Below are 66,869 nucleotides of genomic sequence, written 5' to 3'. Positions count from 1 at the left end.
GCCAGGTTAGGTGTTTTCAAAGGGCGTGTGGTATTTACCCACCTAGAGAGCAATTCAGGAGCCAAAGCATAGTTGGTTGCCTTGTGCCTTTCAGGTGTCTGAGGGCACCTTGTCCAGCATCCAGCTGCTGTTCCAAAAGGTGGCAGCTCTTCCAGAGGCCATGTGTCCTAAACCAGCCCTGCACAGGTGGCACAGGCACTCTTTGGGTACCGAACTGGGCAGCTTCTCCCTCCCACCCACTGCTGATGGCAGTTAGGTACTTAAATGCTTCCTTGGGGTATTTAGCTCTGGAGAAGTGCAAACAGGGATAATGCAGGCCCTGTGAATCTAATATGATGCAAGTTAATAAATTGCATGTTAATAGGCAGCTGCACATGCAATATATTAATAGATAGCTGTCCTTTATGCAGGCAGGCTATAGTGGTTTTGTTGGTCATTGGAAGGAAAAACAAAGTCATGGTATGCTAGTCAGAATATTAGCGGTGTCTGCTAGAAAAGCCTTCAGTTAGCAGCTGAGTGCCAAGTTAAGCTGTAAAAAAACCAACACCTGAGTAAGAGGGTTTGTGAGCTGACTTTAGCCTGCATGATTTGTACAGTCAGTAGCAACAAGCTATTCTGAAGTTAGGCTAGAAAAAGCTCAAAAATTAATTTTGAATAGCTGTGATAAGCTGTGAAACGCACACTAAGGGTCTTGTCCACTGCGTCTTTACCCAGTGCCATTCTGGTTCATCCCAGTTTCCCACTCTTCCTGGTCTTGCTGAAAGAGGCAAAGAAAGTTTTTGAGTTTTTACATCCATTGTAGGTCAAAGACAGCCTCACTCTGTGTTTTGACAGAATGTAAGAGATACTTTTTCTAATTTAGAAGTAAAAGATTATTAGCTTTCACTCAGGGCTGGTTTTATTTATGTGCACAGGGTATTTTCTGTTAGCCATTTTTACAGTCCCTCCTTAGCAGAACAGCTCTAACAAAATCATCAGTATCCATCCAGATCCATTTACTCTGGCATCTACAGGCTCTGTAGACTCCATCCACCCAATCCCAAAACTTGGGGGTGGGGGAGTGGGGATGGGAAACCTCATCCAAATCTAAGTGATCCATTCATCTGACCTGCAGCAGAACAGGTACGAGCCAACACAGACCTGCCCAAGCGCATAATGTCGTTGAACCCCAGTAGTAAACTTGGGGGGGGGTCTCATTGAGTGCCATTTCCCTGTGGCAGCAAAGACTTGTTGATGAAGTGCTCGAGGAAGCAGTACCCAGCAGAAACACCAGCCTTTGGCTAATTGGGTTTGTCAAATGACTCAGTGTGCTCCTGAACGATTGTCTAATGGGACTGAACACTGCACTCGACTATGCTCTGATGCTTGGATGGGAAGGAGGGAAGAAAAGGAAGTGTATTAATAATGCACTGAGGCATCCGTGTCAGCTCTCAGGCTGTTCACTCCCAATTTGCATATGCTCCAAGTTGTAAAGAAAACACTTTGCACAGCAGCGTTGCATTTAGCAGAAATTACATTATAATTTCAGATGTGGAAACTTCTATTCCAGGTTTGAGGCAGTGATATATCCCATCGGGCTGTGCAGTCATTATCTTAAAACAATTGAAATGCATGCTTGCACTTAATCAAAATCAAGGGGAGATGTTACTCCAGCCTCCACTTGCCAATTCAGCCTGAAGTGGAACAAAAATATTAAACTAAATTAGAAACTATGTTATTTCCCAATAATTCCTTTACGAGCTGGCATTTGGCTGAAGTGCTTTTTCAGAGTTTTTTGGTTTGTTTGGTTTTTTTCATATTTGAGCCATCACCTCTATTTATCTCTGTAAAGCAAACTGCCTCCAAAGAAAGCCCCTTCTCGGAGGAGGCGAGTGTTCAGGTGCATTTAGGACCTGTACTCATAGATTTCCAGCTCCTTCATGCTGCCCTTCGGAAGAAGTCTTGGGGTGCCAGTAGAGGGGTGGTGCAGCAGCCATTTCATTGCCCTGATTTCTGCCAGGGACTGGCTACAGAGGCTGCAGGGATGGAAGCTGCAGGGATGGAGCGTGCCTTTGCTTCTTCCAGCATGACATATCTGAGCTTGGAGATGGGTGAGAACGGGGGCTTGAAGCTGGGGACTTGCATCCCTTTCTTTTAGTGTATTTCCATTCCAGAGTTTGATATTTTGGGTACCCAACAGGACTGGTAAGCACCAGTGCAGAAATACCCACTGAGACCTTTCTGCAAATCAAAATGTTAAGCTTCTGCCACATTTTTGTTTGTGAGGTGATGAAATACTGCTGTTACATAGCCGGAAGATGGCAGCCTTTATCTCAGCCTTGAGCCCGCTGTGCCATGCTGCTGTGCAAACAGGCAGCCGGCCATGCTCCAGCACAGCTGTCTGCAGCTGGTGTCTGCCCACAGTAGTAGCCCCGCAAGTGGCTCTGGCTTTTGTACTTGGGTCAGACATCTGCGATTTAACTGATGTTTTGATGAAAATGGTCCAAGGAGTTTTCAAGTGAATGGTCTGATCGTGAAAGTTCAAATGCCAGCACAAGCAGTAATAACGTCCTTTGCTTCATTTTCAACTCCATCTTGGGTGGAAGCTGTCTTCTCGTTGCCTGAGAGGCAGTGGAGCTAGCAGTTACATTGCATGGAGAAAGAGTAATAGTGGGAAGATAGAGATCGCAAAGGACATGTGCCTTATATTGTCTTATGCTTGTTAAGGTCATAGGCAGCACAAGCTCACAGCCCTGTCTGATCCATTCAGGGTTATAGGTCGGGGCACATCACGTCTCTCCTGGAACCCCTGGAAGAGGAGATGGGCAGCTGGGAGGCACTGCTGACCTCTGGCACCCAGCAAGCTGCCAGCACCGCTCTGCTAAAGCTTCCCTTTCCTCTTGTAAGGAATGTGCTTTTGCTTGGGCAACTTTTTTCTCTGCTCCTTCGATGTGTCCTGCGTTGTTCTGTCTCTGCTGTGTAAGATGAGGCCAAAAAAAACCCCAAACAGAGCAAGAAACAGGGAACAGAAACTGGGAAGCCAAGCACTACAAATAAAGAGCAGAACAGGAGTTGCAGCTGGAGCCCGAAGCATGTATTACCAAGGGCAGGAGCTGAGTGGGAAAAGAAAAAGTTACAGTTCACAGACAAAGAGCACGTTTAATTTCTCCTTCTGGATTTTCACCAGGATGAAATTTGCTTTCTCTATGTGTGTGTGGAAAGCAACTGTTGCAGGGAACATCTGCAAAACAAAACTGTTTCCAACTGCTCCATGGAAGAGAAACGACCTAAAAGAAAAAGAACAGACTAAAATCATGTTTCCACAGAAGAAGACTCTCTGGATTTGTCCATTTTTCTATTTCTTGATGCTGAACTGGGAGCTGAGCTCTGTGCAGAGAACGTAAGACCAGTCCCCAGCTTGTTCCCTACATGGTTTCTGGCTGGGGAAAGCCCTTGCTGCCAGGCAGCAGAACCTGGTCAATGGAATGAAGGAACTGCCTGGTGGTAAACCTGCAGTTTACAGCCCATCAGACTGTTGGCACATCCCCCTGGGTGGTGTTTTATTCAAATACGTAATGCTAATTTGTGCCAGTGTTTTGGGGGTATCTTTGATCCTGGGAAAATAGATCAAGTGTGAAACAGGGGGCTGGATCAAATGTGAACTGCAAAGTATTGCTGGTGAATGACTGTTGAAGAGCCCAAGCACAGGCTGCAGCCACTTGCTCGCCCCGAGTGGATTTTGAGGCTGGGTACACCTTTAGCACCCCACATGAACGCGGTCAGAGCTCTCCCCCTTGCCCTGAGCAAGGAGCACGGCTGGAGACATGCTGCCTGACCTGGGGGATGTTCACGTGCTCTGGTGTCAAAGCGTGCAGCCCCTGCAACCCAGCTCTTCACCCTCGTGACCGTGGCCCTTTCTCAGCACTCTCATATGGTGGGTTTCCAGCCAGAGAGGTTTGGGTTGTCAGTTCCCATGCTGGGCGTTTTGGAGGTTGCGTGCTGGGCATTTTGGAGGTTGCATGGCAGTAGGTGATGAGGGAAGGAAAGCCTTGTTGGGGTGATGCAGCAAAGAAGCCAGTCAGCAGCATTCCTCTTGCACCTTCTGCCCATCCAGCTCCTGGTGGCCCAACAGCCTGGCCTGTTTCAGGGTGACTGTCCCCATGGGGCTGGTTGTTGACATCCAGGGTGGGGGCTGCCATGCCACGCTGCACACGCAGCAGCTGCAGGTGAAGGGAATGGGGCAGAAAGGTGGTGGGAAGCATGAGATGCTTACAGGTGCTTTCCCATCCCCAATGCCGATTTCTGTGGCTCTCAAAGGTGTTAAAAGGCTGATTATGTGACATGCTGAGGGGCTGGGCACAGCTGCTGTGGTATCTGTAAGCACAACCAGCAACTTAATTTAAAAAGAAGCAGGTTCTCTCACAGGCATCATCTCCGCTTGCTTATTTCAGACCACCTGATCTATCTGCTCCGCGGTGCATCTTATTTTGCTGCTAGTATGGAGGATTAGTCTTAATTTTTTTTCTCTCCTTCCCCTCCACTACTCCTTCTGCCAGTGTTTGCTCTGGTCTTCGCTTTATTTCCACACATCAAACAGCATCCTTTTCACCTGAGGCTTTCCCATTTCACAGGCATGTCAATGCAATTCAGTTCCCACCTGGTGCTGATGGACTTGGTGTGGACCTTGGCCTTTCCCTTCTCATCCCTTACTTTGAGAGGACAGAGCATCTCCCACCTCCCCCAGGGGAGTGCAGGGCTCTTCCTTCAAAAACTGGGGCACCGAGCACCCCTGGTTAGGGAAGTCACAGCAGGCTTTCCCACCCCACAGCCTGGCTGAGGACTCCACTTGGTCCCCAGCAGAAAGAGGTGTTTCCACAGGGTTTGAGCCTCACGGTTTTAATAACAGCAGCAGCTCACTCGGAGAGTTGTCAGCGGTGATAAACTCGGTCCCATTCTGTTTCAAAATTGGTTTAAGAAAGATGCCTGGCTGTTTAATATTTAAGCTAAATGTTTAATGTTTAAACAGGGAAATTGTTCTGATTGTCAGAAAGGGCATTAAAGCAGGATGGAAACTGGTCTATAATCTCCGACAAACGCTGCCCTTTCTCGGCAGCAGTGTGGTGCCAGGGAGCTGCAGAAGTTTCAGAAATGCTGATTTCAACCAACCTCTTTCATTTCATTTGTGCTTACCAATCCCACAGCAGCGAGATGTGCTTTTTCTCTCAAAACAGGGAACATTGTACCTGGCCCTGTTTGGGACTGGTTCAGCTGAAACGAACTTGCAGTTCAAAACCCAAACAAATTACAGTAGAAGTGCGTGGGTAAGGTGAAGAGTGAAGCTGGATGGTGTTGGCTCACAGGTGTATTCCAGATGATTTGGGGTCTCTTTTGTGTGCACACACAAAAGCTGTGAAATTCAGATGTCAAGTTTAAAGTCAGCACAAAAATGAATGGTTCCAATAGCCACAAATACGTGGATAAATATTTTTGAGTAGATATGGACAGTGTTTTTCAGGCAGTGAAAATATCCCCGGGGGGAAGCACGTAACAGAACCATTTCACACCACAAAAGGCTTCTGAGGAGCAAGCCCGTGCTCCCTCCCCAAGCCCTCAGGCAGGCACTGGGGCTGTGCCAGGCTGCATGCAAGGGGTAGTCCTGGTGCACAGGAATCCCAGCCTGGTAGTGGCTGGAGCTGGGGGGAACATATTCGACAGGGAGCCCTCAAGTCAAACAGCAATTCATGTCAGTCCCTTTTCTCCCTCTTAAAATGTTCCTAAGCTGGATGCTAAACCAACTTGTCAAACGATGTGTCAAAAATCCTTTAAACAAGCATATAATACTACAGTTCAATGTATTTAAAACCCAGCATTGCTGTTTCCTACTGAGACTATTCTCTCCTTTCTAGTGAGGGTAATTTGAAGTGCATGTGTAAGTTGAAGGTAGATGGGAAAGTTGAAGCTTAAAGTGTAGATGGTCACCTTATAAATAATCTGTTCAGGCTTTTTTTCTGCCAGAGAAACTGGTAGTGGCTGGCTGATCCCCACACAGAATGGGGATCAATGAACAATGAACAAAGTAGCTCAGGAGACATGTACCATCAGTACAACCTTTCCTGTGCAGTGCTTAACACTGGCACCATGAGCACCTGCTCACATCTGATGACAAGGGGCCACCTGAAGCACCCCTTCCCTCTGGAAACAGCTTCTGGTTTGCAGCCCACCAGCACCTAGGCTGAGACTGGCCTGCACTTGTTGTGTGCATACGAATGTGGTTGAAGTAGAGGCCAGGAGCGACGTCATCCTGGGTATGTAGGTGTTTCTGTTGGTGTATACATATGGATCGTATCAAGCAAAGCAAGGGTTCGGTGGCTGCTGCATGTGCTGCGCCTAGTGACTTCACACGCTAGAGAAACATCACCTTCCACAAACTCACAAAAGTAACACAAGAAAGAATCTCAAGAAAAGTTTATAGAAGAGCTCCTCTTACCAAGGTTTCAGGACTATGGAAAGGCACATTTCACCCATGTTGATTGACAGTTGAGTTCATGGACACATACAATGCTCACATTTCATGGCAAAAAGACTGCATAATGATGGTACGTTGTGAAACATATATTCCAGACTTCGTTCAACACTAAAGTGATTATTTTAAGTGCATCATGTACATAATAAGAGTGGAACAGGCAGATGCACCCAATTACTGTAATCTACAAGGCAGTAATTCAAGCCCCAAATATATTTCTCCTTATTGGAGGAATTGGCGGTGCAGATCACAAGCAAAATGAGGGGCAGCAAATTGACAGGGAGCCAGGAAACTGCTGCCATTTGGAAAATAACAGCTAGCACCTGCTGCAAGTCAGAAGGGATTTAACTTTGCTAATTCATTTCACTCTGGTTTAACAGCAAACGGCTTGGCTGGATCAGATGCTCTTGGGCCAGGAAGTAACCGAGAGCTGCGCCGTGGCCGTGCTGTGCTGGCGAAGGCACCCTGCAGAACAGGGAATCACAGATGTTTGCTCGGTAGCGGGCAGAATAAAGTCCACTCGTGCTTCCTCTCTCACCATTTAGTGAGCTGCTTCGTGCTAATTACCTCTTTTCATCCAGCTCGTGGTTAAGTTTCACATTGCAATGATTAATAATTAATCAAACGCATCTGAAAATTAATTTGGCAATTCTACATCTGATAGGCACGGTAATCTCTTCCGTGCAGCAGGGATGTTATGGGAATAACCTCAGATATTCTGAGCTGCTAACTGAAGTGAATACATAAGGGCATTTATTATCTTGTGTGGTAAAAAATAAAGCAGTGAGTAGAAACAAATACATTCTCCAAGGCCTCTCTGCCTTTTGGGAAAGGTGTGATCTGCATTTTGCCTTGTCTGTATTAGGAATGCACCATCGATATGATCATGTCCAATCAAAACAGATGGAAAAAGGAAAGGGAAATTAGAAAAATGTGCCCACAGTTGATTTATTTCTGTTTAGCTGGTAGCAGCTGCAGTAGATTTGATGCATTAATTATGGTACTAAAAAGAAAAATCACAAGAACAATGACTTTTGCCCTTTCCTGCTGTCCGTGGCACTTCTCTCCAAAACCAACAATCATCTGGTAAAAGGGAAGAACAGGGAGTATGCAGCTTCCACCAGACGTGGTCCCCGCTAGTTTCGAATTAGCTGTCCCTTTTTACAGGCAAACAGCCCTGCAGCAGCCACAGAGGTGAAGAAGATGGCAGAGCTAAGCAGGCACAGCAATCCTGGTGCGGAGGGCAGGTTCCTCTCCCAGAAGCTGGTGGTGAATGGTCGGGCTGGGACATCCTGGGGGAGAAAGGAGATGGTACTGCTATAGAGTTTCCCTCACTGCATGAGAGGGGAGGCAGCAAATGTGCCCCACTAGGCTGGGGAGATCACAGGTTTCTCCTGAGGACCAGACTGGAGCATGGGGGTGGAGGGTCATGGCTGTGAAATGTATTTTCTGTCATCCTGAACAGCTACAGGACAGTGAAGGTGGAGTTGCTTGTGACTGGAAGGAGGTTATATTTGGCTTAAGACCATGATTTGGGAATGGGCAGAACTAGGATTATTTCCTGCATTTTGCAGTCCCCCAGGCTCCGAGTTCTTTGTCCCTGGCTCTCGGCCATCCACTCCTCAGACAGGGGCAACAATATTCCTTGGACAAGTCAAAACAATTAATACCATCAGCATGTGACGTAACCCAAACCTCACCTGGGGGCAGCTCCATAGGAATTACTGAAGCAGGAGCTTCAGCCTGACTGTGTGACAAGAAAGTCTGGCTTACCTTTGACTCCGGCTCTGGCATCCAAATTTCATTCTCTGAGATCCTCCCCATCCTGTACAGTATCTAGGAAAACAAATTATTTGTACCACGTGAGAAAAAATTAAAACCCACACTACTTTCCATTTTGGAAGAGCAGAGCGAGTCAGAGCAAGGTGACATTTAAAAAAGGCACAACTATGACTAGCTGAAAGTAAACCAGAAAATGTACAATGATCTCTCTGCTAATATTAGCAAAGAGAGATGGAGGCAGTTTTGGTAGTTTGTGTAAATATATGACAGCTGGCCATCAAACAGTCCTGTGCCTAACCAGTGTTTTAAGCAAGGACAGTTTCACAGAATCATTTGTAAAAAGTAGGACTTCACTCAGGAATCCACAAAAACTACAGCTTCTCTAGATGTTTATTTTAATTTTTTTTCTGAGTACAAGTGAAAATGCTTTTTCACATGACAGCTGGAGAAATAGCAAGGTGAGGTTACCACCACACACTCAGGACACAAAGTCTGTTAGGAGTGATGCTGCTTGGATCACAAACTAGAAAAAGGAGAAATACAACTCTAGGTCTTTCAAAGCATACAATGACAAAGTTATCTCTTGGCTATTCAGTATTTGGCAGTACAAAGCTCATTAAAGATTTTTCTTTTGAATAAACTGAGTGCAAGAATCATGGAGGTTCTCAGGGGCAAACGACTGTCTCCAGAAGAGACAGCTCACTGTCTTTGTAACTACTGCTCACAGGCATGGAGAAAGAAAAATTAGGCGATACGAAACACAGCAGGTAATGAGAATTATAAGGTGAGTATGACATTCTGTCAAATGGAAGCAAAGGGCTGATTTTCTCTTAAATAACAACTCTGTGGCCCTGCCATACAGTAGTTGTAACTGTAATGTACACCCTTTAATGGCTTTTTTCCCTCCCTCCAGACTGTTGTAAAGGGATTTCACTGTGACTGGGAATCCAGTCCAAATGTGTCATTCTGAGGAGATTCAGACATTATCAGAGCCAACCATTATGAATTCATAAAGCTGAGCTAACAGCACTCCCTCGTAAAAGAAGAAGCAGAAGGGATACATCAAAAATAAGAACAACGCTCAGATTTCCAGATTGCTGCATAGGAAATAGCTGTGAGCATTTGTAATGACTTAAATGGCTTTTAAAACCTACAGCAATTAATTTGTTAGAAGCTGTGGTAGTATATCTAAAGGCAGCATCAGGTTGGAGGTTTTTTCCTCTAGACCTGAGGTATATGGCATGAGCTGCATTTTAAGTCTCCAGTGCAGAGACACACCGCGTAACGTTCTGACTCAGGTGAGATTTTTGGTTTCACTTTATTCAATAGCAAACTGAGTAAAGTTAATTAAAAAAAAGAAGGCTATGGCTCACATCCTTTTCTGGGATTCTTCCCCATCAATTCTAGGAACCTCTGCACAATTACAGGGTGTGATGCACAAAATCAGACTCTCCAAGCTGTACTTAATCCTTTTTAGCCTTTTAATAGAGGCGTTGAAAGCAAACCAACAGTCTGTACCTCTCTGGCTGCTCTCTCTCCTGCCTGTACGGCCCCCTCCATGTATCCACTCCATTGGGTAGCTGTCTCTGTGCCAGCAAAGTAGATTCTGTCAATGGGCTGCCGAATGATCCTTCAAAATAAATGGAGAATGTCAGATGACAAGTAACAGGAAGGTGATGATCCTTCTGAAAGCAACTTACGGATTTTGACGGGGCACTCAACTTCAGTTCTGCAGAATTCCTACAAACCTGGGCTGGAGAGTATGGTGCCATGAACTGTACCCACAGGACCACCTACTTGCTTCTGTACACAAAACTCAAGATCTGAGACAGAGAAAATCTAAGGCATAAATCAGTGCCCAGCTTCTGTGCAAAATAACATGAGCCTTATTTTAGTGCTGGGATAAGGGATAATCCTAACAGCCTCCAGAAATGCAGGGCAGCTGATAGATTTATGTCTTCCGCATGGCAGCTTTGTTGTTATCCTGCCATTACAATAGGATGTGAATGACATTTTTGCAGTGATAGGTCACTAATACCAGCTTCTACTCGGGGGCTGGACTTGCCTGACTGCCAGTCCTGCCAAAAGGGGAGAGCAGCTGAAAGCCTCAGCATTCAGGGAGCTGCATTCACCCTGTAGGGTCACATAAGCCAGCCCTTCAGCTGTGCAAAGCTGCACAAGCATACCGGTCAACCCAGCCACAGGCAAGGAGCTCCCTTTCCCACAGAGAGAGATGCTTGCTCTAAGGGCTCCCATCTAACCCCCCGTTAGGTTCTCCCTGTCTGCCTGACACCAGCCTCCCCAGGCCAGAGGCCTCACTGATCAGTACCCAAGTGTTCAGATAAATTACAACAGACAAGCCAGTGCACGAGGTGACTTCTTCCCACACGCGTCTTGGCACGGAGGCAGGGTGTAACTCCATGATGGACATGCTCAGGAGCTCACACTGTGATGTGCTACATGGTTTGTCTGGTCTTTGGCTATGGATACAAGATTTGTCTGGTTGTTCCCATTATGTGCTGAACCGTGCCTTCCACACACTTTTCAGTGCTATACCTAGTATTAATCAGTATCATCTAACATGTTCCTTTAGGAATACAGCAGTTATGTGTGGGGAGAGCATGGGAGGCTTTGCTGGGTGGGAGAAGCAAATGAGTTTTCATATAAGGGTTTTGTGCCTTCCCCTCCAGATGCGACTCAACCAGCTTCACCAGAACCTGATGCTCCACCTACACAGTCAGACAAGGACTCTTCATCTGTCCAAGATGTGTGCCCTCAAGGTCTTAGCTTTAAAGGGATCTATTGCAAATACTGCATAGTGGCAAATATTGTAAGTAACCTAGTGGGGAAAGGTTTCGTGGCTCTAATGGGTCCTTTGTGACTGTGTTTTGTTTCCTTGAAAGTCACAAGAGAAAATCTGCTCTTATTAAAGTCAATAGCAAGATCCTTGTTAGGTGGGGAGTAGGGGAGTGGAAGGAGGGTTGGAGTTCCCCCAATATGCTACATATACCGTTAAGTTTGTTGCATAAGGTATATCATCGTACACAAGCTAAGAAATGTGTATTAGAGAGCAAAGCATTCTCTGTCTTACCTTCCGTAAGAATACATTATGCCTGGTGGGAAGTAGGCTGTGTAGCAACCTCCTGAATATTGCTCCATGCTCCAGTTCTTTTCTTCATAATGCACTGGCTGTAAGTATCAGCAAATATTAGAGAGTGAAACAGTGGCAGAGAAATTGGAAATAAAGAATCCATTTCCTTTGAAGAGGGAAAAAACAAGCTAAGGATACCTGTCAAAGGAGTGCCGTTTCATCTAGCTAATGCTATTCATCTGCACAAAACAAATCTTTGCATTTTACAGAAGCACTAGCCTCCCATGGGGAAATGACAGGACAAATTAAACCATGTACTCCCTTCTCTCTTCTTGTAAACAGTGAGACTGGCAGCTCTTTTCTTCCTGTACTAGATGCTGCTGCACTCCCCTTGGGACTACAGACTGTATGGCACAACATGCAGGTTTAGGTACACATTTTAGGTACCAGGAATTTCAGCTTCATCCTCCAGAACAAAGAAGCAACATTACTGTACAACAGAGGTGAAAACAGGCATTCATTTCTTACATGTAAAGCCTCTTCCATCCCCATTGCTTTGGCATATGCCTCACAGATCTTCTTCTTCCTATAGGAAAATAAGATCAGTCAGGAAAAAAAAGGTGGAAAACCACCTCTCACTTACTGCTTTCATTAAAAAAGTCACATTTATTGCAATACATTGGAAATAAAGTTGTGCTTGGCTTTGTTTTTAAGTCTCATTTTAAGTTGTTAACATATATATTTCAAATGTTGATGCATAAATGTGACATCCAAGATGGACCAGGGAATGGAGATGAAGGTTGATTTTGGCAACGAGCTCTAAAAAAACTAAATCTTTGTTATTTTAGGAAGCAAAGCCAATTCATTCTCTTGTTCACTGGTGTAAGACTAGAAGAGAAGCAATATAAATCAATGAAATCCCTACAGATTTGCTATAGCTGAGACCAAAATATGAGAGAAAACTGCTCACATTCCTAAGCAGAACTCCTCTTTCACTTGCATGCGTACCAAAAATCTCATTTAGAAAGTCCTGTTTGTTCATTTCACAGACTAATGGTGAAATCATATTGTTGAAAATGTAGAGATTTAAAAATTTTATCACCCAGTCTGAATGTGAAGGACATCCAAAACTAGGCATGTCAGCGCTCCCTATATCCCTGGGGTGAAGCATCATTTAGTGGTGATGCAGTCTGGGAACGTCTTTGGAAAATCTTCTCAGTCCACACAGAGACACAGAGCTGGTAAGTCTGTCATAACACAGAAGAGCGGGCAGGACCCGGAAACTCAGAAATATCCACAGCTGGGTGGATATTAGCATTAGTGTCTTGGCCTGTTTATACTAAAAGCTCAATTTTTGCCCCAATTTCCAGTATTGGTAGTTGCACTGTGCATGTGTATGCATGCACCCGCACACACACATTCACACACATTCCTGTGGGGAAGCATCCCAGAGAACTGACTGGCTTCTGAAATATTCACAGTTTCTGAACTCTTACCTCTCTTCCTTATTGAGATGGGCCAGTTTAATGGCCTTTCTGGTAAGGATGAAACTGAAAAGGAAAATATAGCATATAAATATCATGCAGTGTCAGCACCCCAGCTGATTTGCATGCTCTTACTTGAAATTACTCTAAAAAAAGACAGGCAGATCACTTCACCGGTACGTAATGGGCTTGACGTTTTTTCATCATACCTTATCACTTAATAATTACAGGTCACATGGGTGAAAAGGCCTGTGCAGGGTACCCTGGGGAGTCAGCTGAAAGGCAGTGCATGCATTCCCAGAGGGCAGGCAGAGAGGACTGCCTGGCAGCTACCAGATGAGGAAGCTGCGGATTGCAAGCGCATTTTCAAAGCTGCCAGCGCTGGCCTCACTTTGCTCTGTGGGAATGAACTCTCTCTCCATCCCCACTGACTCAGGAGAGCAAAGTCACACCCAAAGTGGGCAGAGAGATGACAGCATCCAGCAAAGTACCCTGCACTGCCTACCCTCTTACACCTAGGTCTTATTCAAAAGGACTGAGACCTTGAGTTTTCCTGAGCTTTTGAAGTCTTGCAGACAGCTGGCTGTACCACTGCCCACGTCATTTGGTGTCAATAAGTGACAGGAGCCTGCTGCTCTGACAAGCACTGCACAGCGTCATGGACCAGTCCTGTAAGAACCGGGGTGAATACTTATTCAGCTTGAAGGAAACAGATTTGGCAATTAGTTAATCTGACCTTAGTGGAGATACCCGGGGTGAAGTATGTTCCTGCACTCTTTCAGAAAGTTGCATCAATTCACAAGGAGAAAGGAGAAGCCTGTTTGCCATATGCGGTTTGGAGGAGGCTTACTGCTCTCAGGTCACAGAAGTTTTTAAGCCTTGAACATGCCATAAACATGTACAGTTCAGTAGAAGTGGCAAGCTTTCCTTGCCAGATACTTAAGAAGTAGTTACCTGATATTTATATTGGCCATTTTTTGGCAGTGTCACCAGTGGAAGCTTTAGTAAATACTGTTTGTTCATATTGGCTTAACCTATTCTAAAAGCCAGTCAATGCTGTTACATATTTTCCTATCTGTTTGTCCAAACTACAACTTTTTTACTTGGCAGTTTCTTCAGAAGCCTGATTTCTTCACTGCATGGCTGCTTACCCTACTCCGCCACCAGCTGATGTTCATTGCTCTGCCTCGGGTCCGTGGGGAGAGGAGGCAAATGAGGATTTCTTGGACAACTGCATTTTCATTTTGGCCCAGGCACTAAATACAAGGTCCAACATAAGCTGAACACAGGCTCACAAAGCTACTCAAGAAAAGGATTTATTTCTAAATCCATTACACAGCAAAAAACCATTAACTGAATGCTTAAAATGAACTACAGCTGAATTCAGGAACTCCTTCCCAAGCATCTCCTTTGCATTGGGATATCTGTAGCAGATACTTAATCTGAAAGCTTATACGGACTAGAGAGGCACGAAAGGCTTGTCAGAAGTGCTCTCCTCCATCTGTGAAGACTGTGGGAGTGGTCCCCACTGATGTAACCTGGCCATGTCCCCTCTTCCTCCTCCTCCCACTCCTTCAGACAAAAAGAAATAAACATTTGTAAGTATAGGCTAGAAGCTCTTCACCCCATAATGGCAGGGAAAGATCCATCAGGTTTCGTGTCATCTATGGTTATTCCAATTGGAGACTCTTCATCCTCAATGAGGAAGGAACCACAATAACCTAAGGCAGCGGGGTGGGGGGTGAGAGGAAACAAAATTATTGTCAGAGAAACTTGTTGATGACCATTCTTTCTGCCAGTAATGAGCAAATAAAATTATCCACAAAAGGAACTATACAGAAACTCCTTCGTTACCAATAACGCCTACATGTCTGAAGTGTTTTTGTAACAGCCTCTTTCCTCTCTTCCCTCTGACTCTGGGAGATCTTATACACAGACTTACACAAGTCATATTTAAATTCCATTATTATTTAGCAAGGAAATTCTGTGGATTATTGCAAGTCTCTTTGGCTTTCTATTTAGGGGGGATAAACATTAAAAATAAATGGATGTAGCAAGAACTATGATGGTTCATTCCATGAGTTACTTCGGCCAAAACAACAACAGCAGCAACAAAACCCAGTGTAATTACATCTGGTCAGTGCGGGCTCAGATTTACACCCTGTATTCATTTTGCTGATGACAAGACTGTCAGGAATAGTGTCCCATAACAGCAAAGTGGCAGAAACACAGGCTGTCTAATCTAGTATCACAACAGTACATGTTTCAGATGAACACGCAAAAAAATCTCATATAGATAACAACGCATAAACCTGCCTACATTTTCTTCTAATCCCAAGGGCTGGTTTATGCCCTGAAACATACAAAATAATATTCTTTTGATTAAGAAATACTCTCACCCAGTGCAACTCTCAGTATTGTTTCATAGGAAGTGGAAACTAATCTGTTCATACAAACTGTTCTGGAAATAGTATCAGTTAAAGCTGAGAAACACATGATGTTGTAACACATAGAAAAAATATCCGGAGTTAAACAAAAACCTAAGCTACTTTTCCCAGTACTCTGAGATATCAAGTCTGTAGATCAGAGGATTAAAAACAGGGCAAGGTCTTGCTTACACCTTAAGCTCTCCTTGTCATCTGCTATAAATTCTCTCTGTCTGCCCTAACTCTGTCCCTGGCAGGGAGAAGTGAGGACCTGCTGCTGCAAGGTCACTGCTTCTATGCGTTAGTTTCCGCAGTGCTTCCCAGAGAAACCTTGCTTGTTCTCTGTCATCCCTTCTCAGCTAGCAACAATGAGATTTGGGATCCTATTTGGGTCCAGACTCATGTTTGGGACAAGGTGTGCACCCAAGCTTGGAGGAAGAGCTCTTTTCTAAGGAGCTTTACCTTTCACTTTTCTGTGCGTTTCAGTTTGTGGTTTGCACATTTAACCCTGCCTTAGATTTATTCCCTGACTGACAGATAGCAGAGCTTCAAAACTCATGTCGCATGGGGCTCCCAAGTCCTTCACTTTCCCCACATACCCTTCCTCTGCCAGAAGGCTTCCCTGTAGTACACCATGCATTTTATGACACACCCCATAGGCAAACGCTGAATTAACTGGTTTCTCTTTGGAGGTAGTGCTGGTTTGTAATGAATCTTCGTTGTCAGGATCGGAGGGATAGCACTGATCACATACTTGCCCTGAAACACAAACCATAGTCAGTACAGACAAGGCGCTGCCTCTCAATGAGCTTGCCCTACAGGACATGTTTGAAAGACACCCTTATTAGTTGTTAACAGCTTTCCCACACAGGTATTTCCAGGTGACCAAAATAAATCTGCCACTTCAGAAAAAGGATCTGGGAAAAACATGTTGTTTTGTGGTTAGATGATGCTTGACAGCTTTCCAGATACTACAGGACCAGAGCTGATACTTGGATGGAGGCAGGTGGGGAAAAGGGGCAAGATAGATGATCTAGCATAGGTAAAACTGCCTTTTATCATCCCCAGGAAAACACGACCCACATTTTTCGAAATTATAAGCTGTTAAAAAAAGTCATGCACGTTCACAGGATACTACTTCAGGACAAGCAACACTGATGGTGATTTCAGCTTTCCTGAACATGCTCCATCCATCCTGCAGGTCCTGTTTCTGACTGGAGCGATGAAGGATGCTTGGTTTCAGGGCTCAGGGTAACAGTGTATTACAACAGATGCTGCTGCTCTCAGGTGCTCTCACACTGATGGGGCCACTGAGTGCAGGAAGACAGCCTCCTCTGACTTGGCTGTCACTCATGCAGCATGGAGGGAGAAGCCAGGGTTTAAAAATCCCTGGGGGAGGGAGAGAAGGGTCCCTTCTCCAGGACATCCTTAGACCACCTTCTCTGTCAAACACCCCCTTCCTTTTCTGCTATCTTTCTCTAAATACCCTCCAAACACTGCCACCTGTGAGACAGGGGTTTTGCAGACCATGATGGTCCTGCACAAACCCCCGTGGCAGGCTGGGCTGTGTGTGCAGAAGGGAGCTGCCACTCCATGGGTGCCACCGTGGGTAGTCATGTACTGATGGAGCATTTCACAGCACCACTGTGCAGAGGCAAAATCTTACTAAAGGCATTTGAAATGTCTTTTCTTTTTTTCTTTTTGTTCTGCAAACCACAAACTTAGGTATGAACAGGAACATTACTTTCCTTTCTTTGAAATGGTCTCAATGCAGAACTAATATGTAAAAATATATAATCACAGGAAAAGTTAGGGCAGAAAAAGCAGAGTAATGACAGAAACTAACTAGCAGAATACCAAGAAGAGACCCAGTCATAAATAAATCTGTAAAGCAGGTTTCACAGAGCGTCAGTGTAGTCTGAGAAATAGACACACACAAATGGGTACTTCCTGATTACATCTGGCTAAGAGCTACAGCAGATATATTCCCCCACCAAATGCATACTCTACTTCTATTCTGATCAAATTACCTCATATATCTCATGGTTTAGAGTCTCCACAATGACATTATCACCTGTCTGATCAATAAGGACCACAGGTCTCTCCAGTTTAACTCTGCCTTCAAGGCGTTCCATTATTTTCTCCGATATCTGACCAGAACCCCCTTTAAACTTCCTCTCCTACAAAACAAACAGAAAAGAAACACAAAAAAATCACCAGCATTAATCACACACAATGACACTGAATATGACTTCTGCTCATAATCAAGAAACTCCAGGCCAAACCAGCAAGTCCTAAGGGTGCATAAAGAGTCCCAGACTTTCAGAAGAGCAAAGCCATAAACCTGACCCTCAGTGAGGATTGCTGCCTAAACCACTTTTGGAATGGTTTCCTCAATTAGCTGGCTTGAAGACTCTTGAAGCCTAGTGAACAAACATCTATAATGCAGGTATGCTAGCTAGCATAAACATATTGGTTCATTAAAAAGAGGTTTTGAGTATTTTATCCATCACTGTGCTACCGACACCCTCATGTGTGACAAAGGCACCAGCTTGCACCTGTACAGGGAAAGCCTGCACCAGCTCAGAAGCAAGACTGATCTTTTTAACTGGGTCTGGCCTCGAGTGCAGCAGGCAATGAGCTTTATCTGTCCCTGGGAAGACACGAAGATATTGCTGTCTGGAAAAAAGCACAACCTGTGACACATATTTCCTTGCAATGCCTGTGCAGAGGCTCAGGGGAAGCACTAACCCTCTTTTATCTACCGGCCACCAGCGCTACATCAAGCGGCTCACTTTCACGTAGAAGATGCTGGTACTGGCAGAGAGGAAAGGATTCACAGAGTCTCTTTGTGCTGAAAGACTGAAATACTGCCTGAGGAAGTCTTACAAGACTCATCATGGCTGCTAAGTCAGCAACCTTTAGCATTTTTGCCCAAATGATTTTGACTGGGGGGAGTGGGAAGGATGGTAGAAAGCAAGACAGCTTGCCCCATCCAGGCAGAAAGAAAACAAAGTGCTCTTCCCAGGCTAGCTTTCCCCTCTCCACATGTCTTGTTTAGCTACATGTAACTTAGGATTAGTTTTATTTTTAATTCCTGCTGCAACATCTAGCAGTTGCTGACATGGGACAGCAAACGTGGCTGAGGTGCTCCTGAGGAGGAATGCTCCGAGGTCTTGCTCCTGCCTCAGGGCAGCATTAGTTCTATTTACATCCTTTCTGACACACAGTTGTCTACTCTTACCCCAATGGACAGACGTTAATGGAGGCTGCATCTCTCCAAGCAGCTTCTCCTACAGCCTCCCTATCCCCCACAGTTGGAAGGGTGCGGTACTGTCTCCACTTTTGCTGTTAGTAGGTTAGGTCTAAAATGCTATGCATGCTTCCTGAGGCCATGTTAACTGAGGTAGGAGGCTAGTAAAGGGTGCCAACATACCACATCCAAATTACTTTGACTGCCCCCTCTCCCCTTTTCTGAAACTTCATCCAGAACAATAACATAAACCATGATGTTCTGCAGGCAGCCATGACCTGAAACAGTCTAAAGTAGCTCAGAAAACATGCTGCCATGTGAGCTGTCCCAAGAAGGACAGGCCTTTTGCTATCTATTTCCAACTCTTGCCATTAGAGGTTCTAATGCCAAAAAAAGTTATTTCACTCTGAAGTACACTTGCTTTGAACTCATTAAAAAATTCAGAAGTGCTAAGTAACCCACAGAAAACAGACTGGCCAAGAAACAACAAAACAGCAACAAAAGGACTGTGCTGATGTGAACGCAGGAAAAAACAACTGATTCAATTGCCCCAATTTATCTCAAAGCCTAGCTAATAAAATTCCTCATTGTACAGAGCTAGCTGAGAGGGCTGTTCCACCCCATGAGAACACAACTGTTTCTGGTGCCACATGCACTTGGTATTTCTTCCTCTCTTCACTAACTGCAGGCCTTTGACGAGCACAACACACTTGCTCTTTATGGTTCCAAGAGAGGAGGAAGAATATGAGACATTTTGTACCTGGCCCCCATTGGTGATGGAGAAAATCCTGGCTGTGCCCCCACACTGCCTCACATACCACAGGAACCAGAGAGCAGAGACTTCATGAGGCTCGGATGTGACGTTGATATTCACAAATAAGGTGGCAAATTCTCTAGCAGCTCTGCATGAGAAACAGGAGCAGAAACAGGTAGTAAGTAAACATGACTTCCTGACTGCTTTCAGGATTTTCTTTGTTATTCTCGATAAGGGCTGCTTTCCTAAAGTCAGAAAAGCCAAGATGATTTATATCGATCTCATTTTTTATTTTGTAGTGAGACTGATTCAATGAGTTTATATCAGCACTTCCCTCCCTCCCAAATAATTTACCCACTCAGTTTCAAATCCCACTGATTTCACCTTAGTTATTTTTTTAAATAGCTTCCCAGCTGCTATTCCTTGTATCATAACAAAGTATTTTTCTCAACAGGAGAATGCATTTGGTAACCAATTAGTGAAACTCTTCTGCATTTCTCCTCCATGGGGAGCTCACTGGACACATAACTTCCAAGGTCTGATAGACCCCAAGGGACTCTGTCAGCCACATGGCCAAGACATTCACCATCTCTCACCCCCTGCACAGACCTTTCGTGAAACCAAGAATCAGACATGGTAAATAACCCAGAGAAACCAAATTGGCAATCATTGCTGTAAACATGAGGAGAGGGTCAGCTTTCTACCACAGTAAGCCCTCTGAACGTAAACTGAGTTACAGCAGCAGGAAACGAGGACCTGGCTATTCCCATTTCTTTCACTTGTGGCTACAGATTGCTAGGAGAATTGAGATCATTTTGCAAAGAAGATGAAAGGTCTTTGACTTGAATGAAGTTTTATAAAACAACATTAATTTATAATTACCTGCTAAAGGAAGGAACCTTGTAACTTATAAACTTTTATAACCTCATTTCCCTGGGTATGAAGTCCAGTCACTTCTATTTCATTAGCCAGGATATGAAAACATCCTGCACACAAGAACCCTCTGCCACAGTCCTGAAAGCACCACGATACTACACTACTGCAGCGGGTTCAGGCCTGAGGAATGTGAAGTCTCCAGGGTCAGTAGATGCTGATCTGTGACACATGACAAACAAATCTTTTATAATCTTGACCAAAGTCATATAGAAAACGCTGCAGAACAGCTTTTCTGTTCAGTGCAGTATGTTTTTTAACTATGCGTAGAAAGATCTGGGTTGGCCTGAAGATCTAAAACAGCTTTTTACTGAGTTTTTGAACATGTTTCAGCTGAGCACATCCATTAAAACTGGAGTGCCACAAAACCACTGACAATAGAAGCAGTCTTGCAGAGAAGCATGTTACAGGAGAGACCACTATAAACCCAGTTCTGTTTATACTCCACCATCTCCCTGACTAAGAGGAACAGTAAAAACTAGAAGAGGAAGAGCCAGTGCACTTGCAACAGAAAAGGTAGTTCAAAGTATCCGAGTTTGCAGGCAAACGGCTCATAAAACTAATGATAAAGAAAGCTGCAGTTCCACAGAGGGATAAAGTCCAAACAGCTGTACCACACGGTACCAATGGCATGTATCACATGGAGCTGTAGCAAGATTTAAGCCAGCAAAATAAATTTCAAATAGAAAATTTTGGTCAGGAAGCTGCAGGCACAGGGCTAAACCACAGTCAGAATGAAAGAGCAAATGGCACTGCCGCACAAATAAGAGACGCTGACTGCAAGGGAGCAGAGCATTGCAGAGTACCACAGGGGCCATCACAGCAAGTGGGGACACAAATGCTCGTATAAGCACACTTCTCTCTGCCTTACAAAGAGAACTAATTGAAAAAAGAAAGGAAGAGTATTTCCAGGTGTTGTCACCTCATATTGAATATTGTTTCTTTTTTTATTTGTACAGTGTGGTCCCTTGTAGACATAAAACACACTGGCAATTTTCTAGGTGATACCACACCTCGGGTTCTCTTCCTACCAGTTAAGAGTTGATGCTCTGCTGGACCTGCTACTCACAAACAATGAAGACCTGTTGGGTGATGAAAAGGTGAAGGGCAGCCTTGGCTGCAGTGGCCGTGAGACTGTGGAGTTTAAGATCTTGAGAGGAGTAAGACAAAGCACAGCACTGCAGCCCTGGATTTTGGAAGAGCAGATTTTATCTTCCTCAAGGACCTGGCTTGGCAGCATTTCATGGGAAACTACCCTGTAGGGCAAAGAGGCCTAGGAGAGCTGGCTGGCATTCAAAGACAGCTTCCTAGGAGCAGAGGGAGGGTGCACTGCAATGGGCAGAGCTGAGCAAGGGCAGCAACAGGCGTGCTGGGACAGACACAGAGCACCCGACTGGGCTCAGGCACAAACCAGCCAGGGAGGTGAAAGGCAAGAAGAAAGGCTGCCTCAGCTGCCGTGTTTCCCTCCAAGGGTTTCGGAGGCCCAGCAGGCACTACTGCTTAAACAAGCAGCAGCATTTGAACTTCTCCCGTTTCCAGAGCCAACAGCTGCTCATTACTCCTCCTTGGGTCTCACGCTGCCCCATCCATTGAGCAACCACTGGAAAGCTGCTGCTCTCTGGCACGGTGTGATGCTCTCTGGTCTGCCAGCGGCACCTGCCTGCTCTGTTGTACATGCGATTCAGCTCACACAGTAAAAGCAGACACATGGTAACTGCGCAGGAGCGGACACAGACAAGAGTCAGAGGACTTCACTCAGCTCCTAACCTGCCGTGGATCTGGGAAAGTCCCTTCACCTCCTTCTGGCTCCATTTCTGTGCCTGCAAGTGACCTTTACTCATGCCTACAAAGCCCAATTTTATCTGCATGTTGCTTTTCCTAAACACAAAGGCAGATGCTCTTCAACTGAGTGAAGTGAGAGCACAGTGGGAAGAACCCATGCTGTCATTCCTGCGTGCATGGTCCTGCCGAGGCAAACCCCAGGTTTCCCCAGCAACTTTAAACCCATCTGCCAACCAGCCCAAGCTCTGCTGTACCACCTTATCCTCCACAGGCCCTCGCCCACCGCCTGACAACAGCCCGTCACAAAGACCAGCGTCATCTCAAATACCTCCTGTTCTCGCACTGCCTGTACCCCAGCTGTACCCCAGAATTTTCCAGGGAGCCACTATCATTCTGCAGCTGGATTTCAAAGTGAAGAAAGAGTTATGTACTTGGTCCAGCATATCTTATCTATCAGCTCTTTCATGGTCATTTTGTCCCATTCCTCAGCATGCGGAGCGTCCCATGGTGCTTCAAGAGGAATCTGGAGACAGAGGCAAAATATTCAATAAATTATTCAGGACTCTATCATTGCCCACTCACAGCTAGCTAGTAGCACAGAACTGATTGCTGTCGGCCAGGAGTTGCTTTTGTCCCCTGAATATGGCTGTAAATTTGGAATAAATTCACTGAATTGAATATTATCTGTTCACACCTTTGGGCATGAATTCTACTGTGACCACCAAATCTGTCTTTGTCTGACCAATGAACTATATCCTTATGTTGGGACTCATCTGGCCTTTGGTTGTCCAGAAGTGAGGTTTCTATTCTAATTCAGTTGCCTCTGTGTCCTCTAACAGCTGAGGGAAAAGTTCTTTCCCTAGTCAGAGATTCAGTCAGTTCCGAGATGGGCATCCGAAGGCCCCTGTATCTCTCCATTAACTACAGAGGGAGCAAAAATGTCTAGATACTATTACATTATTTTTACACAGTTAAATTCTTAATAATAATCCATTGCATGTAAGTACCATGACATGTGAGGATGCTACTGTATATCTGAATCTTTAAAAAGCATGTATTGTTCGACAAAAAAAATGTCTAGTATCATGCATGGATTTGATTCTATAAAACCACATAAACCCAATAAACTTTGCAGGAATACAGTTAGTTATGCTTGAAGGTTATTATACGGTAGGTACCCTGGTTTGTAGCCAGATTGTAAGGCAACTGATAAAAATTTGAAAGACACCAAGTTCAGTCTCATTTTTTTCAGGTATCTTAGACACCTCCAGATCTTTTTGTATCCTCTCATAGAATGGTTTGGGTTGGAAAGGACCTTTAGAGGTCACCTGGACCAACTCCCTCTCAGTAAGGAAGTTCTGTTATTCCCAATAGTTTGTGGGCAACATAGATACCTTTCCTGATAGAAGTTTCTTATTTTTTAATATTAAAGAAGCAATAAAAAAGCCTGCCAGAAGCAAAACAAAACCAGATTTACACATGGTGACATCAGCATTGCAGAAACAGATGCAATTTACACAGCCTACCTCTTTTCCTAGCTTGTCCATAGTCCTCCAGAAGTTATTGTAATCCAGATAAACGAAGGGATTCCATGTTGAAGGGGAAATACCTGTGAAAGAGCGTGACTTTCCCTAAAATACATATAAGAACATAAGCAACTGAAACACAACACAGCATATCTTCATTACTCAAGAACACAAAATTCTCAGTCATCACATGGTTGACCTTTTGCCCCAAAAGACTTAGCCTCCCCCCCTCCCTCCTGCTTTTTTCTAAAATGAATATGCCTGTAAGCAATGGAATGCATGAAGCTAAATATGAGGGGGAAAAGCAGCTGAACTGACATTAAAAAGGACAATAATACATTTTTTTATTCAGAGGGGATGGGGAGGGGTACATTTGTTCTAAGCAGGTTGTCACATTCTGGGCTAAGGAGACTCAAGCAATGGCCAAGGAGGTAATATTCCTTTTTCCTAAGCATTCTTCATTATTACATATGAATGAATCTAATCTTTGCCTGCTTGCTGAAATGTGCATCCTAAAAGCTGCACAGGTTTAAAAGCAAACACACCTCTTTATTACGTCAAGTACCTTGGGAGAAACCTAGCCTAAAAAAAAAAAAAATTGCCAAGAAGAAAGTTTTTGGCTGCAGGAAGAAAAATGTACACTTGCAAAAATGGTACCAGCACTTACAATATGTATGACACACAGGTGCAAGAGGAACATGGACTGTTTCAGATAATCCTGTGATATAATAATAAGCAAAACAATCTAATAGCACCTGGTTCTTTGTGATAACTTTAATCTGAAAGAGGAACGAATGAGCAGGCAGCATTTTCTCTTATTAAATAGCTTTGAACCTCTTTAATGTTTGCTCTTCCAGGTGTGTCAGAAGTTTGCATGAGGTCACGTGGTAGGATGCAGCGAACACACTGGACCATGACAGTTAGGAGCTGAGGTGCCAAGCAGTGCGCAACATGCTTTTCAGTGCCATGTATACCATGCCAGCCCATCACACCTAGCAGGTGGGAGTCACAGACCAAGTGAGAGGCTGCAGTGCTGCAAATGCATGAGATGGTGACCCAGGGACAGGGAGACGCAAAGCAGGAACCACATGTGCCTTCCCCACACTTGGCGAGAGATAATTTATCAGTCTTCCCCACTGATAACTCTCTCTCTCTCTCTCTAAACACATATGGATTTCTGATATTCATCAGAACGTTTTTGTGGAAAGGTTGTAACAAAGATGAAAGGTGCAGGATGAAACTCAAGACCATAGTGAGCTTTCAGACTTTGAAAAAGCAGTAAAAAATTCAAACTCCCACATTTTGGTCAATTTTTGTCACCCCAGGACAGGTACAATGGAGGAAACAATGGCACATGGTATGGGACATAAGTCTTGCTACAGCCAACACCACTTGTTCCCTCTCTCCCCAGAGGATGGCTGCAGCGGTGCCCCAGCTTCAGCATCCCTCTGGGCCCATGGCCCACTGTGCTGTACCTCCCCACCATCTTCAGTCAGGGCAGGTGCAAACATACTCTCCTGTTCAGCTTAGACACTGTAACCTCTGCTCTGGGCCAAGCAAAGCACAAGGTTGCAAACTCAGCACTTAGTTCATCTTGAGATCTTTTTTAAAATTCCAACAAACACTGCGTTTTCAAGTCAGCAGAATGACTCTGGATGTGGTTGGTTACCTCTGGATTTCTGGGTACGTAATCTTAATCTTGTGTACCACATACTTTTTTCTCTCTCTTTTATCTCCATTTCATTCTGTTTTAGAGAGTTATGTTGGAGGAAGGTGGGCTGGAGATGCTGCTCCAGCCTTCTCCAGGTGCACATGTGTATGCAAAACATGCTTCTGCCATGGCAGAAGCAGAGAAAATGCTCCTATGAACTACCAGCAAGGGAATCCTCTGCACAACACTGCCTCTTCCTTTTCCTTGAGCACAGCTTCTCGCTGCCACTGTGTGTTCAGCCACAGAAAAGAGGACCAAAAAACACATGCAAAGGGATATACTGCATGCTACAGCTTTTACTGTCATAAACCAATGCTGTATCAAACAAGGCAATCCTGATACAAAGCAGTAATATATTGCTTATCATTTTCTTCCTACTGCACAGAGTTTTGTTTTTCAAAAAGGTCAAACACTGATCCTTCAAAGTTCATTCATTGCTAGACTTTTTATTCTGGTTGGGAATGCAGGTGCTATCAATGGGTCTTTTGCACAAGTTATGTGCTTTACAACACCATAATCTCGCCCTTAAGCAGAGGTGAGGTGCGATGCTGTCAGGTCACCCAACAACAGGTGAAGTTATTACTGCAGTTCCATCACGTCAATACTGCAAGGGGACAAAAGGAAAAGATAAGCCTGCCTTTCAGGAGTAGCAGCAAAAACTTCCCAGTTTTTCACTGTTCAGTGACACCCATTTTCAACAGGTTTTTTGATAAGCGACGGCACTTGTACTCAGTGGTGAAACTTGGAAGCACCTCTCCTATCCTTGGCTCACTTAACTCAAAAAAAGAAGCATTTCTTCAGAAAGAAAGTCAAAACAGTAACTTCTAAGGCTCCTCCCCTCTTGTTTTCAGCCAAACCTACTCCTTATATTGCTAGAAACAACAGGTGAAGGAAAGTCTCTCTCAGAAATTCTATGACAAGGTCTGTGCCAAAACAGCTTTTCCAGCACCCAGCGTTAACTCTACTGTGTTCAACAGCTGCCGGCTGAGAAACTCCCCAACTATCCTGATTGCTGCAGATATGGCCATTGGTGAGAGAACTTGCCCACTGCCTGGCTACCTAATATTTTCCTCCAACTTTTCCACCTCTATACTAGCTCTAGAACAACATGACACAAACTGCTGAGGACTGATCAAAAAATCTCACATTCTTGGCCACTGGTATGACATGTATCACATTGGATACTCACTTATCTGCTATTTGAAAAAAAACCTTTTCATTACTGATCTGAAAATGTTACCACCTCCACATCTTGGTCAGTGGCATGGCCAAGGAAGATCAATGAGAAAACATATTTTATCCCTTGAGAACTATGAAATGCCAATTGATGATTACCAGTCTCAAGCTGCATTACTTGTTGCTCTCCTCTGCATGCAAAAAAAACAGCCTCAGTAAGACTGGAGACCAAGGGCAGGAAAATCTGGAAAAATACAACAGTACTAACAGACCTGGAAGAAGTGGAGACTGAATTCAGAGAGCCTGAAATAGTTCACAGACCCACTAATCCCTTGTGCTGGGGGGCTGGGCCTGTAAGAGGTGGGAGCTGATCAGAGGAAAGCCCAATTCTAACAAATTCAAGGAGATAAATTCCCACTGCCCACCAGAGAGTGTGAGCCAAACAGCTTTAGCCACACCAGGTTTTCAACTCTCTCTTGCACAAGTGTCTCCACAGCAGGGAATAAATCTAGGCCACCTGGGGCTGGTAAGTTATTAATTTGTTTTTAATTTTGTCTCCCTACTAGGCAGAGGAGCTCTGGCTGCATTTTTCACAGATGAGCTCACTGCAAACCCACAAGGTCTTGCAATATTCCATTTTTAAAGAAGCTTATAGTATTCTGGGTGTATTATTTTGAGAACTACTCTTTTCTTAACTGAAAGGCAAATAACCTACTGGCTGTGTTGTCATGCTAACATAAGGCTGCTTGACTGACCCACAGAGTTTATCTAATTATTTTTTTCATTTCATGGTGTGTCAAACACTTTTCAGCAGACCTCAGATTTGAGTCCTGCTGCCCGCCTAGATTAGCTACTCCCCACCAATCCAAAGGAAACAATAACCCCAAGCACCATACCTCAGTGGTTAGAAAAAAGGCAGCAGAGATGTGCTGTGCCAGGTTTGTCTTTTCCCTGCCCAGGGCTACCCTGTGGCTTGTAGCTGTAACTACAGGATTTAAGCCCCAGCCACCCCAGCTGTGACACCACCCCAAGTTCCAGTTTGTGTAAGAGAAGCAGACAGCTTTGCCAGTCTTGAGAAAGGTGAGTCTAGCTCCTGCCTGCTGTGCTGTGGACAAGCTACATGTCGGGAGAGGCATCCCTTGTGCCCCAGAGCAGCGACTGCTATTGCCCTTGGGCCATGTACAGGGCACACAGGTAGAGCAGCAGTTCCCTATGGTGTGAGCCCTCAGGTGGGGCATCCTTCATTACTCAGGATCTCCAGCAGGTCTAGCCTTGCAAGCATTGCAGCGCCTTGTACTGCCTGTGATTCCTGTGTCTGAACTGCAGATTTACAGCAATCTGCACAGACTTACTTGCTGAACCCTCATCTCTCAATCTTAAGGCTAGATAAGGGAAAGAAAAGACTAGATGGCCAATGTGAAGCATTGCATAGAAACACTCATCTTTTGTCAAGTGTTACCTTGCTCTGAAAATCATAAGCAAACAAATAAGCAATATCAGTCCTTATTTAATGATGTTATGTATATATACTGGAGCTGGGTGCTGCTACCAGATATTAGAGGACTGCAGTTACACAAGAAGATTAATACCACACCAAAGCTCTAATGCCTTTACCTTCTGGGGTCTTCTACTAAAAAGAAGGTGAAAACAGAGCACAGTGTGACCTTCAAGGACTTCTGTAAAAGTTAAAGCTATCCACCTCTTTTGGGAAGGTACTCTCCAGAACATCTGCCTTTTCTCAATCCTAAAGCATTCTTGATGAATTATGGGACAGTAGCCACAGAACAATTTGGCTGGAAAGAAAGTCCGGGTTACAGGATCTTCAGTTTGAAGGTACAGATTTACAATGAAAGGATACAAATTCCTGATTGATATCAAAGCAGTCCATGTTACCATGCTAACTGATGGGAAAGAATGAACAAGCAAAAATAAACAACAGTTACATATTTGGATTTTTCAAATAAACCGTAACCATAAAGGAAACCTGCCCACATGCAGCAACATGGTTTTTAAAGCTTGCAGTACATGGAATTTTTCCACAGACATATGGGAAAAATTCCCGTCAGAGCAGAGAAGCTCATGAAATCCCTCTGGGGATTTCCACTTTCCCTTGGTTGCTTCTGCTGCTAGGATAAACCATTTCCTCACTTTCTCCTAACTCAATCCAAGCAGTATTCTGGAAATCTTCAGAAAGAGCAAAACTGAACTGATTAGTATGGTAAACAAAAACCCAAAAATCTGTTAATCTGAGGATGCTGGAGATTATATAAAGTCAAAGGACTGTCACAATAAAATCTAAAGTTGTGTCTAGTCATTCCTCAAAATCCCTTCCCTCTCGCCTCTGACAAAACCACACAGTGTTGCAGACTTTGGAGAAATGCCCTTGGGAAAAGACCTTCCTGTCTGGCCCCAGCTACACGCTCCCCAACAGCCATCAGCCGACAGAAACAGCAGATAAGACACAAGGACAAAAGTTTTAGACATACTTTTCAAACTTGAAAGGCAGCAGCTAGCCCACGGCTGACAGCATATTAGCCCAAGAAGCTGAACACAACCATCTTTCAGATTAATATTTAATTTCTGGGGCAATGATCCTTTAATACCAAATCACCTCTTTGCTAAAACATTTTCTATCACTTAGGAAACACCATAAACGTGCAGGTTCCTGAAGAATCTTTATTGAATATGAGGGGCACATCTATAGCCAGGAGAGCACAAATCCCAACTTGGCCAGCTCACCATCACACTGTAATAACAGTGCGCAGCAGTTAGGTAAAATGTACAAGCCCTAAGGGCCCCGAGCACCCACCAACCCAGACAAGAGCCAGGACTGAACAGAGGGTTTTCAATAGGTTTGTTCTAGAAGTGGGATGCAAGAAAGCATTCCAACAACAGATCCCTAAAACAAAGGGCATGGTGACTACACAATGCCTCAAGGAAAGTGTAAGGAGAAGCAGCTGTGGAAAACCTTAGGGAAAGAAAACAAAAAGCCTGCAATTCATGGGAAAAAGATGTGGGAGACATAAGACCTACTGGAGGAAAGGCATTATTATTATTTATCCAGTGCTTAAGTCTGTCCATGCTGGGAGATCTTAAAGCCCCTTTACTGCCACCCTGGTCCAACAACTACGGCTCCCTTGAGGACCCTGGTTAGCTCAGCAGGACCACAATGCCAAACCTAGGATTGATGGATCCATAGCCTGTGATCCAGCAGAACAGCTTGTAATGCTGCCTCCTGCTTAGAAACATGCTTTCACTTCAAAGAAATCTTACAAAATTACATGCTTATTAGCAAGGACATGCATAATGTAATGTGGGACAAAAAAAAGCTGCAGTTTCAGTGTCAAAATGGATTAAGGGCTCAAATTCATGTAACCCATTAGAGCCTTTTATTTAACATACCGAAGATCAGTGCCTTTTAGGATGCTAAGAGATCCATGTCTGAGCTTAAATTAAATAGAGAGCTCCAAACACTCAGCTGGTACAAATCAGCCCAGCCCTCTTGCTGTAGAACTACACCAGTTTTATACCAGGTAGTGTAAAATAACTTTTCTACTATTATGGAGTGGCTATGCAATTATTTCAGATGTGACTATTTTATGACTATGGCATGAATCTGCCCAGTAAAGAGAGGTTACAGAACCCAATGATAAAACTTTGCAATGTGAACACATTGCTCCAATTCTTGGAAGAAAACCTGGGAAGATAACAGAAATGAAACCAGATCCATCACATAGCCTTGCCTCTATCAAGTATGCCAACTCTGACTCACACAGGCTTCAAGCCTTGTTGTGCCAGAGTCTGGGGAGTACCAAAACTAAGGAGTATTAAAAAGATTAAGAAGCAGTGATCTTTGGAAAGAAAGTAGGTTGTGAGTTATGGAGATAGATATGAGATTGTACCCCATACCTATGAATCTTAGGCCTTTGTCCCTCTTCCTACCACTCTTCCTCTGCACTGGTTTCGGCAGTAGGTCCTGACTAGGACTTGAATAAGAAGTCATGGGCTAAAGATCTAAGACAAGGGCTGGATATCTGCTCTGAAGACAGGTTCAATTCTAGTTCACTTTAGCTACACCAGTACCTACTCAAAGAGGGGCCACTGGGACTCCCGCTGCCCCAGACACATCTCAGACATGAAGCTTACAGCAAGCTTTGGGAGGGGCTTGTTTCTCACCATTAGCTAGTGAGGGAATCTCAGCGAGTCTCAAATTAAACACCCAGCTTCCAGAGATCCATTTGTAAGTAATCCCATGCTACGTTATTGGGAGGGATCTCATGTGAATCCAGTTATGTAAGTGGGGTAAATACATTATACTATTCCCAGACTAGTCCCATGATACTGTTGTCCGGTGTCATCATTCAATAGTATCCAACAGTATTATTAATTCTTTCTTAATTAAATTTGGCTTTTATTTCCAAACAAGTATTTACTGAATTTCAGGAAAAAATTCTTTAGAGGATATGTTCAAAAATAATCAGGTGCCAAATGTATTCCAAATTTTTTAAGGGCTGTCAGTCCTATTTTCTGAACACTTTTCAAAAGAAAATGAGAACCATTGATCCCACTCCCAGTAAGTTAAAATAGAATAACAACACTTCAAACAGGTGCTGACTGGATTACTGAAAGTGAGCTTCAAATGAAACTCAATGACTGTCAGTAATTTCCAAAGCTCAGTGATACCTTTAGGTATCTCAACATGAAACATGTAGTACTTACCCCCTTATAATGGATCATATCGCCTTCGACATTCACTTTATAGGTCTCAACACCCAGTTCTTTTGCCAGTCGGAGAATCCGGTTTTGGGTAGGTCCCACATATGATCCACCCACATCTACGTAATTAACCTGATTGTTCTGTCAAAAGAAAGAATACAGGAATCAGAAGCTGTGCAGGAAGCTCCTCAATACACGCATCTAGAAGTAGAAAAAATTATTCCATACTGACTAGCACTGCAATTGACTTAAAAGCAGGCAGTATTGAGCTCTGTCATGACACACAGAGATCACTCAGTGCCTTCACTCTGCCATGCACATGTACGCAATTGAGTTTAACTCTTGCTTAAATTTCACTAATTTTCAGTACTGATTTTTTAGTCTCACAAAAGACATGAAAATACGGTGAAATATCCAACCAAACCAATACTCTGGTGAAGTCTAACCACGCTTTTTCAGAATTCATGTTTCTTTTCTTGTCATTGCAAAAACATTTCTAAGTTGAATTCACCTCCAGCACCAAGGCTTGTTTTCTTTCTGTAGATATCTGCCTAGACTTAATGCTGTAGATGCTGAGCACTGCACTGCAGTACTCAAGGAGGGTAATCTCCTTTCCAGCATGGCACACCTTGGCTCTAGCTCGGTGTGCCCTGGTGAGCAGCCCCCAGCCATGCTTGCCTCCAAAGGTGCTCCACACACCCCTCAGACCAGCATCGCTCTCACTTGGGAAGCAGGAAGAAAGCAAAAATTTTCAGGGGAGCATACTATTACAAGCAGGCTCATTTCCCAAGACAGTAACTCTTTTTAACACTGTTTATGGTGAGCATTTTAAACTAGGCATTCTCACTATCACAGAAGGATGGTGTTTATGCTTCATGTTTCACACACAATGATTTCTGCTGAAACACTACTGTTTATCTGTGGTTCCCCAGCAATGGCATCTGACATAATTTAAACCTCTCTTACTTCCAGGGTGGGAAGCCGAGGTGATGTCTGTATTACATTACCCTGCGCCACAGGTGACTCATCATTTCTTTCAGTTTCTTTTTAATGGCAATCAAGACGAGGTCCATTTTGAGAAGCAGGAGTGTTATTTCAGATAATTTTAAGCTGTGTTAAAATGTATGTCTGAGCTGTAGTGATGTCTGGCCCTGCTCAGGCTGCTTCTTATAGGCTCTTAGTTATCATACCTGCTACAGTATGCAAAGTGAGATGGGAATGAGGAGAAATGCTTTGATACTCATGGTTTCAGATGATAATTTCCCTCTGGAATGCTGAAGGCAGAGTAGATCCTGCCGTGGACAAAGGGTAGGGTCCTCCTTATCCTTCTTGAAGTTAGGAGTGGTATTTGCCACACTGTAGACCAGCACAAGTGAGAGTCCAGCATCTCATGTAGAACTTACCCTGACAGTGAATGTCCTTCCTCCAACTCTGTTCCGGGCCTCAAGAACCACCACACTGACCCCAGACTCAGAGAGCAATTTGGCGGCCGACAAACCTACCATTAGAACAGAAAGTGCTTTAAAGCAAGTGATAACAATCAGCCACGTTAATGGTCAAAACCTCAACCAAAGCTTCAAAATCAGAGATTTCAATACTGTTTTCAAAAATTCCTGAGAGAAGTCAAAAACTTTTCGTGGTGTCTTACCACAGAAATCGTGGCTGCTGCTGAGTTGCATGTTATAATCATCTCTATAAATAGCATTCACAGACTGACGTTTCCTCCTTCAGGTTAGCATTTTGGCATTTTAAAAACTTCAACTGGCAATTTAAAATCTCAGTTATTAAGGGACACGTGTCTTACTCTTTGTTTGTGCAGTCCATAGAAAGGCAGAACCCAGCTTGTGGGGCTTGCAGCGCTGAAGTGATAGAGATAATATTAAACTAAATAGGCATGTTCTAGCAAGGTAGGCTTCCAACTTCTCTCACTCGTCAACTCTCGACTCTATTGCTATCCATTGTCCTCATTCACATGCAGAAAGTAAAGCCGCTACACTGTCAAGATTCATTTCAAGCAATGGAGTCTGACCATGGCAATCAAACAGGCAGTATGAAGATACTCTATAAAAGGAATTATGGTCTCAGAAAAAATCATCTAATTACGGGACTTTGTGATGGAGGCACTAGAGACAACTGAAAATTCAACAGGACAGGAGTCCTCTTTGCTTCTGACAAATGCAAGCTGAAAATGTAAAAAGCAATCAAGAGTTTTTGAAATCAGATTATCTCATTGGCCTGCAGGCCAATTTGGTACTGAAGCATTGTTTCTTTGGCATTGTTTCCCCTCCTTGAGTATACAAAAGCCAGCCTTATTGATCAGAACTTCCAAGATACCCTGCAGTAAGGAATAATAATATTATATTCATGTTTATTATACTACCTCGAAATGCAATTAAAAACAACTGTTCATGAGCCTACAAAGAATGCATGTCTGGTCTGAAAAGACCAGAGGAGAGGAATCATTCTGGGCAGCATCAAGTGTACTCATTTATTCTGAGGACAATACAGAATTGCCCATAAACTTCTGTGTGCATAACCTTTTAATGGGGAAGCGGAACAACATTCACTGGAAACCAGAACTGAGGAAGTTCAAATTACTTACATTGACAAAAGTTATATATACAATTTCCATACTCCTCTAAAAATAACTATGTCCTTACACTATATTCTCTAGATTGCTGCTAGAGCAGAAGTATACTTAATTCTGTCAATTTAATAAACGAATTTTTAAAAATGCAAGCCATTTGTCAGTGGAGTGAACATCTGATAAATCAACCCGACTTCTTTCAGTAGTTTTTGATCATTTTTTTTCCTGCATGAAAGTCTATAGAGAGTATTTTACAGGCTTCTAATAGCTAATGCTTTAATCCTTTCGGTGATGGCGTTCCCTTCTTCCTCAACATAAACATAGAAGACACAAGCCTATAACTGGAAACACAAACTGCAGTATTTTCTTACAAGTATTTATATTTTTCATATGAGGAAAAAAGATTTTTCAAAATATACAGTGGGTTTTGTCAGGAAAAAAAGTGAATTTCCTACATATAGATAATAAAAGGTTCAATTTCTCTATTCTGCATAAATATCACTCGGGCACAAGTGGGAAATTCTTTTGTAAGAAAGTTTACTGTAGATATACAAGTATTGAAAAAATGCACAGCACATTCTGCGTTGCTCTATAGAACAAGAAGCAGCAAAAAATCTTGCCTTGGTATGAAAAAAACATTGTATGCAAACCTTCAGTGCGTAAAACCATCACTTCATGCTGTATATGATAGCTATATTCACACCACAGCTGTTTAGGAAGAATAATGGTTGCACTGGACTGGGTTGGACGTTAAGCTTACTACTTGTTTATAGGTTAATTATATCCCATATCCAAATGAAGAAGGACTGCTAAGGGATGAAGAACACGTGGTAAATATGACTGAGGTTCTCTAGCCTGTTTACTTGTTAAACTGTACTTCTTGCACTCCAGCCTTACAGGCTTCAGTTTCATTATTGTTAACCCGAGTGTCACCTTAAGACACGGATCCAAAAAAACCAGGAACAGGCTTTGGAGCTACACAGGCTGGGAAAGGGTAAGAGATACATTGGGACAGCGATGGCTTACTGGCAGCTGGGAGAGCCTGACTCAGAAATACAAACAATGCAAAAATATGTTGATTAAAGATTGTTACTACAAATTTATTTGTTTAAAGCACGGAAAGAGTTTGCTTTCAAAATGGAGGACTAGCAACAACACCCACACATGAGGTATCTCAATGTAGTTGTCTATTGCACCCAACTCTTCAGCTCCATTCTGGTGTGACCAAAGTGCACCAAATAGACGTGTTTCCACAGGCACGTCTTCACCCCACAGGTCATGGAGCCTGCATGCTTTTGACACACAATTAACCTCCAAATAGATTGCACATTTTCCCTTTACCTTTTCCATAACTTGAATTATCAAGACTTTTGTTGCTGTCTCAGTACCCTCTACAGGACTGGACATCAGAGAATGACCATTTATTTCTGTTTGATTGACGGGCTGAGAATGAGAGAAGGAAGGAACCAGGCCTTCTCCTTCCCAGCTCCTTGCCCCACCTCTGCCTGCTCAGCCTCCCTCAGGCTGCAGAGCCTCTCACCTCCTCTCCGGCATCTCTGCCACTTCCCCAGAGGACATCCCACATCTTCCCAGAGCCATCAAGGGAGAGGGCAGGACCTTCACACCACAAGGGCCTCCCACAACACCAGCGCTGCTCTAGAGCCATGGCCCTCCGCCATGCGTGGGCTCTGACCCCAGCCACAGAGTCCTGGGATATTGCGGATATCCACGGTGTCCTGCAAGCGTGCTGTACCGGGCCAAACCGAGCCCTGGGCTGTGACCGCTCGGGCCACAGCCAAGACTCAGGTATTTTAAAACAGACCTGAACGGCTGTACGACTGCAGCACAGACATACCTGCCACAGCCCAGGCCGCTGCGGTGCCCCATGGCCGCCTCCATCTCCTCCCAGCGCAGCCGAGGGGGAAAGCTGCCAAGCAGCCCAAATCACTGGCCGCACACCGCTCTAATCCTATGAATTAGAAATATATTTCTTGCCTCAGAGAGATGAAAGGAGCCTTCCAAAACCATGCCTCATTTCAAGTATCTGGCTGCAGAAATTCACTTGTTATTAGATGAGAATAAACAAGGCGAGATGACTTATACATCTTCCAGAAGGGTTTCTATGGCAATCTCACAACAAGCTCCCCCTATGTGAAGATGCCATGCAGGAAAGCTCTACTCCTATTGATTTTGCAGTGCTATTAAGGACTTGGAATTGCTGCTGCCACAGAACGTACTGCCGCTGCTTTCATTTCAGAAAATTGTCATAATCCTATCAAGCAAAGCAGTTTCAAGTGCATCAAAACACTGGATACACAGTTTAAAAAAAACAAAACAAAACAAAAAAAGAAAGAAATTAAGATGAATTTATGCCAATCTGCAGACTACAAGACATACACCATGGCTGAAACATAGAGATACTGATTTTTGCATGTAGCCTGATGGTAAAGACAACAAAACATGGCTCTACCTCACAAGACAGAAAGGTTCAGCTCTAGAAGTAGTACACAAGATTGGGACTCAGGAGACCTCAGCTTGATTCCCAGCTGAGCCCCATAATGTGGGAATGTTTCCATATTTTTCAGGGAAGCATTTACAAGAATTCCAAGTTGCCTCAATACCAGTGTTAGTACAAGGCATATGAACAGGTAAGAGGTCTGTAGCACAAATGGTGGGAGTTTTTAAAAAGTTACTTTACTAGAAATGCGATAGTAATTCTGTAGTGACAGTATAGTAATTCTACTTTTCAAAATCGAGGCTCTGTAAATCCACATCAAACAGATCCACTGAAACACCATGATCAGAAGCAAAAACCACCAGCATCTTTCCAAGAGACAGCACTTCTTACCTGGTGCATGCTGAGCATCTCCAAAACATGCAAGGGCAACGAAGGGGAGCGATGACAGTATGAAACCATTAACCTTTCAAACTGAGGCCACTATGTATGTGCCATACTGAGAATACCGAAACAACAGCAGAGAAAGTTACCTGTTACTACTGAAAAGGTAACTGCTGGTTTTCTATATGCATTGTTTGCCTACTTGCTAGCTTCTCTGACAAGTTTCTTTGCCTTTTATAGATCCACTATCAGGTTGAAAGTTTACCAAAACCAACTTAATACAACGTACCTTCATAAATCCTTGTTAAGCCAACCTACAGTACATGGCATGGGATAATTACATCTTGTGAAAGATGACTAATCCATTACTGTAGTGTTCTAGCAGGCTTTAATTGAGCAACATACAGAAAAAATATTTATGGAAAATCTTTCCATTTTTCAGAACTTAGGCAGGAGAATAATTTTACATTTTTTTTTGCTCATTATTCCAATGTACATCAGTAAAGTAAGACCATTGCCAATATATCCTCATTGTAACAACTTGCTAATGCTGTGATTATTTTTACTCTTTCACTGATGGAAAACTTAACTTTTTGCAAACAAAATCAAGTAATTAAATCTGGCAATGGCACACATAGAATCAGCCTTCATTATTCAGCTTAGAAGTTTCTTTGACAAGTAAACACTAACCTGTCATTAAGAGATGCAAAACATTTCTGCCATAACCACAGGGTAAGATCTCCCTTCCTCACCTCCTTCTTCTTCTCCCTCCTTCCTGGTTTTCTTTTCATTGGATTTTTTGTGCACACCATGATATTTAAATAAATTTAAAAATATAGCTTAAAAGCACTCAGTTATATCAGACTGACCAGAGAAATCACTAATGGGCAACAACTTAAAGAAGGATGAGAATGAAAGAACTGCTTTCATTCACAGACTAAGGATTTTAATATTTTACATAGTCACTGAAAATAGAAAAAAGTATTAATTAAATTACAGCCCCTTACATTTGCACAAAACAGCAAGAATACACAGTGTGGATCACAAGTCTACATTCAATTCTTATTCAGCGTTGCCTACTACCATAACATCACTAACTTCCTGTTTGTCAAAGATTGTATTTTATCTTTGCATATGTTCTTTCAAAATCCTTGGTGTAGATTACTTGGCACTGGGGATAAGGTTGCATTTATTTATTTTGTTATTTTCAGGAAAATGTTTTACATTTCTTTTTCATCAGGTCTTTTTTCATCTCTAGCAAGAATAATCCAGTTGATTCAGCAAAGATTTCAACCAAAAGAGGACAAATATTTTCTATTACAGACCACATTGTCCAATTGAGATCAAGTCATTCTGACCGGTTTCAATGGTACTACTGTCTAAACACTTTCAACAGATGCAAGTCTTGTTCTGAAGGGTACAAAGACAGTTCTCACAGACCGTGTTAAGAGAAACAGAGTGGGCAGGAACAGGGAATTGTATTCAGGATGAATCCACTCCTCCATACACACCCACTGGAATTTTCAAGTCCAAACCCCATTGCAGTGAACATCTCTTCCCCAGAATAACACCTTCCCCCAAAAACAAAGGCAGAAAAAAGGTAATTGGTATAAGCATGGGGTTAGAAATTCAGCAGCATCCTTCTCCTTACATATTAAAATGTGTAGCACCAGTTAAGATAACAATGGTTTGGTACCATCTAGTTAACACAAACATCTAAGGTAATTGCACACATTTTCTAACTACAGATAATCGTTTGGGTCAGTATGCAGAATAGATTCCTGTTAGCTAAATGGTGATCTTCCACTGAATAAGTACGTGAAAAAATGTTGCTGCTAAACTCTGATCAATGTCATTGCCACAAATATCATGAACATCAGCACTGGTGTTCCCAGGAAACACATGATGCCTGTCCCATGCCCATTTTTGTTATGCTAGGATATTTAGAGATTGTCCTAACTACCTGGCTATTTCTTGTGCTCTTAAGACTTCAGGTGTTACCCAGCTAACAGGCATACTCTTTCCTACCTTTCAACACCTTTCACCTAAACCTGAGGCATGATGCAAAATCTGCTCCTCAAGGACAAACCATAGATTTACAGTGCTCTCTTAGGAGCTCTAAATTTCCTAACCTATGACTCGTGTTGGTGTTTTTGCCAGAAACAAATCTCACATATTCTTCATTCAGGAGCAGAACCAGCTGTGACTACTTAGCTTAGCCCCTGGGTTAGACAACGTTTATAAATCATGCATTTACCATAAAAAAACACATGAAAACTATTGAAAGATGAAAAAAATAACAATATTTCTACATCTGGTTATGTAACGAACATGTCACAATCATATTTTGGCCAAAACTGAATATCTAGCAGTAAGCATAACACAAAGGAGTGTCTTAAAACTCATGCCCCACATCATAAAGTTTTGCATCTTTAGCACCAAAACATTAGAACATATTATGAAGGAGGTAAATGGAAAACTGTGTTTCTGCTTATTTGCAAGTATTGTATAAAACAACCATTACACTTTATGTGAGGGTATTCTGATAGTCCTGTTCCTGATGCCAATTTTTTCTCATTGTGACAGATTGCTATCAGTACATGGGGAACTGAGAGCTCTATGAAATATTGCTATTTATTTCTGCATGCCAAAAAATGATCTTTAGGAATTTCTGGTACTAAGTGAAAATATCACGGATTATCAGCTTCCCTGCTGGATCCAGAAAGAAAGTGGGAAGAAATGGGATAGCTGGGGTGCAGCACAGAGCAGATGTAAAACACAGGATACATTTTAGGAACCAGCTGTTGCATTCCCATAGTTCAAATTCTGGGTAAATTTAGAAGTATCAGTTGAAAAAAAAATCTACTGAAAATGACTCCAGCTTTACACAGGTGGGACTGATTATATCTTCTATGAGTAACTGTGTATTTGACAGTTTATCTGACACTACCACCCACCAGCAGCTTGGCATGCTGTCAAAACAAACAGAGCAGTATACAACGTAAGTTGTGCTGCCATTATAGCAAGCAAGGAAAATCTGCATTTCCTCATCATTCAGTCTTTCACTCAGAGACCACAGTCAATGCGTAGGTAGCTCAAGGGGTAAGGTTACCAATCACACACTGTGGAGCAGGAAATGCCAACATGCTCTTCCATGCAGAGGAAAAAAAAAAAAAAAGCCTTGATAGTGTATCGTATGTTTTATTTCAATATAAAGACTAATTACTACTATTTTTACATCCCAGCTTCTGCAGTTTGTGGCCCTTGGACTCCTTCGTAAGTGCAACAGAAAACAGTGCTGTTTCCTGCACGTGGCTAGCAAATCAAAGTGTCTGTTTTGTTGAGCCACGAGATCTCCTTGTTTCTATGTAAGAACAAATGTGGGTTTTATGTGAAAGAAGAGGAGGACTATCTGGAACTATCCACGTCAAAGAATTATAATCTTCTGTGTAAGTTTCAGTTATGGCTGTGTTGTTTTTCCCTTGTGCTTTGTGCTTGTAACACGATGTGTTGAAATTTCCTCCAAAAGATATTTGTGTACAAGTTTTCTTGGACTTGCCTGCTTCTGGACATATTTATCCGTATCTTATGCACCATGTAGACAAAAATGTCTGCATTACGTAAACAAACAATCTCAATTCTCCATACTTTCTTTTGATAAACTTGGCTTCCAGTGCCCAAACATCACATGTAAGTAAGATGAGGCTTGCACATGAAAATACCCCAAACTTCCTGCTGAAAAAATTTGGGTTATCTTGCTTATGCTCTTTTTTTGCCAATTTATGAACTATTTAAGCTTGAATTTTCAGGGTGTGGTTTGCAGGCTGATTTTTTGTTGCTGGGAAATCTTGGTCACAACTGGCTGGCCTCTAGGAAACAAACATTCTTCAATTTTGAAAACTCCTGGCTTTTTTTTTTATTCCTATTTTGGAAGTTTTAGCAGCCCCTTGAAATCTGGCAAGGAGGCAGCCTTTGAGTCAACATAGCACATTTTGTTATCGTTGTGAAAATATGTCCCAATAAGGTCAGTTAAGAAAGTTTTGAGGGACTACAGGTCACACATAGGCAGCAGCCATCTTCTAGATCTGAAAAGCTCAAATATCTGAGGTTTCTATCAAAACTCTCAGAGCACTTAAAGCTGCCCAGTCATTATCGAGCAGTCCTCAAGGAATGAGGACTGAGCATCCTGGACCTCTCTGTATCTCAGAGCACCTGTGCAGGCTGCATCCTAGGGCTATGGAACCAAAACCTGAATCTCCTTGTAACTATGGCCTTAGTATGCACAGCAGTTAATGGAGCTGGGATGGGGACAGCGTGTCAGGAGAGGTATGGCAGTGACTTGCTGCATAAAAGGGACAACTTTTGCATGCCATCAATACAGTAGTAGTTAGTCCACACAGAGGATGACATCTCCTAGTCCTCAACTAGTGTTGCCCTTGACCCAGGCAGCAGAGGACACTCTGATGGGACGTCAGACTTACGAACCTGCCGATTAATCAGACACGCATCCATGGCAGATTATGTGCTGTCAGCTTGCTGTGTTTAACAAGTGAGGGAATTACATAGCCTAAACCAAAATGCACAAGCAAAAGTTCAAAATCAATTCAACCTAGAACACCCTCTTCAGTTCTGTAGAAAACTCTATAAATAGAAAATGGGAGCATTACTCCAGGGATATAAATAAGAACTCCCTCTGGGTATGGGGAAAGTATTTAACTTCAGGCATCATTTTGTTTAATATGCTCAAGTAGAAAATGTTATAATTAATATTAACTGTATTACAGGGGGCATTATCCATTAAGAATGATACAAACTTGTGCCTGGGGCCTTTCCAGGCCATGATTCACATGTTTAACGTACATGCCCATGTGAAAAAGAGGAATCTAGCCCCGGCTCTGCTTGCTCTTTCTGTGGGGGCTTAAATGTACTTGCTGATGCAATCTGGACAGTTTGAACACGATTCTATGGGGTACAGCAAGAAAATCTCAGTGATTGAGGCCACCAGAGCCGAGCTGCTCTTCCAAGAGCTTCCCCACTGTGAAGCACTCTTTGCAGAATCTCCCTCCATCCCTAGACTGCAGCTTCCTACAGGCAGGGTTGATTCTGTGTCCCTGTGAATGACCACGTACAGCCATGTGCAGGCAGAGGCCAGGAGCACAGATAAGAAGAGTGTGTTAGATTGTACAGAAACTGACTCTCAATACCACGCTTCACTTTGAGGAACAGATAACTCCAGAGATGCCAGTCAGGACGTGAGCTTCATTTTGCAAATATTGTACAAATATTTTTAAAAGCCACAATCTCACTGCTGTGAAGCTCACACTACGTAATACGCACCTTGCTTATACCTGACACACATTTCATGTATTACTGGTAAAGAACTAGTTTCCTATCCTTTCTTGCAAGCATTCTGTAGTGAGCATTTCAAATACAGTAGGAGGAGTGAGGACCTTACCAGATGAGGCAACTGCAAATGTATCTTCAGAGAAGAAGCAGCAGCAAGTCAAGACTGGTGTCATAGAGATGTTGAGGGAAACCCTGTCCATACTGGAGCATGTCTTACTATTTATCTCACTAGAAGAAAAATTCTAGATACAGATTACTTTTTTAAGACTAGAAAGCAGCACTGTCTAACCTCTTACAGAACTGAGTGTAGGTATATTGGTACAGGAACAGCAGCCACAGAGAAGCTGTGTGAAAAGCAAAACAAACCAGGAGCTCATAGGAATTAGAGTGCCCAGCTATGAACGGTACCGTATGTTAAAGATGGATTAATTAGGAAGTAAGGCATTTATTGTCAGTTTTTCTAAGGCTGCTTTCTTAAAATGATGCCTGTTCTAATTCATAACAGGCAAACACCAATTTCTATGTCACTGACGTAAAGGTTTCCATTGGCAAGAAAAACATTCCTGTACCCCAAGAGTGCTGTGACATGTTTATTTGTCTTCCTAATGCCACTGACAAATTTTCAGGGACTGTAACGCCTTGAAGTTTCCTGCTTGGCTCCATTTCAGCCTCCACACCAGGCTTTAGTCCAAGGCCTAAGTGTTCTGAAGTAACTTACTGATTCTTGTACTAGTGAGGCTACCACTTAGAAATGCTTGATGCGTTTTCCAAAACACTTCTACAGGTTGGAAAGCCAGAGAAGCAAAGTACCTTCAAGGGAAGAAGAGCCTTTCAGAGCCCTAAAAAACATATTAGGATCACATCACCATCAGCTGCACACAGTACAGGTGGTAATTCCCTAAGGACATTCCGTGCATTACAGGAACGTTAAGAATGAAGACCAAATGACTTGTGCTAGCAGGAAAATACCCAGGCATGTGGTAAAACTAAAAAGCAAGCAAAACTAGGTTCAAACTCCTTCCTTCTGTTCAGTGATACTACAGATTATTTACATAATTACATTGTCACAAATAATTATTTAAACAATTCCTGTTGTTTTAGCAAATAAAATAATGTAATTAAGTAAACAATTTGCTGTTTTGTGCATTCATTCACTGCAGATTAAAGAAAGGAAACTCTGATTCCTTCTTAATTTGAATAAAAGCTAGTTTTACCTATAGCAATATTGGTTGTAGTATCACTGAAGTCAATCGGTCACGTAACTCGCCTTTTCTGAATCACCAGCGAAGTAAAGAATCCCTGAAAACTGAAACCTGGCCAGAGCTGTTAGCACAGAATTTATCTGATAAACAAACCAAATACAGATTTCCTCTGACATTGCAACGTTCTCACCTTAGGTACCATCAGGTGCCATAAGAATCATCACTTCTCTTTTCTAAGCATGAGGACCAGAGGCCACAGTGCACTTGCTAGTGTTAAAGTAGATCTGAAGAGTATTTGGGGAAGTATTTCCTAGTAAGGTGTGATAAGTCCATCGCACTGGGGGCATCTGGCTGGCTGTAGTACAGCTCTTCTCATAGTAAGAAGATTTAACCTGTTTTTCCAGATATTTCCAGATACATTTCTGCAGTATTTATCAAAAGAATACAATTGCAAGGCCAACCTAAAGAAACCAGAACTTCAAAACCCTGTCTTTATTGGGATGCAAAGATCCCAGGCTGTACCCCTGCACTCTCCAGCACCTGCGGGCTCACACCGCCAGTGCTCCCGCAGCCCCCAGACGGGCCGGCCGCACAAACCGCGCCAGCACCAGCAAAAACGCCCCAAACCGCCGACCCGGATAACTTCCCCCGGTTTTTCCCCCAAGTCTGCTGCCCCTGCAGACCTGGCGCTCTCGTGAACCACCGCCCGAGCCTCAAGGCCAGCCGCGGGGACAAGCCGCCGCCGGCCCCGCCGCGCCAGGCCCCGCGCTGCCCAGCCGGGCGCGCCCCGGCCCCGCCGCCCCCCGCAGCGCGGGACAGGCTCTGGGACCGCTCTGCGGTGATGCCCCGGCGAAGGCCGGCGGCTGCGCGGTGGCCGCGCCGCTACCGGACCCACCTGAGATGCCGCCTCCGACCACGACCACATCGTATTTCTCAGCCATGTCGCTGCCCCCCGTCCCGTCCGCTCTCTCCCTCCGATGCCGGCGGCGGCGGCCCCCACCCGGTTCTGACGGGCGGACAGCGCCGTCCCGCGCCGTCCCACCCGCCCCGGGCCCGCCCCTGGGCGGGACCCCACACCACCTCCACCAATGGACGCTCTGAGGGGGGCGGGGCCTCGCTTCGCCACGCCCCCGACCCTCCGCCCACGCCCGGGGCGGCCCGACGGGGCGGTGCGAGGCCGCGGCGGAGCAGGCGGGCGGCGGGGGCCGCTCGGGACAAAGCGCCGCCGGACGCTGCTTCCGAGCGCGCGTTTGGCCTGGGCCCGGCTCGGTGCCGGCTCGGATTTGCACCAGCCCGTCCCCGGTGCGACGGAAGGGCTGGGGGCACAGAGGCGACAGCGTGCCGGTTGCAGGATGCAGCAGCTCTACCAGCCTGCGCTCACCAACCCCTTTTTATTTGCTATTATTTAGCAAGTCTGCTAGCACCGAGTGTGGGAGGAGAGCGGTGGAGCTGGAGTGTCACAGGTTGCAGCAGTATACAAGCCTCACCTTGGACTAGGATCAAACTGCACTTGGTCAGTGAGCCAGGGAATGAAGGGTTAACCTTTGCATGAAAGTAGCTTCCCAAAGATGATGCCTGGGATAATAACTGCTTGCCAAAATACCAATTTTGTTTGTACTTAGCTGCTATTACTGCTCTGAAATACATGGCGGTTGTGATTTTTTCATGCATTTTACAGCTCATACAATTTTTATTGCCAAAGTGTAAATGTCACCTTTGTGAAGCTAAGTAGAAAAAACAGAGAGCCTGTCCATCCCCTTCCAAGTAAGCACAGAAGACCTTTACGATTCACACTATTACAGAAAAACCTAATGCTACTTCGTGTAAATATTGATACAAGTTCTGAGAGTTGCCCAGTTCTGCAATCATATGCCATACCTGGGTAGGACCAAAGAACTCAATGAGAGTGCAATAATACACACTCAGTGTCCTTGGAAATGCCTTGGCTCTCTTACAGTGGGAAAAATTAAGACTTTTCATTTGTGCTAATTGTGCCAAATAAGCAAGACATGGACCTGTTGAAGTGGGTTCAGGGGAGAGCCATAAAAATTATCATAGAATCATTTAGGTTGGAAAACTTTAAGATCATCAAGTGCAGTGATTATCAGAGGACTGGAGCACCTCTCCTATGAGGACAGGCTGAGAGAGTTGGGGTTGTTCAGCCTGGAAAGGTGAAGGCTCTGGGGACATCTTATTGCAGCCTTTCAGTACTTAAAGGGGGCTTATAAGAAGGATGGGGACAGACTTTTTAAAAGAGCCTAAGCAACAGGGCAGGCAGTGATGGCTTTAAACTAAACGAAGATAGATTCAGACTAGATGTAAATAAGAATTTTTTTACCATGAGGGTGGTGAAACCCTGGAGCAGGTTGCCCGAAGATGTGGTAGATGCGTCATCCTTGGAAACATTCAAGGTCAGGTTGGATGGGGCTCTGAGCAACCTCATCTAGTTGAAGATGTCCCTGCTTACTGCAGGGGGGCTGGAGTAGAGGACCTTTAAAGATCCCTTCCAACCCAAACCATTCTATGGTTCTATGACCGCAATGACTGAGTGCAAAAACATCTGTGAAATCCCTAAGCAACTATATGAGAGGCAGAATAATGGACCTTCTTCAAAAATGAACCCAGGTACTCTAAAAAAGTAAAGTACATGTGCAGTGCTAATCAAGTGTGTTGTACTAGCTGCAGACACACAAGTGCCAGGTGCTTTAGCATAATAAGAACAAGATCTCTACTGCTCTGAGAGATTGTCTGCTGACATAGAAGCTCATTATCACCAAGATTGCTGCTGCTTGCAAGTGAGCAAAAAGGGGACAGTCCAAGACTGTGAGAGCGATATGGATTCCAAAACAGAAAATGCAATGTACCACCAGCCATTGGTGCTTATGGGGAAAAAAAGTCTTTGCCTCTTGAGGGTGTATAAAGATACTGGCTCCCACAGCTCTGCTGGCCTCAGTGAGCAGGTCACAGGGAATCTGCCAAATAAAAAGCTTCACCAGGCAGCACCTCCCTCATAATCCAGAAGCCAAGTTTGGAGGAAAACAACAAAAACATCCTCTGTGATAAGAACAGGAAACTTGTGTCTCTCTAGATAACTTGCTGGTAGATAAGCTTGCCAAAAAATCTCTAGTGCTTAAAGCTGCAACAGGCTTGTTAAAGAGCAATGGAAATTGAAGTGGTTTTACCTAGAGCAGCTCTAACCATGGGAGATGATGTCGAAGTGTGAATTGTACAAATTGTGGCATCCTCAGCTCTTGAAGTAAGGATGGAAATAGTATCTAAGGGGCTACTTAGCAGCCTCCAGGGGTAGCAATGGCTGTCAGAACCACGTAACTGCTAAGCCCTTACCATCTGTATGATACAAATAAGAGGCTTCAGAATAATTCTGCCTCAACTTGTATAGACCTGCAGACACTGAGGATTTAGGAAAAAGCCCAAGCAGATGCCAAAACCTTGCTTGAGAACAATGGGCTGAATCCAATGGGAGATAGTCAAGGAGATCTTGTTAACCTCTCAGCTGCGTCCATTGGGGTTTGCTTGCTGAGGACTTGCTGAAAATGGAAGAAGCAGGGAAGGAAGGAAGGGGTGTGTCATATTGAGAGTGATCCTTCTTTCCTAAATGTTTTGACCATGTTTTCAAAAAGAAATTTGAAGTATGTTTAGAAATCAGCAGAAAATAAAGAAAATAATAAATAAAAATAATTCAGTGAATGAGTTGTACTAGTAATTTGCTGAGCTTGCAGAATGTGCGTGATCATTAATGTGAAGGTATAGAAGGTCACAGGACTGACACTGACTTTTGCATTTACCAGGAAAAAAGCACTGAAAGTTGCTGAGAAATACAGTGAAACATCCAGAGCAAGGCTTTCAGTTGAGATCACAGCTGTGTCAGCAGCAATAAAAATTGTCAGGTAGCTCCAAGAATGGGCAAAAATGCATCAATTTCTTGATCAAAGGATGTGAAGAAAAATAACCAAAGGTAAGTGTCATCACCGAGTCCTTCATGGTACTACAAGTGTTTTGCTTTCAGCTTTGCCAGCTGCTGAGGTAAGGAAGTCAAACTTCTCAGGTCATGTCATCAGTAGTCACAGTTACGTGTTATTTTATGTCTGATCACTACCCCAAATGATGAGTAAAATCAGTCATAATAATTGTGGAAGACACAGATGTTTTACATTCCTTCCTGTTTTCACTGTTAGCTGTTTTGCCAATGCATCCAAAAACTGGAACACAAAAGAAAAAACCCCAGCACCCTGGCAGTAAAATAAAATGTTTTTGTCATCTATTGTTCATGTATACAGTATAATTTTTTAGTTATTTGTTTTATGAATGTCTTTTGACAGGTAAATAGAACCTAAGTGCTGTAAGGCAAGAATGCATTATTGCTAGAAGACTGATTATCATTACTAAGGTCATAATTACCACCACTTAACGACCTCTCAAGTCATATCATTTTTGTATCTTAATGATATCAACAGAGCTTATCTGAAATATCCTAGAACATGCCATCTCAAGAGTTACTGCCAGCTGAAATTTTTGCCATTAACTCATCATCTGTGTTGATTAGCACTCTACTCTGCAGGCACAAAGATGAGCTTTCCAGAGAGTATCAGAGCCTTTTGCAAAGCTTGATTCACATAAATTTACATTCACACACATTTTAATTCTGGTAATTATATGTTTAGTACTCTGGGTTACATCCAGCTGAAATACGAAAAACTGAAAAATAACTCAAACTCTTCCAAACATCAGACACGGTACTTCTGTTGGGAGCCCCTTTCTTGGGCAACAGTGTGCATGGTATGGAGTAACTTCAAACCTCAGCTGTAGGTGTATTTCCTAAGGACAGTTTTCTATTTTGGATCAGTATCTTAGACTATCTTATGCTAAATCTGGGGTCATCAATTAATTTACAATGTTAATGATGTTTACAGAGTGGTTGGTTAGGGTTTTTTTACTCCCCAGAACTTTATCAGTAGTGGAAATGATAGAAGACCATGTAACACATGGAAATAGACAATGTTGTACACCATGAGTATAATAAAAATGAAATGTTCTGTAAAATGTTTTGGGCTTTAGAGCACTTTCCTCTGAAACAAATTCCAAACAACCAACCCCAGATCATAGTGTCCCCAAGGGTTTTTAGAAAGAGGAAAGAGAGAAAACTCGTGTTCCCAAACAGCAAGGAAGGGGTAGTCCAGCCTCCTGCCCAAGGCAGATCCAGGGCTTGTCTAGTTTGAATACATTCAAGGATGGAGATTCCATAACCTGCCTAGGCTGCAGGCTTTGACTGCCCTTGCAGTGGACCTTTTTTTCCTCATATTGAGCTGGAATTTTGCATGCCTCCAGGTTGTACCGGTTGCCCTTCTCCCATTGCAGGGCACCCTGGATGCTTTCCTCTTTTGGAACAAATCTTTCTCACCGTCTTCCGTTGGAGGTATTTCAAGAAGCATTAAAAACATGACACTATACAATAGATCTTAAACATAAACCATCATGATCCCATGTCCTCACTGAGTCCCCTAGGGGATGTTCATACAACCTCTCTGCCTTTCTCTGGTCCATCAAGTAGGTAGTTATCTAGACTAACTGGAATGGTCCCAGCAGGGGACTCATTAGGAAATTGTACAACATGTTGGTAAAAATCGGTAAGAATCAAATTGGTAAGCTGTGAATGGTATTGTACAGTATTAATGGATATTTTAATTGACTAAGAAAGTCCACTTTCTTACTTAGGTGTGTATCCAAAAATATCAGAAAACAATCACCAGTCTGGTATTATGAAAGAGTCTTTGCTTGTATGAAAAATGCTTTTGTACACAAAGATGGATGTGACATTTTTATTCATCACTATTAATTTTTACTGGTGTGTTTTCAACAACTATAGCAACTTCATGCTTCCTGGCTAGCTCTATTTCAGGCACCACACTAAACTCTAATCAATGAATAATCACCTTGAAGCAAGTTATCATCACTCATGGCTATTAACATTTGATTAGTTCATTTTACCATATAACCCCAACCAGGAGTCTTCTGAAATATAAACACAGGCAATAAAACCTCACTGTTCACCCTCTCCTTGACCCATGTTTCCCACTCCCTCAATTACTGAGCGTCCAACAGACCTTCTGGTGCGGTACCTGTCCTCAGTGCAAGATGGTGGCAGTGGGATGTGGAGAGGCACATGAGGAGTGGGGTGCTGTGAGCCAGCCCCCATCACTGGCAGGGTTTCTGCTCTTCAGTGACCGATCAACACTAGACCTACTGATTCGCTTTCCCTCCCCTGCAGCACTCCATAGACATTGGTTCCCTTGGCAGTGCTGGATGCAGAAGGCATCATTCATGTGACTGCGCTGCATTTGGGGGTTGGGAAAATTTTGATAGGAATGGGGAAAATAAGCAAATGCATGTAAGGAGTTTTCTTAAAGCCATGAGGAAAAGGTCAACTACTATGAGTTTAATGTCCTAGGTAAATCTACTGGACTATATTTAAACCATTCATCCAAATTTCAAAGTTCTCCTCTACACCTGGAAACAGGAAAATAAAAGAGAAGCTGAGACTTACTCCCTAAAGGGGAATGCCTTCAGCTACACACAATGAAGTTTTCTGTTCCCCCAGAGAAACCTGTTACATACTCACTGGATAAAGTCTCGCTACCGCAGGCCACCAAAAGTTGTTTTGACTCTACAGAGATATGGAATAAAATTTTTAAGTATTTGTAGCCACCAAAGAGTTTGGTAAATGTTTTCTTTCTGTGTAGAATACCATCAATAATTTCATGTTGTGAAACATTTCCAACTCTTGATTTCATTTTATAATACAACATATTTTTGCATGTGGAGTGCAAAAATTCAGAAGACAGTTTGGGAAGGAAACTGAATTACCTCATTAAACATTTTTAAGGTAACTTCCCTGCATGATTTTGCAGGCTGACTGAAACAGCTACAGATCTTTTAACAGCGTCAAACGCTCCCCTTTGTATAAGTCTCAAAATCGTCAAATATTTTTTAATGAAGTAGATCTTGAAAATTTGAGCATCATATTAATGACCATTGGGCAGGCAGGCTCATCAGTGGGTGAAATAAGGCACATATCTCCATGTACCAGAAGTCAGATATGCCCAGGCGGCTCTGGCACAGAGGAGTGGTTGTGTGGCATTGCCATAGGCAGAGAGAGGAGAGTTCTCTTCCTGGGACTACAAGACATGACACAGCGCTTCAGGAAGAAGTAGCTGAAGTGCGGCAAGATTCATTTTTCTCAGAACTTAGCCTTCTCCCATACAGATCTTTTCTGAAAGCAAGCAATGATTTTTAGATATCTTTGTAATGTCATAGCTAGTTAAGTTCCACCACAGTAGCACCAGCAGATTCCAAACCACCTCTTGATAAACATCTTCTGGGGGCTGTGCTAGGTGATCACAACATATTATTGTCACCTTTAAAAATTTACAACGCAAGCACACACCGCTGTGTGTGTGGGCTTTTTACATAAGATGTGAAAGAAACAGCTTCAGATATATGACTCACACTAATAAAACAAATAGAGGCAATTCAAGTTAAAGTCAGCATGTATAACTAAAAAGATTATGCTGGTAACTCATTCTTAATCTCTAGCTCACTAGGCTTTGTCTTTAATTACGTGCATTAGTTCAACTGCCAGTGTTAAGACAGACATGAAGTCTTTCTAATTTACCTTCATGACTCATTTGTGTATAAAGGGAGTTTATTTTAATAACTATGAGATAAAATATACTCACTGACCGTAGTAATGAGGATTTCAAATACATGTGTATGCCTTCATTTGCTTTCAAATAAAAGAAGCACTGGAATTATTTCAACAAGCTTAAACTAAATAAACCCTTCAGGATGCTACTAACACTGTTCAGCTCCAGTATAAGCTCCAATAGGAAGTCATTAGGTGGGACAAACTGCAAAGGAGGCCTAGAAGAAGGACTTCAGGTACTGCTCAGACCTCTGGAGCTCCTTCCTTTCATCTTCACAGGTTAAGACCTTGCTAGGCAGCACAAATGATGCTTTCATTGCACAAAAGAAGGAGCAAGCTGGAGGCAAAGTGGCCATGCAAGCAGTTCAGAGCATGAGGTCATGTTCAAAAGGAGCTGACCAAATAGCTGGTGGTGGGAGATATCTGCAAGAGTTTTGGCCAAAAGGCACAAAAGACTCCAAGCAGACATGCAGGTGACAGCAAGGAGCAGCCATGATGGAGCAGGCTTGGCCTCTGGAAAGAAGGAGAAAGTTCTGAGTCTTTCCTCCTGGGCTCAGCCCCTCAGCAGGCATGGGTTTAACATTCAACCTCTTCATCTCAGGTCTCTTCTGTCACTGTGTCCCAGACTTACACTACGGTATTTCTGAGGGCTTATTAAATGGACTTAATCCCATTCTTAGTTTAGCAGCTCCTGCTGATTTGCCCAGGCACACTTTTCAGGCTTGCTTTTTAGGCTTTAGATACCAGATGAGTGCAAGTGCCTTCTGACCTTTGGAGGGGAGAGTTTTGGCATTGCACAACGTATGCTCCAGCTGGGGGAGAGGACTTTATGCGAAGACCTGAACTTTGCTCACGTTCTTTAAGGCACCTGAAACAGATTTATACTGTGAAGTGTCATTGCTGCTATCAAGTTTTCTTTGTGCCCTTCACCACTGTCACACTATCAGATAATTTTTATGCGTCATGTTTTACAATGTGCTTTCAGTGATATTAGCAAAATGTTCCTTTAATTACCAGCTCCATTAAAAAGTGGTTTGTATATAGCTTATGGATTTCTGGTATCATTTGAGATTAGATCAAAGCTTGTATAAGAGATAACAACAAGCTGAACATGGTAGTACATTCAGAGAACAAGGATTCGTTATAGATCACAAAGCCTGGCTGCAGTTTGAACAGGATTTTAGAAGTACAGCAGCCATTATAGGAATACGGGGAGATCAGTGGAGATCATTAGTGGAGACAGTTAAATACCAAGGAAGTGCAATAAGGTTTGATCTGAGAGTAAAAAAAAAACATGGTAGAAACACCAGCCAGAATAAAGAATCCAGTTAGCCATTGAACTCCAGCCTTTGATACAACAACAACAACAACAAAAAATATCAAAAAGCTTTTCTAAAAGTAGGTCAGAGCAATTTGTCATGCCCTCACACTGTCTATCAGGTAAAACAGCATTGGAAACCTATAGAAAGCATCCAAAAGGAAATAAAGACTGTTCTCCTCTGCAAATCCTGTATGGGATGCAGTCAGCTGAAGCCATGTGGAGAGCTTCATCTCTTTTCTAGATTAATGGCTACTTCACTGAATACCTAAAACCATCAGAACCCCTCCCAAGAAGCAAATTTACTGCGGGGTCTGGGATATGAACAACCTTTCTGCCAGCCCTCCTCTCCCTGTGCAGTGACCCTGGCACTTTGCAATTGGACCCAGCCTCAAATACCACCAGGTAGAAATCAGTCACACAGCACATTTCCCCATCCCTGTCTGGCAGCTGAGCTGAGAAGGAGAGAAAAAGTAATTTCCAGAGTGACGTTTCTTCTTTTCTTGAAAGTCCTTGACTGCAAGTTACCGTGTAGCTGCAGCACACTTTCTAGCGTGACCCAAGGAATCACATTCTTGTATTGAGTAAATAAAATTAATTGCCTGTTTTCCTTTTTTTCAAACCCAGATAGAGAATCTGAGATCTCAACATCATGCTCGTTCCTAAGTAGTAGTGCATTTAGTAGTGTATCCTTATGCCTTGTGCAATAACTCAAATTTAGATAATAAATTATTAGAAATTGGCCAAAGAAATTAATTAGCAGAGTTTGTAACTAAGAACTGTGAATAAATTGGTTAAAGTTAAAATCATGAGAATTATTCGTAATGTTTATTCACCTCTGGCGTAACTATATTATCTCAGCAGTATTTATGATAGTCACTATTACTTATCTGTAATCAATGATATCAAAACATGCTCTAGAATACTATTGATTACTTCTGCTTCATGCAACTTAGTAACATATTAAACTTTTTGACTGCTTCAGAGAAAAAAAATGTCTTAACCTGGCTCTAGATTAAAAAAAATGCAAACCTGAAATTAATCTCTGGTCATGGTAAGTCGGGCAATGTTCTTCCAGTAAAAGAAAAGAAAAAATTGAATGTACCCTGTGATGATTTCCATCGACAGCACCTTATGCAGTTTCTCAGAGCTCTCTTTAGCAGTAGTCACTGCCACCTTCACAAGGTAGCCCCAGAGGGCAAACGGAGGTGCCTGGCTGCACACACCTTCTCGATTAATCAGTAGGTATGTGGGTCTGCTGCGGGTGGCTGTACATGGCAAGCAGTGCGAGTCTGCAGAGCCTCACGGGGTGATGTATAGCACGGGCAGAGCAAAGCAATCAGAGCTCAATTTGTAGTGTCAGGGCAACAGAGAGGGAGGACAGGAAAACCGTTCTTGAGTGCTCGCTGCCTGCCTCAGTGGCGCTGATTTACCTAGAGCCAAAATGCCGAGCACAGATGTGAGGATAATTTACAGCAGCGGGAGGTAGCTGTATTTATATTCTGCTTACGCCTTTGCCACAGACTACAAGTACAGTACTTTTACTGCCAGCACAGGTGCCTGGTCAGGGTGGCAAAGCCCTTGCTGTCACTGTCTGACCAGACCATGAAGCTGTGCATCTATCCATAGAGCTGGAAATGAGCAAGGAAGCAGGAAGCTTTGCAGCGTACCTTGTGCTCCTGAGTCATTAGAAAAACGCCTTGCCGGCTGTCTCTTTTCTTAGTAAGTTGTTTAAGAGATAGGGCAATTGGTGCAGGTTTTCTAGGTATTTGGGGGTATTTCTTAAAGAACTGTAAAGCGGTTTTCATTCTTGTGAGCAGTGTTATAAGATACAGGCATCATTATGAGCTCGATGTCCATCTTACACCTGTGAAAAGAGGACTGAGGGAAAACCACACATAGGAGTGTACGCTTACTTTTAGTTCACAGCCGGAGAGGAACAGTCACCCAATGCTAGTCTGGACAGGCATGGGCATGGCTCCATCAGCAGTGTCCACCAGGGCTACTTTTCATGGTGAAACCCTCTGCCCACCACCCAGGGGAGGCAGCAGGGACAGGGGACTGCACCATCAGCCCAGGGTGATACGATGCCTACACCAGGGTTTGGAAGTGGAGGCATCCGGCTGGGAGAAGTGATTCACAGCACCTTCTCCTGCGCATTTGCAATGCATTGAGAAGGCACTGGAAGGAAGCTGGTGGCTCCAAGGACTGCTTTCTGCCCCTTCTGAAGAAGCTTGCACAGGTTGTAGAGGCTGGGGGTGACAGCACAGGCTGAAGTGCCCAGCCAAGCAGGAGGTGCAAACACCATTACCAAGTGGTCTGACTACTGATCTCATGGTATTTTTCTGTACCCTAATTTCCCTTTCTGTACTTTTTTTCTTGTCTGCATGACAGAGCCACCTGAAACCAGTTCCTGCAGCTTTGCTAGCCTCTAGTGATGTGGGGTGCAATGCCTCAGTGTGAAGACTATTTCTGTGTATCAACTGTACAGTGCTTAAGGAAGCATATATCTTATTTGGTGCTTTTTGGATTTTGACTCCTGGCAAATTTTAGTTTTATTATCTTGAATGTCACAGAGCTATTACAAGGAGCCTACAGCAGTAAACAATTCAATGTGTTTGCTCTTCAGTGTGAAGGTACGCTTTCTGAACTGTGGGAACCTCCTGTATGTGAGGTTTTATATCTGCCTGAACTTCTTACCTGCGGGAGGTTTTGTGTTTGCAGGTGTTGAAGGTTACACAGTGGTGAATCACTGAGGCTTTTGAAGGGAGAATTTTTCTTCCTCTGCAGTTTGACTGGCTTTCAAATTTATTTCTAAAGAGATTATACCCAGTTATAATTTTTTTCCTGAGAAAACAGTTATGTGATGAGGGAATGACTACTGACAGGAGATTCCTGGAAAGAAACATTACCATAAAGTGTTAGGTCTACGATTGCAGTGTGTGTGTGTGGGGGGGTCCTAGGACATGGGTGTTAGCATGAGCCACCCCCAGAACACTTTGTTGTATGTTTTTCTGTGCCTATTTGAACCACAACCTTGTGGAAGAGCTATGCTTGTTTTCATTTCAGTAGCTACTCTTTTTCTAGTTCATGCTTGCCATCTCTGAGACTCCTTGTTTGTCCGGGGTGTACTGCTCACATTCAGATCCCTTGGTGACTAATCTGATTGGAAATAATCCCATTTATTAAATATTCCCCTATCAGGACTATGCTAGATCTTTTTATCTTATTTTCCACAGAAGAAAAGTATCTGTTCATGTATTCTGCCATGTAATTCGGATACTTATGGAGTAAAATATATTGATTATCTGCATGTCGGGTCTTTTTTTACGTATCATTCAGTGCTATGCAATAAAGTAGAAAATCCTTGATACAAAAGCTTTGGCTGTCCTGCCTGCTGCAGTCAGCAATCAGTGCACACGCGGAGCTGACAGGTTAATACGGTCCGAGAGCAAATGGCCATCTGGGTGGAGCAGCCCTGACCTGGTGTCTTGAGAAACACATTGCAGTGATCTTCCACAGCCAGGGGAGAGGAGGGGGCATTCTGGCCATCCAGGGACAGGCTGCACTGGGAGACTTGAGCAGAGGAACAACTTCGAGGCGCAAGGACTGATGCAGTCTTCCTTGTTGCTTTGCCCCCCACCCACCGCCCCAGGCAGGGTATGGTGTTTCTGGTCCTCCTGGATGCCTGGCTGGGCAGCTGAGCCGCTTGTTCCCAGTTAACTTGCTACAGACTTGGACCTATTCAGTGACAGAGCTTGTGGGGTGCTGTGGGGGTGATAATCTGGTTGCCCATGTCTCTAGCACCTTGCAGCAGCTGTGTCCCCTGCCAGTGCCACATTAACGCCCCACAGGGAGGTCCCAGGCCTTCAGCCCATGCTTAGCATGGGGCTTTCCCTCTGGCTGGGAAAAAAAGCCACAGTCTAGTAGCCAAGGGCAAGAAAACGGGTTGCAAGCAAGTGCGATGGCGCAGTTGCTAACAGCCCAGCTGCTGACCTGCAGGGTGCTGGCTGCCTGGCTTCTCCTCCCAAAGCCTGGAGAAGTTGGATTACCTGCTTGCATGACTTCTGCTTAAGCACTCAGGTGGACTAAAAGTTTCAAGCCACCTGTATGTGGATTTATTTCTAGGATACCCATAACTAAAACCATCCCTTATTGTCAGGCCAAATAAGGAGAGAGTAACTGTGAGATCAATTAATCTCTCCTGATTTCATCTAACAAGAAGACATCTAGGCTGTCTGTACAGTTCACAGAGAGAGGGGTGTATTTCACATGCACAATTTATCCTGCCTGAATTATATGTACAGGTAAACGTGTGACAGTTGTAGGCAATAGAAATACATTCTTGTAAAGAAAACAAAGATCCTTCAGAAAAATAAAAACTTTCCTTCCAACATCAAATAGAACTGGAAAGGAAATGACATGGACCTGATGAGTCCCTGCACAGCATGTAGGGATGCTGCCTCCAGGTTCACAGCCATGTTGTGCATGTACAGTGATGAGATGCATGAGCTCAAGAGACAGGATAAGGGTTCCTACTTCCTATATTTTTGTGTACTTCAGTACTTCTTTGGCATGGCTGAGACTGGAAAGGAAAGTGCTGAGATCCCAAGTGAAAAATTTCCCATTTTATCATCCCCAAGGTAGATGTGCTGACTTTATATTCTCCCTCGGGGGAATTTCTTATTGAGCCCATCACCAGGTTTGTCTAAATAAATAAAGACGTACTGGTTTTTAGTTTGAGATGTGTGGACAGCTCAGGTAACTATCCAGCTTTCATTTTTAGTGCTCCTAAATTTAGTGCTTTCATGCTTCTAGTTTTACCTGCCTTTTGATAGTTGTCAGCCATCAACCTGCTAATATTGCAGTACAGAATCTGTCAGGCAAGAGATTTTCCAGCAAACACTTGGCAGTGGTGACTGTAGCCAAAATCTCATACTTGTTCCCACATCCTTGTAACAAAGGAGCTGTGTGCGTGTAAAATTTATTGTTCATACATGTATGTGTACACACGTAAACACACAAAATCCTTAAGGCTCAAGCACACATTAGCCTCTGCTCAGCACTAGTCTGAAGGAATTTAGAATAAATAAAAGTCCACATGGTAAGATTACTTCCACAATCCATTATACCAGAAGCTGACAAAGCTTTTAAAAATTAAAATGCTAATTCAGAAAAGGAAAAGCCCATTATAAATAAACAAATGCATTAACAAAGAGAATATTTGGGTAGTTAACAAATGTGTTTTCTGGCGATCTAGCAGAAAGCCATTTCAGAAGGCAGCACATATTTTTAAGCACCTGTAAAAGAAAAAGGAATGAGGATGCTTTTCTCTTGTCCAGGATTGCAGCTGTGGTGGTGTGAATGTAGAAAACATCAAAATCCTGGAGTATCTGTTAAACATTAATTGATAATTTCATTTCCTAAAAGTAACTAATTTCTGAATTTTTGTTAGCAGCTGCGGAACTTTTTTGTAGTATAGAGAATGTAGCAGATTGATGAACTTTTCTCTCATTTCTATGAATAGCAGGTAGGTGCCTGCAACACCTACTGTAAAAGTAGGCAAGCAAGAAAAAAAATCTGCTTCTTAAACCTTCCTGATTTCTGAAGATTACATAGGCATAGGCAGAGCTAAAACCTAATCATCAAGTTGGTGATGCAAAGCTGTAATTAAAATGATGCAGTGCCATAAGGCAACGCTTTTTCTTGTGACATTTGGCATACACAGTTCATGGCATAGACTTTTATCTACTGTTAAAACTGGCCTGACTTGAAGGCAGCCTGTGGCCATTGCTGCAACTGCACGCTGCCACGCTCACAGCACCTGTTGCAGAAGCAGATGTGCAACTCTGATGCACATGTGGGTGAAACACTGATGCTGAACCTGTTCCAGCTTCCAAAAAGCTAGGCTACGATCATTTCAACCTCCTAGGCTAATAAAGGCCATAGTTCTCCCCACTTATTTTGCATTTTCATGCATCTCTAGCAATGCTCCATCTAATTAAGACAGAATATAAAAGCTGAGATACTACAAAGATGGCTTGTCTTAAAGGAGTCAGAATGCACTTTTCCTTCCAGAGGATTAGTGGCTCCAAGCAATGGGTTTGGTCCCACTGTGTGCTGGGGAGGAGGATGAGGGTGACCATCAGAGACCTCACTCCTCAGACTGCATCCTCTCGTAACTCTTTCTCGTCATGCTCTGGAAGTGGTTTAAGGAGCATTTTTGAAGCCAAACAGCCTGTGGATGAGATGTTCTCCTTGCCCAACTATTCCAGCCCATCTGATAATATGTAAGCTGTGAGAAATCACAGAGGGTTATAAGGGACCTTAAAGGTCATCTCATTCCAACCCTCCTGCCACAAGCAGGGACACCTTCCACTAGACCAGGTTGCTCAAAGCCCCATCCAGCCTGGCTTGAACACTGCCAGGGATCGGGCATCCACAACATCATGACCTCTCTGTGGCTGAGCAGTCCTTCTCCAGCTACCCATAAAGACAAAGCTGAGATGTATAAAGCCTGATGACCAGAGAGTTAAGCAGGTGACAGAAAGGAACCACATGGGCAGTGGTTGCTCCCAAATAATGATTTTATTCTTACAAAGTTTCCAGGATTGTGGGTGGCCTATGTCCAAGCACTATCATACAGGCCCTGCTAGGTGCTGAGATTTAGAAAAAAGGAAAAACCCAGAAAGAAAAGAGGTATTTCTACTGTTTCTTTTGCATTGTTAACTTCTACCAATGTTACAGCTACAGTTCTCTGCAGCTGTGGACAGCAGAAGCTTGCTTCTTTAAAAACAGCACAGTTCAAGAGTTTCATATAATCCTAAGAACCTGGAATCCAAAGCTGTAAAGACAAAGTTTCATAACTGCAAGATTTTTGGTGGAGTCACAAAAATTGGCAGTACTTGCTTTGCATCTCAGTTGTATGGAGAATCCAACAGCTGTAGAAACTTTGAGAAAACACCCCAAACTTTTGGCATGGCTCTTAGAAGAGAAATCCTGAGCTTTCGAGGGTTGTTTTCTTTATTCCTTTTTCTCTATAGTCAGGCCCAAGGTAGCTGATATAAAAATACAGCACTTCCAAGTAGTGCAATTATGATTTCTGTCCAAGTATAATGATTTATATAAAAACTAATGGCACCCTCAGGAGCAAGCTTCTGGAGACAAGATGTTTTATGACGATTAGAAATACAGATCTCCTTCCACACTTACCAACAGCACTTGTACTAACATTTAGCTGTAATAAATGCTTTCCTTCTTTCTTTCCAGACCAAAACACAGGCTGGATGACATGTGAAATATTTATACAACATTTGCAAATAAGTTATGCAAAATACACTTAATGCATGATGTTAGCACTATAAGACATGTGGTATAAACCAGGTGTTGCTTTGCAGGCAGGGACAGAGACAGCTGGCACAACAAACGGCAGGTTATCTCCCAGGGACTGCAGCAAGAGCAGGCTCCCAGGCTGCCTGGACACTGAATACATTGCTGTGTTCACTTGTCTCCTTGTCCCTTGTCTGCTCCTCCCACAGTGCTGGTGGCCAGGAGCCTGCCCGAGCCACCCCTGCCAGGTTCCACACTCCTCTCCCAGAGCACCATGATGGAGGCCAAAACATGACGCATTCCTGTTCAGAAGCCATGAGGCTGGGGTAAAGGACATGCTCACCTACACTGATGCTACCCCCTGAAGTGCTGTCACCATGGGTTGGACCCTGCTAAGCTGAAGGACTTCCCTTCCCCAGCCTCATGAGCAATGCATAGACCTGAGGAGGAAAGTGCCACAGCCACCAGAGTCCCTTCCTCAGGGTGTTCCAGCATTCAGGACAGAGGTGGTGGCCCAGGTGTCGGAGAAATGCTGCTGGGGAAAGTGACCCAGAGGTAGGGGGAGCTTCACTTTTGCTTCTGTTTAAATTCAGGACATTGAGAGCCACAGAAGTGGAACAGGCTTTCTGAAGCTGGTGATCTTACCGACAGCAGAGAACATTGCTGGTCTTTCACATAACTTTTTAATTGAAATAATGATGTTCACCTCCTTCACTTCAGTGGCGTGTAACTGAGACATTGTGAAAACATGGCAACGAGCAGGAATGTGACAGACTTCTTATTCTTAAATGTACTGAAAAGGGCTGTCATTACAAAGGTTTAGCCTGCATCATGACATTTCCCAAGGGAGTGTACAACCTCAGTTGTATCTGGAAACAGAAAGACAGCAAGGTATGTGCTTGTGTGACAGCCACCATCCCAGCTGAGACACCAGTGGCTTATATGTAGACATTCAGAATTAAAATCATAAGCTGGCTAAGCTAAACTTACTATTTATTAATTATTCCATACTTTTATTATTTTATTATTTGAATTATTACTGTTTTAATATTAATAACAATAAACTATAAAAATAATTATAGATCATTATTATTAAGATTTGTTATTATTAAAATAATTAAGATCAGGAGCTATGGGTGCTTCTTGTAACAGACCTTGAATAGTGAATTACAGATATCTCACAGGCAAAGAAAAAATAACATGCCTGTGGTCCAACATAGATGGCTTGAATCAGTGTCCCACTTCCAGAACATGAATAAAAACCTCAGTGATAAACCCTAGCCACTAATTAATAGTAAGGAAGGTACGTAAGCCAAAAGAGTGACAATAGAGAGTTACAAAGTCATAGGTTGATGGGACTCCACTACCTCTTTCTTTCAAGCTTCTGGTTACTTGACCACCCCATTTGGGGACAAACTTCATAGGGCCTGTAGTGATAGACAAGGAGTAATGGTTTTAAACTAACATACAGTGGATTCAGATTAGGTACAAGTCAGAAATTTTTTTACTGTGAAGGTGTTGAAACACTGGAGCAGGTTGCCCAGAGAGGTGGTAGATGCGTCATCCTTGGAAACATTCAAGGCCAGGTTGGATGGGGCTCTGAGCAACCTGATCTAGCTGAAGATGTCCCTGCTTATTGCAGGGGGGTTGTACTAGATGACCTTGAAAGGTCCCTTCCAACCAAAACTATTGTATGAATCTATGATTCTATGATCATCCTGGACTATGTGACTTGCCAGCTTGGTGGGTAAGGAGTCACATCCTGACATTGCCCCACGTGCCTGCTGGTAGACATGCAGAGTAGAAGCATAGCAATGCTAATGCTGGATAGCTCTGGAGAAGTAAAAGATAGGCCCTGGTTTTTGGAGTCAGGTGGCTTCTCTTTAAATGCAGTAAAATGAAAAGAAAATACACATTCTGGGAAAGCAAAGGATGTTTTTCATTGCAACTTAATTTTGGTTGAGTATTTCACTCTCTGGGAGGGGGCTGTGAGGTACAAAATGGAAAGGCAATATTTTAGATGAATTTCCCATCCTTGGAGCTTCCTGACCCTGCCTTCCCAATTACCAGAGCTTCCTTTAGCTTACGTAGCCTGTCTGCCATTTGTAATGGACTTACATCCCATCAGCAGGGTAAGCACTGTACCTGCACCTCAGCAGCCTCCTGTTCCTGCCCTAACAGCTGCTCTTCCAAAGACACTTGCAAGACACTCATGGTGACTCCTCAGTGACCTCAAATGCTTCAGTACTGTTGAGACACTTCGGCCAATAGTTGCTCTCGTAGCTGTTGAACTGAAGAAAAGCTGGGTCCTCTCATTTTCCTAGCTCCAGCATTGAGCGTGCAGATTGGGCTGTGCTGACCTGTGAGCCTGGGGGGACACCTCTGCTGAGGATGAAAGCCCAGCTGGGCCTCCGCACTGACTCCCCACCCAGCAAACCCCAGGATGTCACTTACTAGCTCATGACAGCCCAGGGAGAAGAAGAGGCTAAGGAAAGACATGCCCAGGGTGATGTGGATTAGATGTAGCCCTCATCAGTGACAAAAGTGATGGCTGCGTAGCAATGCTGTCATTAAGGCAGGATTATCTTCTTGCGCACGCCCTCCCCTCCTCAGCTCTTCTGGTTTGTGCTCACGCATGGACCAGTCCCAGCCCGTGCTGTCAGAGCTACACCCTGAGATGACTGGTTTGGCAGGCTGCACAGAAAGTTCACCGACTGCTGTGGTGAAGAACGCCTGATGTCCCACATGCTGTATGCTGATGGTTGCTAATGAGCTGCTGAACTAAAAAGGCTTAAACTGCATGAGATTTGGGTCAATGTCCACTATTAATGCGCCAGTGGACACCACCGATAATTTCAAGCTTCGTTAGGCACAAAACTGTACTGCTAACCCCTATTTCTCATGCATGACTTGGATAACCAGAAAAGGGAGTAATGTAGGAGAAGCCAAAACCTCTGGTTGTCTTTGCCCAAAGCCCAAATGTCTATGTGGCAAATGAATGCAGGGATCAATAAAATATTCCGCTTCTGATAATAACCGGTTGCTTTTCCCAGAGACACTTGCAACATGCTAACAGTGAGACTCCTCTGGTGCCAACGCCTTTGGATACCTCCCTTTGCCTCTTCCCCTGCCCCCACACCTTTTGTCAGACTGATTGGGGGTGCTTTTTCTGATTGCTGGTTTTTGTTACTGTGTGTATTCACAAACTGCATCAGGGATGGATTAGACCATCCCCACTCCTGCTGAGTAGACTCCTTGAACAGCCTTAGGGGTGCAACTTGTTGAGGGGTGAGTAGGCTGTGAGCAAGGAGGGCACTGTCCCAGATGGGAGGGCAGTCCATAGGATGCCCTGGGCACTCTGCCTCCAAACTGTGTGGAAAGCCTCTCCAAGAGAAGAAGGCAAGTCAGGTTTGGGGGAACTGCCTCCTGCAGTACCCAGCTGCTGAGCAGGCTGCTGCCAGGCCCCGTGCCACCTCTGATGGGCTGGCTGGACAAGCCAAGGCATTTGCTTTCCCGATGGGTCACTTCTCAGTTGTGAGAGATGTCCTCTGACTGTGAGAGATGTCCTCTGACATAGGAGCATGCAAACCCTTGGCTGATGGTTAAGGAATGAGGCTTTATAACGAGGCTTTTAAAAAGCTGCCACACGCTGCTGCTGCAATAGCCTTTGCTACCCAATGTCTTGTATTTCACATGTTCAGGAGATAAAGTATGATTCTCTGAAAGCATCAGAAACTTCAGTAAAGGCACTGGTATCTTCCTCTATGCCCGGCTGCCTGCCAGAAAAGCAAACCTCCAGAACCGTACTGGATCTTCAACTCTCCTGGTCTTTGAACTCAAACTAAGATTTTAGACATTTAAAGACATGATGTTTTTCTTTGCTTCTTTTTTTCTCCCCACCCCCACCCCCCCAAATTATACTGTTAACATAACCGAACTGCCTTCCCAACTGAGCTCCTGTACAGAACCAAATGAGATAAACACATGTGATGAAACACAAAATGTCACCATGTCTTTCAAATGATGGTACAACTTCTGATGCCACAAGAACTTTGGATGTGTTTGTGTCTTTTGAAAGATCTGGTGATCTTTCCTCTCTTGAACAGTCTCTGGAAAGCTATGTTTTCAAGGCTTCCACCGGACAACCCTCTACAGGGACAGCAAAAGCCACTCTGGTGACCTTTCTTCATCCTGCATCCCACCTAGCCCATGGCCTGCAGCATCCTGAGCAGAATATTCTCTCAAAGGTTAGGCCTGACCAGCCTCCAGTATCATGGACTCAGCCCCACTCTGTCTTAATTGAATAGTTAATTCCTGCAGATAAAAAAAATGTTGTTTCTACACTGGACGTTGTTTTGGCACTTGGACGTGCTCTAAGAAAACCTCCGTGCAGCTTGTTTAATATTGCTAGAGATTGTCTGGGGATCTGGTAGGCTGATGCTGTGAGATCTGTGCACTCCTACTAATTGATGCTCCAGGACCATGAACATTGCATATGAGAAGCAGGTAGCTGGGCTGGAGCTGGGCTCTGGCCCTGAGCCACAGCACTTCTGCTTGCAGGGGAATCGCATGGTCCAGGCAGGAGGCCCAGGCAGGGCCAGTCTCCAGCAGGAGACTCCAGAGAGCCTGGGGCAGGGTGCAAGAGGCACATGGAGAGAGGCAAGGGGAAGGAGAAGGGTCTGGAGAATGAGTTGTGGGCATGCACTGGGAGCTGCCTGGTCATTTCTGCCTGTTTGGCTTTCGGTGCTGAGAGAAGATAGTGGCTCCCCTTGGGAGGCAACAAAGAACTACTTTTCACTGACCAGATTTCTGTATTTCATGCATGGTCTAATCAGCCTGGTCCCATTTCATGTTTTAAGGTTCTTGGTAATATTTGCTTTGTGTGAGTAGCTCCATTTGGGATTATCAGGTATAAGCATTGGAAATGGGCATTTTTCCAACATACACTCTGTGGTATAACTGTCTACTGCTGCAGAACGGCCAGATGCTGTGCTAAGTCAAGCTCCTAGCTGACTGAGAATAAGTATGCTGTGAAACAAAATGCAGTCCTACATTTCCAACAGAACAAGTTGTTCATGGAGGAGGACAGCAAGATGCATAGAGCTTGGTTGAAGAAAAGGAGCTTCCCAGGGAAGAGTTTAGAAAAAGCACTGACGTATGAGCTGGCATGCACACCTCAAACGCTTCAACACTGTTGAGACACTTCGGCGAATAGTTGCTCTCGTAGCTGTTGAACTGAAGAAAAGCTGGGTCCTCTCATTTTCCTAGCTCCAGCATTGAGCGTGCAGATCGGGCTGTGCTGACCTGTGAGCCTGGGGGGACACCTCTGCTGAGGATGAAAGCCCAGCTGGGCCTCCGCACTGACTCCCCACCCAGCAAACCCCAGGATGTCACTTACTAGCTCATGACAGCCCAGGGAGAAGAAGAGGCTAAGGAAAGACATGCCCAGGGTGATGTGGATTAGATGTAGCCCTCATCAGTGACAAAAGTGATGGCTGCGTAGCAATGCTGTCATTAAGGCAGGATTATCTTCTTGCGCACGCCCTCCCCTCCTCAGCTCTTCTGGTTTGTGCTCACGCATGGACCAGCCCCAGCCCGTGCTGTCAGAGCTACACCCTGAGATGACTGGTTTGGCAGGCTGCACAGAAAGTTCACCGACTGCTGTGGTGAAGAACGCCTGATGTCCCACATGCTGTATGCTGATGGTTGCTAATGAGCTGCTGAACTAAAAAGGCTTAAACTGCATGAGATTTGGGTCAATGTCCACTATTAATGCGCCAGTGGACACCACCGATAATTTCAAGCTTCGTTAGGCACAAAACTGTACTGCTAACCCCTATTTCTCATGCATGACTTGGATAACCAGAAAAGGGAGTAATGTAGGAGAAGCCAAAACCTCTGATTGTCTTTGCCCAAAGCCCAAATGTCTATGTGGCAAATGAATGCAGGGATCAATAAAATATTCCGCTTCTGATAACAATTTTCTCTTTGGTGGATCTTTTTTAAGTCTACCTGACAGGGCTGTCTGGAAGAAATATCCAGTAGATACTGGAAAGAGTACGAAGGACATCTGAGATGAGGGACCCATACTGTCCTTTCTCAAATAGTGATAAGAAAACTGTATGGGTCTTTTAGCGGGTTAGTGAGTTAGTGGGAAAAAATTAAACATCTGAGAGGAGCCACTGGACCACATCTAGGTGTCATTGCCTGGGCCTGGCTCTAGAGAAGTGATGCTCACTGGTACCAGCTGAGAATATTGCCCTGAACCTGTAAGCTCCTGACAAAACAAGAATGTGAGTAACTTCCATTGAAATCTGCTCCCAGGGTTGGAAAATGTGCCTCTGAAGAAGGTGTTTTAAGATGACATCCCTACAAAGAAGAGGCAGGTTTATCACTCAGTCTTTGGTTTCTTTCAGAGTGATACATAATGCTATGGGCTTTCTATTTTTTTGTGATTTTTGTTCTTTTCATTTACAACAGATGCTCTGTTTCAGTGGGTATGTCGTATGTAGATGATTCAAGTCAGAGACCATAGCCAAACTGTGGCTCAAGTAACAATCAAGATTCCTTGTTTAATTGATTGAGTGCAATGTAATGACGAGAAACCCCAACAAAAATTATGTCAGCATCAGTAAGTGTGGAGGTGCTTTGTATTGGCCAAATAAGCACTAGTATGTTTATTGCAGATGATCTACTGAAGATTAGTTGGTCTTGTTTGATGATTGACCCCAAATGGAAGGAGTTGTGAAAGGAGAAATTAAGATAGGACAGAGTTAAACGGTGACAAGAACTCAGGAGACATGGCTAGCTAATGTAAAATTTGTTTGGCATTGTTTTCTAAATTTTTATGTTGGAATTAAAAATCTGGACTTTGCCAGAATGGCTCGGTCTTCCTTTAACCAGACTACATGTGGCAGGTACATGGGTAGAAATAGAGGAAAAATAAGCCAGGTCAAGAAAAGTCATAATCTGACAGGGTTGCTAGTGGAGTCTTTTTCTAAAATAGAAAGGAACAAGGTGAGATATTTTATCTGTGTTAGCAGAAGACACGCTAAGCTGTTAAAACAAGATCAGAGCCATACAGTGTGCTGGCAAAGAGGCCTACAGCCATTTGTAAAGCAAATGGCTGGCCGTGGAGAGGTTCATCACCACGGTGTGATCTCAGGAAGCTACCTGAGGCCTTTTTTTGGCTTTTGCCAAACTAAAAGAAGGTAGATCTAGATTAGATATAAGGAAAATATTCTTCACTCTGAGGGTGGTGAGACAGGGGCACAGGCTGCCCAGAGCAGCTGTGGATGCCCCATCCCTGGCAGCGCTCAAGGCCAGGCTGGATGGGGCTTTGAGCAACGTGGTCTAGTGGAAGGTGTCCCTGCCCATGGCAGGGGTTGGAAC

The 66,869-nt window shown here is 43.7% G+C and overlaps 1 protein-coding gene across 1 annotated transcript; it reads right to left on the bottom strand.

The window, feature by feature from the left end:
- Nucleotides 1–6,429: 6,429 nt before the first annotated feature.
- On the bottom strand, nt 6,430–44,162 carry LOC101922822 (amine oxidase [flavin-containing] A). Its single transcript, XM_055801493.1, has 15 exons — nt 44,006–44,162; nt 32,540–32,634; nt 31,140–31,277; nt 23,534–23,638; nt 22,439–22,530; nt 19,299–19,440; nt 17,316–17,465; nt 15,885–16,044; nt 14,484–14,580; nt 12,872–12,925; nt 11,904–11,961; nt 11,376–11,473; nt 9,803–9,914; nt 8,276–8,338; nt 6,430–7,794 (listed from the first exon to the last, which is right to left on the bottom strand). Exons 1-15 carry the CDS (start codon nt 44,049–44,051, stop codon nt 7,639–7,641), a joined length of 1,566 nt encoding a protein of 521 aa, XP_055657468.1. The 5' UTR covers nt 44,052–44,162; the 3' UTR covers nt 6,430–7,638.
- Between the last annotated feature and the right edge of the window lie 22,707 nt (nt 44,163–66,869).

The sequence above is a fragment of the Falco peregrinus genome, chromosome 4 (genome assembly GCF_023634155.1).
Source record: "Falco peregrinus isolate bFalPer1 chromosome 4, bFalPer1.pri, whole genome shotgun sequence".
NCBI lineage: Eukaryota > Metazoa > Chordata > Aves > Falconiformes > Falconidae > Falco > Falco peregrinus.
The sequence above is the reverse complement of the archived record's forward strand: the minus strand, read 5'-3'. Positions and strand labels throughout refer to the sequence as shown.

What these genes read in the sequence shown, in the direction of transcription:
- LOC101922822 (XM_055801493.1), bottom strand. Translation starts at nt 44,051, where the DNA reads ATGGCTGAGAAATACGATGTGGTCGTGGTCGGAGGCGGCATCTCAG. An exon ending in TAAACCATGAGATATATGAG is followed by an intron (nt 16,045 to 17,315) that starts GTAATTTGATCA and finishes TTTGTGTTTCAG; the next exon opens with GGCAAGTATGTGATCAGTGC. An exon ending in TCTTTCCCTGCCATTATGGG is followed by an intron (nt 12,926 to 14,483) that starts GTGAAGAGCTTC and finishes TTTCCTTTTCAG; the next exon opens with TTTCATCCTTACCAGAAAGG.